General features: G+C 38.1%; 2 protein-coding genes across 2 annotated transcripts in view; one reads left to right on the top strand and one right to left on the bottom strand.

Annotated features, from left to right (window-relative positions):
- Positions 1–11,745: 11,745 nt before the first annotated feature.
- LOC140227084 (ADP-ribose pyrophosphatase, mitochondrial-like) lies at positions 11,746–37,397 on the top strand. The gene is made up of 7 exons (XM_072307514.1): positions 11,746–11,864; positions 24,412–24,672; positions 25,225–25,323; positions 25,909–25,995; positions 28,656–28,767; positions 31,198–31,341; positions 36,191–37,397. The coding sequence occupies exons 1-7, from the start codon at positions 11,857–11,859 to the stop codon at positions 36,419–36,421; spliced, it is 942 nt and encodes a 313-aa protein (XP_072163615.1). The 5' UTR covers positions 11,746–11,856; the 3' UTR covers positions 36,422–37,397.
- An 8,544-nt stretch (positions 37,398–45,941) lies between these two features.
- Positions 45,942–51,034, bottom strand: part of LOC140227985 (SWI/SNF-related matrix-associated actin-dependent regulator of chromatin subfamily B member 1-like) — a 12,577-nt gene continuing 7,484 nt past the window's right edge. Inside the window, exons 7-8 of the mRNA XM_072308367.1 lie at positions 50,236–50,367; positions 45,942–48,274 (exon numbers count right to left, since the gene is read on the bottom strand). Coding sequence (XP_072164468.1) covers positions 48,235–48,274; positions 50,236–50,367 — 172 coding nt within the window. The 3' untranslated portion in view covers positions 45,942–48,234. The remainder of the gene's footprint in view (positions 48,275–50,235; positions 50,368–51,034) is intronic.

The following is a 51,034-nucleotide window of genomic DNA, read 5'->3' as shown; positions in this document are numbered from 1 at the left end:
GGCAGGTTAAAATCGCCCACGATGAGCAAATTCTTGTATTGCGAACTCTCTACTTCTTGAAAAAATTTGTAACAGAGCTGTATTATTAGCTTCGACACAATTTGGGCTTAAACTATAAATGCAGCCAGACAGTAACTCTTCATTGTTGTCTTTCACAGAACACCAAACACTTTCTTCAAAATCAGATTCATTAAAGAAAACTTGTTTACATTGGAGACTCTTTCTGTAATAAATGGCTACACCTCTACGACACTTGGCAGGCAAAAACAGATTGTATCCTGGCAACTGAAGGTTCACTTTCTTCTACTGAATACAAACTGTTCTTAGGATCCATCAATGCTATAATATCTTGATTGGTAATGGAATCCTTGCTTCCAGAATAGGTTTCTTATTACTGAGAGAATCAACATTACTGAATACACATGATAAACGATTGACACAATTTCTTCCCGAAACCCCATCCACAATGGTGTAACTTGTTGGCTGTTCTGTAAATTAAGTATTTAGCACTGACTGGTTAGATACCCAAGTAAGGAAGTAAGTATAGAGCTACAACATGTAGTAGGCCTAGTAGTCTACTGGGCAATTTTTTTTTACCTTTGTCTTTTTGTTTTAATTTATGCATTATTATTTATTCATTTAGGCCAAGTACAAAAAGAAAGTAGTTTCTCGTCTGGGTTTTTTGAGCAAGGCGATGAGGGAGGTCCTTACTATTTGATATCTTACTATTATTTCGAGGATTGTCAAAATGAAAGTAATATGTGTTTCTCGTCCGGTAATTCTGAGAAAGGTAACGAGAGAGGGCTTTACTATTTTCTATATCCAATTTATGAAATGAAATATCACTCTGGTAGCTGTGTTATGAGAGACCAGGTCCCAAGTGTATGTCTTGCCTGCACTCTGTGCATTTTCAAACAATATGTACCATACTTGAAATGAAACTTCATGCATGCAGAAATACATTTGCTTTTTCTTTCCACTACAGATGTCAAGGGAAAATGACCATCTTAAAACTGGTATTTAGTGTTGTAATGGCATTTCTGATACCAGTGTACTTGCAATTCTGATGTATTGTGCTATTAATTGAAACAGGTATAAAACATGTCTTTCAACAAATGTACGACTGAAATAAATTCCATGATATTCAAAACACTGCTTTATTTATCATTGGTGTTTGTGACTGTTTGTGTCCTCACAGCTGGTATGTATCTGCATTTCTTCACAGTACAATGCAGCACATTCAACTGGAAACAGGCTTGTACAATTGCAGATGGATGTCAAAATGATACTGATATGGCATTATAGCATTAAACATGTAAAGATGTTTCTTCATGTTCTAAAAAGACATTTGATAATCACTCATCATTTGGATGATGAATGATTGTATACCACACTACAGATGATACGACTCACGGCCGTTTCCGTGAATTTACATCGTAAAGAAAAGTATCCCGCAGAAATACGAAATACGTGGAAAAGTTATTTATTTTGTATCTATACACCCATTTAATAATTCTACATTTGCTGGAAAAGCGCATTCATTTTATCTTCAAAATATAACAATACTTCGCCGTCAGATGCAACGTTACAGAGCAGAGTGTATGGGCCTCTACACAGCTACAGACACGCACACTTTGCCAATAAACGGTGCGGCACGGCCACTGCATTACCGTACCTTCCGACACTGCACGCACATGCACATAGTCACAATGACAGGAAAATGTATACAAACTCCATAAATCCTCACAATTGTACAGTACAATTCATCCGCTTAAAATATGAGAAACGGGGAAAAATACGAACAGTGCGTGAAATACACGTGGAATATCAGCGATTGTTCGCAAAAATGTTGCCGCTATCGCATTTACGACGTACAGTACCGAGTGCACTGTACATCACAGCCCAGGCCCGCCCATCCAACTACAGTTCGACTGCTTTGTGGAGCAGTGTGAAATACATGCATTATTACATACGCACTACAGAAGCTGCAGCTGTACTACAGCTAAGTAGAGGACGCAAGGCGTAATTAGAAATGAGATATCACCGTTGGTAGGTGAATATTATTGTCAATTTCTTTTTTCGGCGGCTGAAAAAATAGTAAATATCAAAAAAGTCGATTCGGCAACTGAAAATCGATGCGGCGGGGAGCGGGCTGGGACGAGAATTATGAATTTCTTGGTATTTTCAGCGTCATTTTGAAAATAGTAAATAGTAAAAAAATTGATGCGGCGGCCAAAATCGATGCCCGCGAGGACGAGGAACTGGTTTCTGTTTTTACTTGGCCTTATTTATTTATTTATTTATTTATTTATTTATTTATTTATTTATTTATTTATTTATTCTTTATTTATTTAGTTATTTAGTTAGTTATTTATAATTATTTTTTTTCTGCTGGATGCTCTTAGATGAATCAGTGGGAAGGATCTCTGTCTCTGTGCAGGAAATATATGATTGTGATGAATAATACTGTTCTTGTGTTGTTTGAAAGTTTGCATGATGGCAATTAGGAAGAGAGGTTTGTGATAACATCGTGTGCATGAAGTCCCTGAGTCCCTGAAAGGGCTGTTGTTTTGGTAAAAGAAGACCCTAGAATAGTAGAAATACAAGGAGAGTGAAATGAAGGAAGGAAGCGACACAGGGAGAGTATAAAGTAAGGCAAATAGTGACCTAGACGAAGGGCAGTGGTGAGATGGAAGTTGAGGTTGTGCTTACACTTTGTATGTAGAAATGGGAGAATTGGAAACATGGATGCATGGAAGAATGGAGTGAGAATCAGGTAAAGGGTTAAGAAGTTGGTAGGAGGAGAAAGATTTATCAAACCAGAAAGGAGTGAGGAGAGGAGAAAGGGGAAGGTTGGAGACTCGTGGAGATAAAAGAGAGAAGTGCCGAAAATTTTGAATGATGTATCAAGAAATTAGTCATTCTTACACACACATTGTATGATGTATCTAGTATGTACTCCCCACCCCCTTCTCACTTTTTGTAGTCATTGATTCCTCATTCCATAGCCCACTTTTTTATTGCTTGCCAACTTTTTCTCATTGTTTTGTGATACATGATTCAGAATGTCATATCTTCATCACTTATCTCTCTTTTCTTCATGATTTTCCAAACCTCTTTCCTTCCTCATTCTATTTCGTATTTTCCTCACAACCTGACTGTCCTTTTCAGGGCCACGCCTCTGCTCTTTTTTGTTTACCAGGATTAATTCCAAGCCTTTCTTCCTCATCACTGTACTTGTGCAGTGTGAAACTTTTTACTTCCTTAACTTAGCAATTTGAACATGTACATGTACATATCTGCATCAGCCCTTTGCTGACTTGTTCTTTCAGAATGAATGCTGTTGTTTATCACATATCCTTGTACACACTGGACGATTTCAAGTTTGGTGCTTAGTGCTGGTGATGGTGCTACAATTGTACCTCAACACTTGCACTGGCGATGATGTGGAACTTGAAATCAGTCGGTGTGTGCAGGTTGACCTCATTAAGTACAGATGATGGACATGTACAATGTACAAGTTCTGGTAGCTACATGTACGTGTTGGTCCCGGCATTGAATGCTGTCTCCTGAAGAGAGCTCCACTATTATTGTCGGCGAGATACATGTTTTTTTCCTCATTGGCTAACACCGACCTCTAGGGATTATGAAAGTTGTCATTTAAAGTTAGTGTTGCTACAATGTATACTGTGCATTGCTTTTGTGGGTTGTGCAATTCCAGCACGATTCTTTGGACCTCATGGTGATGTGAAGATCACACTAGCATTGGGGTCAATTGGTTCCACTTACGTTAATCTGACCATTGGTGTTTGAGCTCGATTTAAGGCAGATACAGCTTTGTATATAGGAGATAACACTAGCATCAACACTAGCACCAAACTTGAAATCACCCACTGTTTTTAATTACAGATATTGCACCCCATGCACATCAAAGAAGCTGATATCCTACACAATATTTTTGTCTGTTCATCATGCAAGCTTTGCCCTCATTACACTAGGTATGGTCTATCATTGTCATAAATGTCATCTTATTGTGAGGAATAATGTTTGAAGCTTTTGTTAAGGAAATAATGTCGAATATTATAGTCTATACTCAACAAAACACAATTTTTTTTTTCTGGCCTACATTGTCTTCTTGCTTTGGATGAAAGATTAACAATCTTAACTTTTATCAATAGAATCTGTATTTGTTTTTGCATCAGTGTTAAAATTGTGTCATGGATCTATTATTTTAATCAGTAACACTTTCTAACTAGAAAAGCACTCTGAGAGCGCAGACCTCCACCAAGCATGAAGCTTATTTCCACCACTACACTGATCTTGTTCTTCCATAGAGATATCATACGTACGCACAACATCGGTGCTAAAAGTCACCTGATTTCCAAATATAGAAGCCTTTGTTACGTCATAAGCCTTCAGCTGCAAGGCATGCCTCGCCCCAGCAGAAACTAGAGCACGCATTTTAGTGCGCGCAGGCAAACCTCAAATAAGCGCAGCCTGAACTCCCAAGTTCATTGACCCTACCTGCCAAAACATCAAAAATCCTTCATAAATTCCCAAAAAATTCTCGGATCATTACCAAAAGTTAATCGTTTGTTACTTGTGTCATTCTCAACCTTTCCTGCAAGTTTCATCCTAATCCGTTATACTTTTTGAGTTATTTTGCACACGGACAAACTAACTAACGAACGAACGAATGAACACACAAACCAACGGTAACAAAAACATAACCTCCTCCCTTGGCGGAGGTAATTAGTTATTGACAAGCTGTCATGCAAACATTTCCAGCCTGACTGTTTGAATAATTACAGCCAGTTGGAACTCCATCTCTTAAAGGTGCATAGTCCCGGTAGTGTAGAGGGCGCTGTTGATGATACTGCCGATCACCATTATCATTGATACGAAGATTACCAAAGTTTAGCTGTCATCAAGAGCAAAGTGCGTAGGTGTTGCTAAGTATCGTTGCTTTTGTTGTCTTCTCTGCACATCGTGCAGTCTGTAGTAATGCCAGGGTGCGTGCATATGTGCTTGTTATTATGACATCACAAAAGAAGTTTACTAAAGCTGTCATCCCCCTCAGCCGAATCATGAGCCGAACTGTGATCCGACCACTGACTTCAGTGAATTGGACTTCTTCGTACTCGGGAAAGTGGGCCAAAGTGTAAGCGCTGAAGAGGAGTCGATAGCGTAGGTCTCTATAGGAAACTTGCGCCGTGCGCCCGCGTACGCATTTGACTAAAACACGGGACCATGCACCTTTAAACCTCCTTGGTATTGTAGAATGGAATTACATGTACATCACTACAATACTGGGTTATAAATGGACCGAAACCGAATCCCTGTTGCCATGCGCCGAACCTGACACCGCTAATTGGCTAAGAATGCACTGACCAGTAGAGAATGCATGCACAGGAGAATGATCTAGTTGTGCATAGTCCAGTATTTTCCCTAAAATTTAGTTATTATCTATTTGCTCTGATTTTAACCTAACTACTAATTATACTACTAATTAAGGGGGTATATAGGAATCACTGCGATGTTGGTCGGGCGGGCGGGCGGTCTGTTGCAAAATCTTGCGTCGCGAACTCCTACAGTTTTGAAGCAATTTAAATGAAACTTAGGGGAAATGATGATATTGAGGTATACATGTGCAAGACGTGTTTTTTGTGTTTGACGGACAATGCGTTGCCATGGTAACCATAATTTTACCAAAACCTTGTGGATTGAATAACTTCCATAGTATTTAAGCATTCAATTTCAAAATTGGTACCTATGATGATCTATAGGTGTAGTTATGCAAGACACTATTTGTGTTTGTACTTGACAAAGCGTTGCCATGGTAACCGCATGTTTTCTTTGAAATCTTGTGGAGTGAACAACTTCTACAGTTTTGAAGCAATTGAAATCAAATTTGGTAGGCATTATGGCCTTGAGGCATAGATGTGGAACGCATAATTTTTGTGTTTGTCAGACAAAGCGTTGCCATGGTAACTATAATTTTACCAAACCCTTGTGGATTGAATAACTTCCACATCATTCAAGCAACTAAGGTCAAATTTAGTATGTATGATGATCGGGAGGTGTAGTTATGCAAGACACCAATGTGTTAATATAAGAAAAATATGTTGCCATGGTAACCACTCATTTCTGTATCAAATTGAACCATTTAATCTATGAAGGTGAAATTTGGTGTGTATGATGCTCTTTAAGTATAGTTTTGCAAAATGTCCTTTGTATTTGTATCGGACAGTGCGTTGCCATGGTAACCGCATGTTTGGTTTTTTTTAATCCTGTGGAGTGAAGGTCTTCCACAGTTTTCAAGCAATTGAAACCAAATTTGGTAGGCATTATGGCCCTGAGGTATAGATGTGGAACACATAATTTTTGTGTTTGTCACACAAACCATTGCCATGGTAACCACAGTTTTACCAAAACCTTGCAGATCGAATAACTTTTCCATCATTCAAGCAATTAAAGTCAAATTTAGTATATATCATGATCTAGAAGTGTAGTTTTGCAAGACACCAATGTGTTAGTTTAAGGAAAATGTGTTGCCATGGTAACCACTCATTTTTGTATCAAAATAAACCATTCAAGCTATGAAGGTCAAGGGAAAGCATGTTTCCATTTGCTGTAAGTTTTATACTCAGTGTCAACTCTGTAATTGTACAGTAAACTAAAGTTATTCTGTTTCCAATTCGACAAATGCATAAACTTGGTATTAACGTCATTGCCCTCATGACATCACATACTATAAAGCAACACTAGGGGCAGGGGTATTAATCACCTTCAGTGATAATTCTAGTTGTGTAAACACGAAGCTTTGCAGGTAGTGAGTCTGGTGTATACAGACCAGCAATATGTTAATCGAATGCATATTCAAGCTGTAGCAGAGTTGTGTCGGGAAATAATCGTAACCCTTTCTCACGATCGACTCAAACAGAAAAATACAAATATCTCAAAAGATACATCAGCATTTTCGCCAAAAATTCATATGAAGGATGACACTGTAACGCCGGGCCTGTATTGGGCTGTGTGTAGTTACCTACAATGTATATGGATGTACAGTTGTCACACTCATCGAGTTATGTGGGTTGAACAGTATCGTAATGGACGTGCTCTGATTAAACATGTGGCTGATTTCATGACTTATACTTTCTTTATTTCTTTTTAAAAGATCCTTCAGAAAAGAAAAATTAAGGCGCTTTCACAGTAAACATATTTTAAGGAAAAGCAGTAGGTCTAATATATCGAAACGCACACACGTGCACATTAGTACACAATCACATGCTGGTGCAATGACAGTGACCTGAAATGCTTCGATTTTCAGCATATCTGTAATGTGATTGGCCAAGGAGAGCATATCCTCCCTAGAGAAGGTTTTCGAGCAAAGCCTGTTAAAACGGTGCACTCAGCATTCAACCTGTGTTTTATTGAATCTGTGGAATGTAAACATGGGCGCGTCTTCGCCGGCGAACACCCAGGCTTTCCCGGGAGAAGGTCTGTGAAGACGGGGCTTTTGTGTAACAAAACTCGAGCACCACATGTAAAGAGTCTACAGCTGTATCTCTCTCTCTCTCTCTCTCTCTCTCTTTGCAAATTGCACTTATTAATTAAATATCTTTGGACCTTTGAGGAATTGTGTGCTCAACAGGTCATTGAGAGTAGAGGTACCCAATCAAGAGGCAAACAATTCTTCTACATTCAAAGGAAGTGTTTACTGAAATCCAGCTGATACCTGTTACCCCAATGAAATATTCATTTCATTCTTAAGTTGGATTTCTTTTTGTTGCACCCTTTACCTCTTTTGTGCATGTAATGTCATCAACAACAGTACTTAACATGGAATTATTAAGCACTTTATTTGGCTATGTTTTGCTTTTCATTTTCACAACATGTTCTTGTAAGTTTCAGAGTATACTATTACAAGGCTTCCTTGAAGGCACTGCCATCACTGCATATTTAGATTTACCAAATCAAGAGGTACGGTACTGTAAAAGTGGGAATTTTAGTGGTGTGGATATTTGTTCACATTTTGTGTGACCAGAAACCAGAGCGAAAATAAAAACACGCAAATATTTTTGCACGTCATGTGTTCCACTAATACATGTCCTGACTCTCCAGAAGTGAAAACATGCAGAATTCATTTTACCCAGCCAAGCGTGAAAAAAGTACTGCCGTGAAAATTGCTCTTACAGTAAAAGGAAATATTGACTGAAATCCGCCTGATACCCATTATGTGGATTGTGCTGTTACCATATGTTTGGTTTTTTTTAAGGATTTTGTACAGATAAAGAAATTTTAGCTTTGGGAGGAGCATTCAATGTAGTCACATTGGCTGTAGCTTTGCTGCCCTCTGTTGCTCAGAGTTAGTTTCTTCCCTTGTTTTTCACCAAAGAAGTGTCCATTGACGAGTGTGTTGTTGGATTCTAGTTTGTCTTTCTTCTTCACTGTTGTAGTCTCCAGTTGTCCTTTTTTATTCTCCTTGATTTGTTAGTTCCAGATTTTTTGTATGGTGAAAATTGAATTAAACAAATGTTGAAAGAGATGTTATTTGAACCCCTAAGAGTCTTTTAATGCTTCTGGACATACTGTAGATGCAGCTTATTGGTAATCTCAGCAAATAAACATGGATACATTGTGTAGATATACAATCATAGCAGCTCATTAGTTGTAGTGACTATGTAGACAGAGTGCTGATACTAGTAGTTAGAGAAATGAGCAATATGTCATTTCATCACACAGTATATTTAGGCCTCTGAATTATCATGGAGCCATGCTGTCGTGTGTAGGAATGAGTAACATCCTCTTCCAAATGACACACTTTAAAGCAAACCTGGTGACAGCAGTGTGGTATGACATCAAATTTACGTCACGGACATAAATGAAAGGTTCCTGACTTGGTTCCTCTTTCGTATTGACGTCATCTTTGAACAGTGTCCTGTTCGTATTGACGTCATCTTTGAACAGTGTCCTGTTTGTTTGTTTGTTGTTGTTTTTTTTTTCTTTCTTCTTCAAGTCTCTGTAGCAGGAAGCACACTGATTTTGAAGGATTATTACTTGAGGGAAATCCAAAAGAAAGATGTATATAATTGCTTGAACTGAATATATGAAAACATTAAAGGTTGGTACAGTTACTGTTGAGATGGGACTTCAGGTTTCCAACATCTTTTTTTTTTTATGATAATTTTGTGAGATAATGAGAATTCTCTTATAAAATATGAAAAAGCATATAATTCTAAGAGGATCTCAAAGTCTATTTGATGGAAATTGGTTTTGAAAAGTTGGGATATCCAAAACAAAGCTATCCTAATAAAAGATGGGACCCACCTTTTATTAGGATCACTTTGTTAGACTTTGTTTGGGGATATCTCGGCCATTTCAAAACCAATTTTCATCAAATGAGCTTTGAATTCTTAGCTAAAGCTCAGAATTATATGCTCTTTAACATTAAATAAAACAATTTCTTAAAGTATCATGCAAAAAGTTAAAAGCTGACTCTTCACCTCAACCAATACTATACCATCCCTTAAAAAAAAAAAGTCAACAAGTCGACGTCTGGATAACAGGGAATTTACATAATTGATGGCTGGACAATCCAGTCCTACAGTACTGTACAATTTGTGCTTCAATCCCTGATGCAATTTTATTGAAAGAAATTTTGCTATCAACTTATCTTTGATTGAAAAACACAAATGTGCATATTAAGTAAAAACACTGTATGGATAGTTTGAGTTTGTGGCATTCAAGTGTGTGCAAGTTACATTTTAATGTGTACAGAGTTGTACAGTACACTATCCATATGCCCATTAATACCATCATGTGACATGGAGATGGCTTGATATATGACCTCTTTAAATTGAGAAAAAAGTTCTTACAGAGTTGTATACTTGACATGTTCTGAAGAAGCGGTGGTGACTGTAGTCACATGATGCTTCAAAGGAGAGAGGATGTGATGTGAGCACATTATCAAAGGTCACCATCAGAGTAACACTGAATGCCAGGTCGCAAAGTCTGTGTTCTGTGCAGACCCATGTGCAGACCCATGTACGGAATACTTTACACAGAAAACATCTTTGTCCTATACTACCGGTAGTCAAGATGAAGTGAGCTATATGTTTGTCAATATGATGTGTCTTGTTTTTATACAATATCATGGTACATATATGTAACAAAAACGTCCATCAGTTGGAAATTAAGCTCAGTAATCTATCTGCTGACTGGCTTGAAGCCAACCTTTGAGCATACACGTCATTCCCCAGGTAGTAGTTTTACTGGCTGTGTATTCTGCAATATGAGACTGAGGATTTGTTGAGCATTTCAGGCGAAAGATTTCATAGTGCTTTCACTATGTCGCAATCCTACAAAGCTTTCGTAACATAACTTCCATTCTGAAGTACATGGGCATAAAAGCTTGTAATGAACAGCCACTAAATATCTCTTTTTGTCTGCACAGGCCTGTACTTCTGCATAGACAAAGGCCGTATTAGTGCATGAGTGCAACTTTTTGTCAACTTTTGCCGTGGTTCGTGTGATGCTTAATCAGATGACAAGTTATTTTTTATTTGTGTGTATGTGTGTGTGTGTTAGTTTGTGTATTGTGTGTCAGCAGTAGTTAGCATGTGTCATGTATTCAGAGTTGTTTGTCACACCTACAGCTGTATGATGTCTATGGAAACTCAGTACACATTCTGAAGTTACTAGTAGTATTTCCATAAAAAAGAGCTTTGTCTGAGGCATTTGGTCTGAGCCCCATTTGTTTGATGGCATGTCCCTGTTTTAGGTACTGTAATCAGAGTATACATTGCTAGATTTCCAAAAAAAAAAAATAAAATAAAAATTATGCCTTGATATGATTTTAGCAGTAGTTATGCAGTCTCATTGAAAGATTGTATTTTTGTGTGGTCTACTGAAGTACTGTATCATTAGCTACAATTTGTACAGGGAGTGACTACCGGTACCATGCATACTTTATCAAGGACTTTCATTCTCTTGGGAAATTTATTGTAAATTAAATGCACCAGTGATCTCCACCTGACTGTGGGAATGTTGTAATTTAAATATAGTAGTACATATAGGTCAAAACATAGAGTTTTGTTTTGTTTTTGCGTTTTTTTTTTTTTTTTAATTCTGCAGCACATTCTAGTCCTGTTCCTTGTTATCATAATGTGCCACACATACCAACACAATTCAGTTTTTGGTTGTTGTTTTTTTCTTCAAGCCATCTTGTATTTTTTGTAGGTTTTCATATTCTTGAACAATGCAGCATTTGCTGGTACCACAATAGTTCTCTACAGGCATCATTAAATCACCTGCAAAGTGTTGGGGTCATGTGAGTTTCCTTTCCACAGACTAGGTGGAACGAGTCTCACGAGTAGATTGGATGGCCTCTGGAGAGAGTGCCCTGTGCAGTGTGTGTTGGTTGAAAGCTTTGAGTATGCTACATTGCATAGTATACTGGCATAGCTGAGGGCTGTCTCATTCCTCTCCTTTGACGTCATGCCTAGTTGATATGACTGTGATATTAGCGGCGGTCATTGCATACTCCAAACGTGACAGCATTTGATTTGCTCTGTTGTCATTGCACAAAGTAAAAAAGTTTTATAAAAAACTTTCATCTCCTTGTCTTCACAGCAGTTGTTCAGGACTACCGAGAACTCCTTGATAGTCAGAAGACTACGTCAGCTGTCCTTCCTGTGCAAGTCAAACTGTAGTATAATGTGAAGTCTTTACTTCTCTGAAGCTATTTTGGTGCAAAAGCTGATGAATGTGACTGATCTTTTTCTCTTCCACTAAGTTCAAGAACAGGAGATTTTGATAAGCTTGCAGTATTCTCTCTTAAAGGAAAACATCACCATGGGATGGTAAGTTTCATGTTTCTTTGAAAATATGCAAACCCGTGTTGAATGTGTGTTTCAAAACTATGTGAAAAAAAAAATGAAAATAGTGTGACAGCTAAATCTCAAAAAAAGAAAGAAAGAAAGAAAAAAGAGACACCTTATTTAGAGCACTTGACCTCACAGTTATGATATGGTTCTCATAAAATACATTTGAACCCAGACTGAAAATCAGAACATGCAAAAGTTTGAAAGACTACCAGAAAGCATAAATGTATGTAGGAATGAGTATGTATGTTAATGAGAGGGTTAGAGCATGCCAATGATACACGGTTGTAGGTGCCATACCACAGGGACATTCACAGTGGAGTAAACATTTGATTTGCAGGTTCAGTTTATGGATGTGACTTGTATGACCTGTTGCATATTTACTGTTTATCAAGTTGTTGCACATAGCATGTATACAGTCATGAAGAAAGCTTTACACAAGTGCATAATTGTGACTGAATGAGTGATGAATGCAGCGGTGGCGATCACTGAACGTTGCCCATGAATTACTGGCATGGCTACAAAGCAGAAAAACACGCTGAATTATCGGCTCGGTTACGGCTCCTTTTGGGTCTGTGGCCGCTATAGACAGGTTCAAATTTACAGCGGGAAACAAAACTTGTGGCCGCTTTACTCAGGGTCTTTAACAGGGCTTTTCTCTCGGGGTGGGGGGGGGGGGATTTTTCAGTGGCCACATACAGCAGGTGGCCACTAAGGCAGGTTTGACTGTATTTTCAAAAAGCATTATGAAGGGAGAGGTGAAGTGTCCAAAGAAATTATGAGAAAACATCGACACCTGGTAGCCACAGCTCGTCATTGCTGGCACATGCTAGAACTTCTGTGACGTAAGATGCGGATTCCCTAGATCTGCTTGAGTCTCAGTATGTGATGCTATCCATATTAATGTATAGTGTTGCCATACAAAGTATACAGGGTTGTAACACTGTTCCTCAAATCACATTAGATTGTTTTTGGTTTTGTTTAAGTTTGGATGGTTATGAAAATAATCTTTATTAACAGTATGTCCAATATGTTTGAAATATATATGGCAAGGTCTATTTTGCATGGATAGTATTTCACTGTAACACTGCTACAAATTATTTAATAGTAGATTGCAATTCTATAACTATAGACTTGTTCTGTAATGTATTTAGATTTTATCACACTTTGTTCACAAAAATTGCCCTTTTGCCAGAGGCTTGTCCTACCTAACAACAGTTAAGCCAATTCCTTCGTAATGGAACTTAATAAGTTGGGAGGGGGTGCAGGTGAATGAAATGCTTCGTTACTAGGCTGTTGGAAAAGAAAAATCCATAAATTGTAATAAACTACCTAAACTGTCTATCAGCAATACAGGATGTATTTCATATTCAGGAAATTTAGACACACTATACCCTTGCATTAGCCAGCATCGTTGCATGCCACACTCGGTGCACCATAATCATACTGTATACTACCAAGCTACAACAGCTACCGTGTACTACAGAAACTGATCATTTCTATCTAGAGTTCTGTAACACCAAGCACAACCAAAGAAATATTGATCAGCTACATTGAGAACAAGTATCTTAGGAAGCTTGTGCTAGATAAATCGAACAGTATTGACTAATACGGCATACAAAAACACCATATCCACATGGTTTTGAGCTGATTTTTATGTCTGACAAGACTGCTTTTATACTGAACAGGATTTGGGTAAATACAGTACCTTCCAGGTCACAAGTGCACATGCAGAGTTAAGTGCAGGTGGAAGATACAGTGGTGAAACAGTGAAAACAAAGATAATATGGCTGATGCAGGATGACAAGCAGTCATTCAAGTTGATGAAGCTTGTGACCACTAGACGTAGTTGAGGCTATTTCTTACATCTGTGGCCGGCAGGTGACAAAAGTATGTGCAAGAAGACTGCAAGATATGTCTTTAGAATGTAATACAAGCAGTAAATCATGAAGCAATCAGACTATTCCTTCATTTGTGTTTAGGCAGGGGAAATTATTCTATTAGACAATGATTGGCGTGGTAATGTGCCATGCATCTATATATTACATCTGAATATGATTCAGAACTTACCTTTTGTGTTCGAGTATAGGCAAGTCTCTGCTATTTACAATTTTGTAGTCCTCCCTCTGGAAAGATGTCATCTTTCAGTGCCTTTTTAGCCAATTATGTGAAACTGTTGTCTTACATTGTGAAGACATACTCTAGGCCTTTTGGGGGAACCATGTGCTATGGCAGAGGCATACCAGTCACCACACAACGTAGCAACATTTCCAGTTTGATTTTTGTCGAGCCCACTGGAGGTAAGGGGAGACTAAGGGATCGCCTGCGGCGTCTGTCCGTCCGTCATCCGTCCGTTGTCCGTCCGTCGTCTGTCCGTAACGCTACAAAAACTTCAATAACTCTTTACTCTGGGCTTCAATTGCAATCAAACTTCAAAGGAAGAGGCGTCATACAAAGTTTCATATTTTACCATATATGAAGGTCACCTCAAGGTCAAAGCTCACAGGCAGGGGTCAATGACCTTTAGGGCCCAATGTGAAGTTTTTATGGCGCGTTTCTATTATGGGTCATAACTTTTGATCCATAACTCCATTTGTGACCAAACTTGAATGGTAGATGTCCCTTGGGGAGTGGATGGTCACCACAAGGTCAATGGTCACAAGCATGGGTCAACAAACTTTTAGAGCCCAATGTGAAGTTTTTATGGCGCGTTTCTATTATGGGTCATAACTTTTGATCCATAGGTCCGTTTGTGACTAAACTTGGATGGTAGATGTCCCTTGGGGAGTGGATGATCACCACAAGGACAAAGGTCACAAGCAGGGGTCAACGAACTTTTAGAGCTCAAGGTTAGGTTTTTATGGCGCATTTCTATTATGGGTCGTAACTTTTGATCCGTTTCTTCATTTGTGACTAAACTTGGATGGTAGATGTCCATTGGGGAGTGGATGGTCACCACAAGGGCGAGACACATTTTGGCACTTGCCTTGTTGGGTTAAACCATTGGGCAAAACCATTGGAATACGGAACTTTATCCATATCGCGATGCTGGCACCCAGTACTGCATCTGCATGCATGATGATATAGCTACATGTGTAGTCTATGTATACTCATCTGCTGCTTGTGGCATTTATCTGTATCGCTGAAATCTGCTTGAAATCCCCTGTGCCGCTGTAAGTATGTAACTCGTAGAATATGGTCTATTGAAATAATCCTTGTATGAGTAATGATACATTTCAAGTATGGATCAGAAGTAATGAGGTCCACGATTAGTAGTTTACTTAAATCTATAGATTTCAAACCTTGATTTGGAATTCTGACATTGAACTTGTAGCACTTCACAAGGTTATGTACTGCTAGCAGTGTGACTCGTATTTGATGGACCTGTTAGATGTAGTACTGCCACACACACACACACACACACACACACACACACACACACAAATCAACAATTTACATGGTCTTCTATAATGGTACACCTGTCTTCATTAAATGTTTAATGCACTTGTCAATGTAATGACGCACACCACTACCCCCGGACATGGGTGCGTCATGGTCATTTTTTGACTGACCACACGGGGTTTTTGACGGACACCACAGTCACTTTTTTGACGGACAAAACGCTGCAAGTGACGAACACCACAGTCACTTTTTTGACGGACAACACGTTGAGAGTGACGCACACCTCGGTCACTTTTTTGACGGACATCCTCGGTACATTTGACGCACCCCTGTAAATACTGAAACGATTTTTGCATACGTTTTATTCAAGCAATTTCATTTTCTTTTGGTTCGTAAACATAATTTGTAAAAGTTTCGGCAAGTTTCCCTTACCATGGCCCTGTAAGCACCGTACCGTCATTCACCGTACATCACGCTGCTGCTACAATATTCCGTACAGTAGTATGTATTCTGTGCATGCAATCCATACATGACAATCACATGTGTGCAGATGCGCTGTGTGTGCGCGGCCATTGCTAGTCCGGTGGATGCATACTGCTGCAGCGCAGGTACACACCACGCCACGGCATTCCTGTGAGTAACTACATACAGCCCAGTCGCTGTACGTAGAGATTCGCACAGCTAACAGCGTCGCGTGTCTGCTGGTCGGGCTATCCCACGAGAAGAAAATGGCATGCGGCAGGCAGTTTCTTCTGCTGCCGCTTCTTTTACTGTCAAAAATTCGCCTTTGTCACCACAGAACATCATTTAGACGCACATTGTATTGGAATGTAAACGAACTTTCTTTGATAGCAATGTGTGTTGGTGTTGCATCGCAATATGCAATAGGCAATAAGTATTCGACAGTAAAGGTTGAACTAAGTTGTTACATCGCTGAACAGTCCCTGGTTTGAGATTGAGTTTGCATGATTACATGGGTTTGTTGGAGGGAAAATGTAAGGAGAAAGGGTGGCTTTTAAATTATTTGCTTGCCAGATTCTGGCAAGCATTTTTCCCTCTTATTCCAAAACGCTTCCCGACTTTGATTTTCACTTGCCGCGGGAAAGCACTCACTGTAATTTCACTCGCGGTACGTGTATCCGGTACTGCGTGCAGTTTTCCATAGCCAAGTGACGTACCATGACGCACCCCTCAGTTCAAAATAATGCATGTTATTTTCCATAGCCAAGTGACGTACCATGACGCACCCCTCGGTCAAAATTTTGACCGACAATGATGGGATTTTGACGCACCCCTCGGTCAAAAATTTGACGGACAAAGCTGGTAAAATGACAAACACCTGTGTCACAAATTTGACGGACCAAACGAGGAAATGACGCACCCATGTCCGGGGGTAGTGGGGTGAGTTATTACATTGACAAGCGCATAAGCATATCATCAGATGAATGTCAGAGACAGGACAAATGGGCAAAATAGGCCTCAGCATTTCCCCCCCCCCCCCCCCACCATTTTCACCTTTGTCAGCAATGGGAAAGTGCTATAAGAGAATGATAGAGTAGGTTGTGTGAACACTCCAGTGTACTGTCTGTCCTGAAGAAAAGGCTCCTAACATTATCATTTCAGTAGACCCAATAATTTAGAAGCAATAAGCAGCATTACAATACCCAAAGAGACAAAAATTATGCTCAGACTTTATAAACCAGATAAATTCTAGAAACACCAATTATCTCTTTGTTTTCTCTTTATACAGAAATCATAGCTATGTCAGATATATTGTATTTCATTGGCATGTATCTTTCATGCAAAAAAAAAAAAGAAAAAACACAGAAGATAAACCATACAAGCCTCTTCAAGCCACTTCAATGCCACTTCAAGGTTTCATTAGCTGACAAGCAAAAGAAAAAAAAAAGGCCTTACAGCATAATTTTCTGTGCCACATCGGCTGACAAGCAAGCAAAAAAACAAAAATGCTTAAAGGGCAAGTCCACCTTCATATACATAATGATTGAGTGATTGCAGCAATGTTATTATCAGTAGTAGTAGTAGTAGTTGCTGTAGTAGCACTTGTAGTATAAAGGTATATCAGTATATTAATATTAGTAGAACACATCAGTGAAAGTTTGAGGAAAACCGACAATCCGTTCAAAAGTTATGAATCTTTTAAATTTCTGCAAGGCCCACTGCTGAATGAGAAGATGACTGCAGTGTAGATGTCACATGCGTAGAACAATATAAAGAAAATATAAAGAGAATTCCACAAAATTCCTTTTTTTTTTTTCAAAGTAGTACACGTTCCCTCAACTAGCTACTGACATGTCAGTGACATATGGTAAGGGTAATATTATTCCCCCTGCTTTCTGAAAGAGGCAAGTCAGGTGCTCTATTTTTATGCGAGAAAAGTGAAAATATATTGAGTTTTCTTAATACTTTCCTTATATCGTTCTACGCGTGTGACATCACAAGCTGTAGTAGTCTTCTCATCCAGCGATGGCGACACTGAAACTTCATAACTTTTGAATGGATTGTCCAATTTTCCTCAAACTTTCACTTATGTGTTCTACGGATATTGCTGCATTCTCTAAATCTTTTTTCTTTTTTTTTTGTTGTTGTCCTTTAATCACATTTTCTGGTGCCACTTCCAGGGTAAAAGAAAAGTGTGCGTATGTTTTTTTTTTTTTTTGTGTGTGTTTTTTTTTGTTTTTTTTTTTGGGGGGGGGGTGGGTGTGCCAGCCCAGATGCATCATCAAAATAGACCTTCATTGATTTGATCCACAAAAAAACCCTTTTAGAGTTCACACTACCATCAAGTCTCTATACCTCTGACTCTATCCATGCAGATAAAGAGGCAGTACTGATGCATACAACACTGATTGTGACAAACACATTTATGGCATATATTCATTCCTCCTTCTTCCGCTGTCTGTCACACACACACACTGCATACATACAGTATGTCCCAAAAATAATTACAACGGGGGCCTCTGCAATGATATCTTTAAAAATAGTGAATCAATTTAAATACAAATTCAGGGTATGAAGCTATAACTCATTGCCCACATCTTACAGAAAACCCCACTCGATTTGCTTCAGTGGTCAAAGAGAAATACGGAATTTTGTAGAGGATGTCGCGAATCTCTTCTGTCCAAGTTCTGTCTATTATTAACACACAAGATCATCAAAATGCTAAACTCCGAAGAATCCGATTCATGACATGCTTTACAACAATCCACATTTCTCTGTGACCGCTTAGTCAAATCGAATGGGGATTTCTGCAAAATAGAGCTAAAATGTGACATTTTAAGACCCTGAAGTAGCATTTAGAAATTTGATCATATTGGGCGTTATCAATGAGAAAATCTGATTGTAATTTTTTGGGGGACATACTGCAGTAAGTCGCCCCAAAAATTACAATCAGATTTTCGAATTGATAGCACCCAATATGATCAACCTGTCTAAGTGCTACTTCAGGGTCTTAAAATATAACATCTTAGCTCTATTTTGCAGAAAACCCCAATCAATTTGGTTAAGCGTTCACAGAGAAATGTGGATTGTTCTAAAGCATGTCATGAGTCTCATTCTTCCAATTTTAGCAATTCAATGCTCTTGTGTGTGAATAATAGACAGAATTTGGACAGAAGAGATTCCCGACATCCTCTACAAAATTCATCATTTGTCTTTGACAACTGAAGCAAATCGAATGGGATTTTCTGTAAGATGTGGGCAGTGAGTTATAGTTTCATACCCTGAATTTGTATATAGATTGATTCACTATTTTTAAAGATGTCATTGCGGAGGGCCCCGTTGTAATTTTTTTGGGGACATACTGTACTGGTACATACAAACAGGGAGAGTATGGGCTGCATGTGGGGAAGGTGAATTTCCATATTGCACCATGGAGCTACTGTTGTAGCTCTCCATGATGTACCAAACTCACAACACTCGATATACTGTAACATGATATATTTGCGGCATGAATTTTTAGCGAATTGGAGCCGACAGCCTTTTTTGCGGCATGAAATTTTCGCGAACTGCCACTGGCATTCAATGCATGTAGTGTAGACAAGAACTTTCGCGTGCATTTTAATTTCGCGAATCTTGGCGCTCGCGAAATTCGCGAAATTAAAATGCACGCAAAAATTCCTCGTTTTACAGTAACCTCTTGCACTACATCCAGTAGACTGTGCAGACTGCATAATCTATCTGGAATTAGTTAGAAAATAACCCTTCTGGTAAGGAAACGAAATCCCTGTGATTATTTTTTAGGATTAATTTATTAATTAAAGACATTAATGCCGGACAATGGAAGTATTTCAGCCAGAATTTGTTCCAATGAACAAATTTCTGAGCACTGTATCATGTTTAATCATTTTATGTTTTGAGCTGTGCCACAGAGACATGTACACATGTGTAACACATATTGTACAATTCTAGACATTAATGCCTGACAGTGGAAGTATTTCAGCCAGAATTTGTTCGGATGAAGCGGTTTATTTTTCTGATTAAGCTGTGGAAATAACATGTGAAAAACTTGCTACATCAGCTTAGTGGTCATGTTTTGTTGTACATAAGCAGGGTTCCTTCTAAAGGGATTTCTGAGCACTGTTTAATCATGTTTAATCATGTTTAATCATTTTATGTTTTGAGCTGTGCCATGGAGACTTGTAACACATACAATATACAACAACGGCTTCACAGACTATGATGTTTTTCTCATGTTTTATGATAGGCCAAGGTTTATCTATCTGACACACTAGCCGGAACCTTGAGTTACTTCCGGTGTTTCCTGCGAAAAATCTGGTATTTATGTAGTAGTGTGGATTATACTCAAACAAAACAGCTAGATTCACAACACCATTGTTACAAGCTTTTTATATGACTCTAACTACAGTATGTAAACTATTATCAATGCCAAGAAATGTAATTTTCCTTTGTCATGAAGAGACATACTGGCAAGCACAAAGTTTCTTCACAATGAAAAAAAAAAAAATAGCTCTGCAAGTGCCTTTTCTCACAATTGTGAGTCAAGAGGAGATTTTAACATTACATTTGATATGCTTCATGCTCAGTTGCAGTATCTTTTCAGTCAAGATTGTCTGCACCTCTCCATCTGTTTTCAAATGTCTGTTTGCTCTTTTTTTTTTTCATATTTCATTACACTGACACTCGCAGGGAAGAAATATGAGTCTGAAAACAAAGACTACCACAAAGCTATTGTCTCCTTGTTCTTTGAAACTAAAGGTTGGCCATTGTCTGCTTTCACGCGCACGTGTTAGCAGAATATGGGGAGTTTGTGAATGTTTTCTTCTTTTTTTTTCTACTGATACACTAGAATGTCTTGAGTTATTAGCAAAATCAATCACTTTAAAAATCACAAATAATTTTGCAACAATACAAGTGTGTGACAGAAGGCCCATTCGAACAGCCACCAAAAGTCATGATTATTTTTGTCACACTTCAAATCGGGACACAAAAGCCACTTTTTTTAATGTGTTTTCTCAATTGTGATCCACCAACAACTAAAAGTGTGACTTTTTTGAAAAAAGTTACTTTCTTTCTTGTAATTATTACTTGTTTGCAAAAGTGAGCCCAAACGCTGTGCAAAATTGTACCATATACCATAATGCAAGGTGTGCAGGAGTCACATCAAAGTCAGTTCAAACTCTGAGGCTTGACTTACATGCACAATCATGCCTCACTTGAACTGGTGTGATTTGAGTCACTTTGTTTTTTGTCTGTGTACCTATGAAGCACAGCCCAAAAAAGTGTGATTTGAACTGTGATTTTACTCACACTTTTTTCAATGTGTGTGTGTGTGAGTGGTTCCATTGGCAACAATTTTAGATTGCTGTTGGATGACGTACATGTACATGAGATGGGAAAATGTTGTCAGTTGACTCATAGACCCCTGTTGCACATACAAGAGAGCCAACCTGAGGCCAGCCTCAGATTGTCCTCAGGTTGTCCTCAGGTCCGCTTTCTCGCACGTGTAAACAGTCACACAAAACTTGGGCCAGCCTCAGGCCAACTCCACTTCAGGCCACTTCTGGAGGTGAGCTGTGGCCGGCGCGACTGTGTATAAACTTTACCCAGCCCGAGGCATTACCTTCTGCAGGGGCAAGTGCATGGTAGAGTATCAAAACCAAAATACATGTATATACCATGCAAAATATTTGTTTACTAATACAGTAATAGGGTGCTCCTCCTGCAGGGCAGAGAAAGATTACGTTAGGCCGGCCCATGTGTAAACAGGGTCCATGAGGAGCATCATCACTTGAGCAGGCCCCGAAGCTCATGGAAACGCGGTGCACAAAGCTGCCTCAGGCCAGCCACAAAAAGCAGGCCTCAGGCCACCTTTCATGTGTATTATAAAACAGGGGTTATAGAGTCATTTGGTTCTTGCAGTTTACATGGTATTCGCTGTTATTGTACAGACGTAGAGATCCACCCATACATAAAGAAAATTAGAGAGAGAGATAGAGAATAGATAGGATGTATATAAGGCATGTGATTAAAAAAAAAAGTGGTAACCCTAATGTTCTGTCCTCTCAAGTCAGTGATCTGCCTGGCTTGTCCTAGTCTGTTGGTAAGCTCTCACTTGTGAGGCATATTGGTGTAGCAGTGGTAAAGTAGTGTTTGACCAGGGAGGTGGTAGGTGAAAAAAACTTTCAAGCGCAGTGGAAAAACAGGAAGCTAAAAATGCATTTCATCCCTTGAGGAAATGGCTCTTTAGAAACCGTTTGTACCTGTAGGCCTGTTCACATTGCATCCAACAATAACAGGTTTTTTTGGTTTGTTTGTTTTTTGCAACACTATGCAAAAATCAGTAAGTCTTGCATGTGTACACATGCAAATATGATGTCATCTTATGCATCACAATTTGATGTAAGTCATCTTTTTTTTTTTAACCCTCTCAGTAATATGCCTCACGCATTTTGTGTAAACAGCACATTTTTTTTTCTTTTACTCCATCCTGTGATGAAGGTGACCAAGGTCAGCTATTCTTTGGGCATCAGTACTTCAAAGATTTAAAATGCTTCACTTACAGCCAAGTGACAATTTTCCCTATGTGTGAATGGTGGCAAAGAAGATCAAATTTTGAGTGATGATCCAAAAAGTATTAAAGGTCCAGTTTACCTTTGGGAGCAGTGATTTCAAAAATGTTCAAGATATCACATTAGATGCATAGTGTAGGTCTGTTGTATCATAAAACATCCTACCATATGAAATATTTGCAATAAAACCTAAAATATAGGGAGATATCAGGGTTTTTCTCAGTAAACCGTAACTGTATACGGTTTAGTCTGGAAATATTTTTATTATAACTATTGTTCACATTTTGTGTATTAACAACACTTAACATCGATTATACGGATTCAAATTTTGACAGTGGTTGTTTCTATCCCTAACTCACATATTAGAACTATTTCAAAGCACTAATGCTTTCATCTGCAAATGGTAAATTATGCCTTTAACTCTTGTGTGTGAATGGGCCGAATGACTTTCCCAGTGACTATACATAATAAGAAGATAGTATTAGATATGACTTATGTGAGTGGTGTCTCATCCTTTGATTGGAGAAATGTTTTTTTTTTCTTGTGTGTAATTCACCCAGCTAATTTAAGGTCAACTGGAGAAAGTAAAAACAGTTGGTGCAGAGTGAGAGCACTGTGAATGCAGTCATCTGTGCATCATGACTGGTGTCTCTTGACTAACGGTATAGCACTTCCTGAAAGGATATTAGCTTTATAGCTCAGTCTTAGTTGGCAAGCCTAGAGCATGGAGGTAGCTCCATGCCTAGAGCAGCTTGTGTGCGCATATGTGCGTGTATGTGTGTGTGTGTGTGTGTGTGGTGATCTCGATGAAAGATAACCTTGATGTGGGTATGGGCTAGAGAATGTGGATCGCTCAGTATGTCATGTACTATATCTAGAGTGTGGAGGCTGCTGTACACAGCTGCTTTCATGTCTTTCTGAACCTGTGACACTAACAGAGGACTACTCAAATGATGCAGGGTGCTGTTAGGTTGCTAAATGTGCTGTTACTGCGCGACATTCATTCTCAATAGCTCTCAACGCAGTCTAGAGTAGCAGCTAACTGTCTGTGCTGTAAAATTATATACTGTACATGCTGTCCTGTATCGCTGATACACAAGTGCTGTTAGTGACATTATTTACTTGGAATTGAAGACACAGTGACAGCAATGAAGAGGACGAAGGAATCACCTGACATAGAACCATCTGAGTCGCCATCATCTGAGAGTGAGAAAGAGTATGTACCAGTACTGATGGTACTGATAGATCTCTCCTGTGTATCTGCTGACTTTCTGTTCAAGATCTTCCTTGCTCTAAGACAAGAATAGCAGATTCAGATTTAAATCTTAAAGATGCATCAGGTGTCTAATGGGAGGGCGGAGTGGATGGATAGACCTCTGTTGCATACAGTATTGCAGTGCCACCTGTGTTCTTTTTTTTTACATAATGTTTGGGCCTTTTAACAGAAGGAAACATTTGCTAATTATGAATGTTAAGTTGGTTGTGTGTGGATATATGTTTGTGGCATATATTTGTGTCAGTCAACAAATGATTGCACATATATAAATACATTTACAGTCTGCTCATAGAATGTTATCAAACATTCCATACAGGTTGTACCAGTACATATGTCATGCCAATAGTCTGTAGAATGCATTTATTATTCAGTTTGTAGCACTTGTTCAGTGACTCTCTGTGAATAGCTTTTGTTTGAGTTTTGGATTATCATAGGTTGAGTTTAACTTCGTCTGATATGGATTTGCGTTGTCACTGCCTGCGATGGAACTGCCATACTCATAGCACCCACCACAGAGCAGAACTAACTGCAACATGACATTGTTGGTGTTAGCAATCTCAATGCAACATATTGTTACATGTTACTGTTAACTTGTTTCGCCCAGCATCTTACAGACATGTAAGTTATTATGTCATTTTGGTAACATTGTAAGTGTACTCTTGCTGATGGCTTGTACTTTCCTCCTTTTCTTTGTGGATTTGTGAAAACATCCAAGACTTGTGTGAGCAAAACATAAGATTTTGAAAGTATTTCTTTAAACCAATGTTGATGTCTTCTTGTATTTTCTTCTCTACAGCCTCTTCTCCTCCTCCTTTCTCCAGTGTGGAGAATTATTTCCCCCGCTGCGCAAAGTCAGCAGGATGAATTCCCCCATAGGGCAGGCCTTGCAGCTGCACATAAAGGCCCGTGAGCCCAACTATCCAAACTCCACAGCCAAGAGGTTACCAGTACCTGACGACAAGGTCCAGTGGACAGTCAACTGGCCAGAATACAGTCCAGTTCGCTACACAAATGACCATGTCAAAGCTGGTCCTGTGTGGGCAGATCCAGATATCAGGTGAGTCATGTCAATTTCTGAATCAAAGGTGAAAGTTAATGTTAAGAATAAAAGGGGAAAATGGTCTGATGTCTAATTCACCAGAAATGTGTACTTTCGGAAATAAGGTGGGGGTGGCTGCTACATATAGAAATATTGCCTACTGTAGCTTTAGCCAGATTGAACCTCTGGTTCTATTTTATAAATATAGTTGATGACTGTGGCAGTGATATATTTTTGTGATGTTTGATATATGCAACACATTATTCATAATTGATATAGTGACTTTATGGATTCTGCAGAGCTGTTTACATCAATATCATAACTACCACATTACACAGAATTCCAATTAGTTTGACCAAAACTAAAACTTGAAATAAACAGGAGTTTGATGATGATAAACACCTGAGAGAATACTGCACTTGGTTGTATGCAAAGTCCTGCACTTCATTTTGTCCCTTTTTACCACCACTAGCTCTCTCAGTCTTTTGTCTTATTATGTAAGATGATATGAAGCGAGAAAATCAGATGTCTCATTCTGTTGCTTTGTTCATTTGTATTTTGTGTTATAAGGCAAAAATCAGCACCAATTCTGAAATTCAACTGTACAGATGGCAAAGTGAATCGACGTAGCTACGTAGGAAACTATGACTGTGTGGATGGTATACCAAGGTAAGAAAGCTTTTTAATGTTAAACTCTTTCCCAACTGTTCAGCTTTCTATTCATAAATCACACATTGTATTTGGCTTCAGTTTGAAATGTTTGTTAGAATATGTGAATTTTACACAGACAGGGCAAATTATTCTGCAGAAATTTGTATGCAATGTACTTGTTAGTAGACTGAAGCAGTGCCCCAAAGGTAAAACTATCAGCCATGATGGGTCTCTTTTTTTAGCCCTGAATGTCCAAGATTGTCCATCCCTCTGCATTTGTTCTGCTATGTGCTAACTTTAGAGGGGACCTAAATATAAAGCAGTGCAAGATAATGTGATAGTAGTAGGTGTAGGAACAAACATGTCAAAGATCAAATATGTATCGACTTTATGAGACAATCTTTGGTTGAGTGCTGTGTCAATTGGTTTCTTGTGTATGATGACTTGTGACACATTTCACTCGAAGTGGGACATACCTCCAAATACAGGAAAGTTTGTAGTGTGGCATGCAGTTGTCTTCTTCTTTTATGGTATAATGAGAAATGTAATTATGATGTGTTATGAATAGGTGTTACTTCTTGTTGTGGTCTCTTGAAAATCTAGGAATCCCTGTGGAAGGACAGGAATGGAGGACAGGGGGCTGCTTGGCAAGTGGGGCCCAAATCATGCAGCTGATCCAATTGTCACCAGGTAAAACTCAGTCCTTCCTGTGGATTCTCTTTCTTCCTGTGCATAGCATTGTGTAGAGCAGGTCATTTATGGAGCTACACTACAGACACTCACTCTTTGTAAATGGGAGATTGTATGATTAAAGCTCATATTAAAGTAATTCATTCATTTTGTGTGCAGTGTACCTAATGCACAATGTTGCCTTTCTCTATAATAAGATGAATTTTACTGCTCTGTTGCATTGGCTTTGTCAGCTGTGAGAAGCTCCCTAGAAATAATAATAATAATGATAATAATAAAAAAAAAAAAAATGGGGAGGGGGAACTTCCTTATGAATTGTGCTCAGAATTTTCTGTCTACTTCATAGACCCAACTTTTGTTCTGAGGTGGTGAGAATGTGTACACAATGTATTTCATGTAATGCATGGATCATACAGTGTGTGAATCAAACAGTGAAGATCCTTTTTGCATGATAGAAAATTTACTCTATCAAGTGTACTCTATGAGGTTTGGATACCTGTGATATAATTAGAGTTGTGTGTACTCGCATGGTCTATAGTGAATGTCCACTTCCGGTATTTGTTTGTCACTGCTATTTTCTGTAAGAAATGAAATTTTCACTTGATTTATTTTTTCTTGCTCAGTCAAGTAAGATAAAGTGTTTATGTTTGTAATCTTGCCTACAGATGACACATTACTTGTTAGAATATAAATACACATGAAAAAAAAAAAAGTAAAATTGAAATATAAATTGCATCTTTTTCTTTTCATGGTTGTATGCATAAATGCATGAAAATGTTCACACTGAGAAATACTACACATTTACCGATACCTAGGTATCTTATGGCTCAGTCTACTCATCAGCGCTGCTGTCAGTGTCCTGATTCCTTCAAAATATTAGTGTGTAACAAGTGTAGTGTGCACTGATAGTAGTACAGGCTGCTTTGTTGTGTCTTGATTTCAACTTTTAAGCTGGATTGACTGATTTGCCAGCTTCCCTGCAAGAGGCCACTTCATTTTTATATCGAGAGATTAAAAGTAATTGCCCTGTGGGTGTAGCATAAGCTGTCTTAGTCTTTACTGATTCCACACTAATCTGGTAGATCGGGGCCAGGGACAAATATGGGGCCAGTTTCTACAATTTGATCTTCATGTATGGTCGAATGTTCTACATACTTGGTAGGTGTTTTTACCAAGGGGTGTGAAAATGAACAACATGCTCCCCTCCCCCAAATTTGCTATGTTATTTAGAGGAAATACTTCTGGAAGGTAAACTTGCGTTACTCAGGTGAGCGCGGGACTCCTGGGTCTCTTGTTTGGGTTCAGGCAGCCAATGTAGAGTGTGTGACTGCTGATTGTGTTTTAGCCTTGAGAAACTGTCATAGCACTATAGGATTATCATAGGGTGCGTTCGAGCGCTCTCCTAAAGTGAACTGTACCGTACCGTACCGCGCCAGGGGAGCGTTCGAACGCTCCTAAAGTGTACCGTACCGTACTGTACCGAGCCAAAAGTGGATCACTTCCCGATGTGCTCCAAAAGCGTACCAAAGCGTACCAAAAGTTCGTTGTAAAGCATGCGCGTATCATGCGCATACGTCACAACGCAAAAACATAATTCTCTTTGTTCGGGACAGCTGTAAGTAGGTCAAGCGCAAGGTGAATGACCTTCTTGCTACAAACAAGCGTGACCTTTTCTAAAAATAACTCGAGAGGTACGCTTTCTCAACAGAGCATTCGAACGCTCCCAAACTGGCACAGTACGGTACGGTACGCTTTAGTTCAGTTCGCTTTGGTTCGCTTTAGAGCGTTCGAACGCACCCAAAATGTTGGTCTCTGTGCAGGGCTTGTATCTCACACAGTTGTGCTCACACTCGGTTATTGTATGATATTTCCTGTTATTAAAGCTCTTTGATATTTCCTGCTAGCTTTACTAAGTGGTGATTTGCAAATTATGGCAGATTAAGAAAAGATATACAACTGTAGGGTTGCCCGTCATCAGTGTATTGTGACTACATTTATAAACCAATTGATTTTGAACTGTGAAATCATAGTGATTTTCATACAAGACACCCCTCTTTTTTTTTTTTCTTTTTTTTTTTGTCTGTATATAGTGATTGTGCTCAGCCATGTGTAAGAAAAATATCATGGTTTTATCAGCCATTCAAGCTTCAGTATTTAAATTAAAAATATACCTACAAGTTAAAGGTGTTGGAATAAATCAGTGAAATGTAATCAAAAGACAACTTCAATTTTCATAAAAATCAAACAAAAGGTAACTGAAGTTATGAGAGAAAGATAGCAGCATTGTATGTCTTTTAGCAACCACACTGTATGTTGCATTCATTTATTTTGTATACACACATGCATACACAAACCAATATGATTTTCATTTCTCTCGATTTTGCATTGTGAAATTGAATTAATCTGTGCATCTCGTGTGTGGCAATCTGTTGTGTGTTTGTGAAGTAATGTAATCATGTCCCAGTAAGATACCTCTTCCATCTTAGTGTCCTCCACACTCTTGTCGCTTGAATCAATTCACAATCATTTCCCCTTGGGGAGTCAGCTAGAATCTAAGACAAGTTTTTCAGTCACCTGTGTCTAACATACTGTCTGTAGAAGAATATCTGCCACATTTATTAATGTGAATTGTTTATTTTTCATATTGATTATAAAATCAGGTGGAAAAGAGATTCCTCAGGCAAGAAAGTTCTCCACCCAACCTCAGGGAAACCGATTTTGCAGTTCATCTCAATTCAGCGGAAAGACTCTGGAGAGTGGGCTATACCAGGGGTATGATACAAGATCATTATTAGCCATGCCAAGCATTAAGTAATACTACAGGCATTTGAATTGGCTGGAGGGCATTTGTTCAAAATTTGATGGGAAATGATATTCTTTGTTTTATGTGTCACATTTTAGCTCACAAAGCTTTCATTTTATGAAGTCAGCATGAAATGCATAAAGTGGAAGTGGGGACACACAATCAGCTTTTGTGATTTTCTTGGCATAATTATAATGGTACTGATGATGGCCAAAATAAAAACAATGGTAATAGTCATCATCATAATCATTAAAATATTTGATAATATTAACATGGTATCTACTCCCAATCAGTAAAGATTAAGATTTGACACTGCACCGTTTGTATGAAATTTAAAAACATGACAAAAGATAATCCCACCCCTGAACCCTTATCTTTATCCCTTTCCCCTCAAAATAGTGAGGGGGGGGGGGGGGGGAGGAGGAGGAGGGAGGGGGGAAGCCAAAAATACACAGTGATAATGAATTATCTGAGCTTTGTGCATAAATTCAAGATTCTTTTGTTAACTTTCAAATGTTTGCAAAATATTGCACCGGTTTATCTTCAACAGTTGATAACTGAACATTGTACCTACCCTCCGGAACTTGCGGTCAAACAACAAATCACTTTTAATACCTCCTCCTGTCAACACACAATCTTATGGTTCACGAGCTTTTCAGTCAGCATCGCTTCAACTCTGGAACAGTTTACCTGAATGCTTGAAACAAACAGACTCGGTAGACAAATTTAAATCCATGTTAAAAACTTATTTGTTTATTGAGTAGTTCTATGACTATGACTGATGTCTTACCGTCTCTGAAACTGTACCTTCTTCTTTCTTTCTTTCTTCCTTTCTTCTTCTTCCTTTTCTATTTTTTTTCCCGTAGCTCTTAGAGACATTTCATGTGATAATGCGCTATATAAATGTTGTGAATTATTATTATTATTAAATATACTGTGTAATTGTTGTTTATCACTAATTTGTGACTATATTACATTCAGTGATATAATTACCCTCCATAAACAATACTAAAACACAATATTTTCGTGGCATGAAATTTGGGCGAATTGGAGCCGATGGCCTTTTTCGTGGCATGAAATTTTCGCGAGTTGCCTCTAACATTCAATGCGTATAGTGGAGACAAGAACATTCATGTGCATTTTAATTTCGCGAATCTTGGCTCTCGCAATATTCGTGAAATTAAAATGCTCGGGAGCATTCCTCATTTTACAGTAGTGTTTTCTGTGTATGATTATGATGATTTATTAGAGTTCATGGTATTAGTGACAATTAGAAGGTTACAGTTGTATCTGTGATAATGTTGCAAATTATGATAAATGTTGATGCCTATGACAAGATTTTAAATATAATCCTTGCATTATGAAATCAGTTTGTAGGCGTGTATTCATTTACTATATATTTGCATCTGAACTCACATGCAACCAAATGTTTCTGTGAGGTTTATTGAAAATTTCTGTTATTAAAGGGCGCTCACAGCTAAATGCATATTTATGTACTCAAGTACATTGTACATTTTTATTTTTGAATCTTTATGCAATCAACACCTGTTTCAAAGGTCTGATTGCAAGAATTAAGAACAGCCATTAAGAGTCACATACTTTTCATATTTGTCCAATTTGCCACTTTAAAGGACAAGTTCACCTTCATAGACATGTGGGTTGAGTGAATGCAGCAATATTATTAGAGCACATCACTGAGAGTTTGAGGAAAATCGGACAATCCATTCAAAAGTTATGAATTTTTGAGGTTTCTGCTCAGTCACGGCTGGATGAGAAGACTACTATAGCTTGTGATGTCACATGAGTACAACGATATAAAGAAAGTATAAAGAAAATTCAACATATTTTCACTTTTCTCGCATAACAAAAGAACACTCGACTTCTCTCTTTCAGAAGGCAATTGGAATAATATTTCCCTTAACATACGTCAGTAATGAGTCGAAGAAATGTGCACTTTATTAAAAAAAACAAAGTTTTGTGAAATTCTCTTTTTATTTTCCTTATACCGTTGTACGCATGTGACATCATACACTGTAGTAGTCTCCTCATTCAGCAGTGATTGCGCAGATGCTTTAAAAATTCATAACTTCTGAACGGATTGTTGGATTTTCCTCGAACTTTCACTGATGTGTTCTACTAATATTGTTGCATTCACTCAATCCATATGTATGTGAGGTGGACTTGTCCTTTAAGGATGTACAGTTATGTATAAAATCTCAATGTCAGTAACTGATGAATGGATGTAAAGTGACTGCACAGTATACATGTAGGTGGATCATGCCACTCTTCAGAGTTACTGAGAATGAAAAGTTGATAGAAAGTAAATATAGTCAGAGGACCATGATAGAATGAATCACACTTGGAGGCAGACATGGATATCTTGCTGTTTGTCTCTGCAGGGTATGGTGGACGCAGGTGAAAAAGTCTCCCAAACCTTGAAGCGAGAGTTCGGTGAGGAGGCAATGAATTCTCTGTCACTACCAGCCAAGGAGTGCCAGGCTGTGCAGAAGGCTGTTGCTAATCTATTCAAGCATGGTGTTGAGGTAAGAGCATGCGTGAGAGAGTAGTAACATCCTTTTCGAAAGTGATGCCCTGTGATGTCATACATACCTTGTTTAATCTGTGTAGAGGAAAATGATGATAGTGATGCAGGCAAGTTGTTTGTTGGAAATGAGAAATGACGAATTATCGAGGTTGGTCATGACAGAGAAGGAAAATATGGACCTGCTTTATTCTCTCTTTTTGCTTCCTTCTTTGAAATCCAAGCTGATAAAAACCAGGCTAACTTTATCAGTTTGTTAAATACTGTATATGCCGAATATTTCGCGAGGTTTTTATTTTCGCGAATTTCGTGAGTCAGGTGCTATTCGTGAATTTAAAGACACATGAAAATAATGACTCTGATTCCGATATGAATGTGATGCACACATTTACATTTCTCGGTTCAGTACATTACTCCACAATCACGAATTTAATCACTTGCAAAATCGTCCAATTTCGCAAAAATTCAGACTCGCTAATTATATGGCATATACAGTAGTCAGCTTTCACTGTACCTGTTAAGTGTGTGTGTGTGTGTGTTTGTGTTTGTGTGTATGTTTGTTTGTTGTGTGTGTGTGTGTGTGTGTGTGCGTGTGTTCTCTTAAATTGCTTCATGTGGGAACATTGTTGAGATTAGTTCCGGGTAACTGGGGAGACATTTCACACCAGGAAATGCCATGCCTGTTCGTTCAGAGTAGTTAAAACATGAAAAAGTGCCTTCATATTAAAGACCTTATAAATGGGTATACATTGGATGTATACGCACCCGCCTGTTGTTGTGTATGCACCCGCCTGTTGCTGTGCATGCACCAATACTCTTCATGAGGCCATGATTTTTTACTAACTAAACTTAGTGAAAATATTAGATTTGATGGTGTTCCATTTCATGGAGTCAATTTATTCCCCCCCCCCCCCCCCGAAAATTTTTTTTTTTTAAAGAAACAAATAAATAAGCCAAGTTACCTTCAGCAAACTATTATATCAGAGATCAATTTCCTCTCAGAGAGGAAGGATGTACGATATCCTTGTAACTTTGTGATGTACAAGGTGATCGTTATATACAAAGTGACGTACAAGTCATGGGAAGAAATACTGCATATGCCATATATACGCAAAGTTGTTCTAAATTCGCAAGGCAGGTGCTATTGGTGAATTTAACAACATGCAAAAACATTAACTCCGATCTTTACATGAATGAGATGTGAATGTACGTGTCTCTCCATTCATTGCTGTACTCCCAAAGGCAAATTCAACTGCGTGGGAAATTTTTTGGAGGTCCAGATTCGCAAGAAATTAGACTTACTATTAGATATATGGGGTATACTCTTTCAGATATGTGAAATTGATAGTGCTTCCTGTACATAGCAAACGAGGAGTATTATACATCAAAGGATTATACAGTTACATTTAGTCTCTTTTACCATGCTAGTTGAATGCCATGATAGCTTTTCCTCCAAATCTGATATCAGCCACTACAGTAGGCCCTATTAGATGTTTTCATAAGACAATGCACTCACTGCTCATTTCTAACTATAACACAATAACTGGAAAGGAGATAGATAAAACTTGTAAGCAATATATATGTGAAGTGCTGACAATACAGCAGACATTGAATGAGAACACAGCATTGTAACAAAGTTTGAAATCATGAGATTTCTCTCTTCCATATCATTTTCTGTTGGTGTTGATTAAATTATCTCATTCCTAGAATTATTTAAGAAATGTTTGTTGCATAGTGGAAGGTCTCTTGGTAAGGATATTACCTGAACTTCATTTTCATAGCATGTTGTCTAGTGGGATACTATGTGCTCACAAAGATTAAGATATGGTTAGCATTATCAGTAAAGATAAGTAATGAGTAATGTCTGTTACGACAATAGACAGCTCACATTACTCGCAGTATGTTCCCTGCTAAAGTGGTATACACTCCAACAGTATGATATGAAGTATATCAGGGTTCCTGTGGTCATGGAAAACCTGGAAAAGTCCAGGTTTTCCATGAAAATATTTTTGAATGCGTGGAAAAGTCATCGAAATTTTTTAAATTATATTTTGCCTTTCAGTGATCTTCCTTTTTTGCAATGTTATTTTATAACTAAGGAAAACATTTCATCAAATAAAATCAGACCAACTCGCCAGCCACTGACAGTGTTGGTGTAGTATACACACTGACGCCTTATGTTAACACTATTTATCTAGTAGTAATTTCTATTTATTTAGCATTAACCACTTAGGTTTTCATGAAGTTATTTTCCAAAAAATAGGGTCCCAGATTTCTAAAATTTTTACATGGAAAAGTCATAGAAAAGTCATGGAATTCATTTTGTAAAAGGTGCAGGAAACCTGGTATGTACAATGACTCTTGTATACATCAGTGCAACATATTTATCACACATGCACACACACACTCACACATGATATACATATACAAACAATATGCCAAGGCTGCACACTATCCCATTTTTTCTACTGGTCCATTCCTGAAAAAGTTACTGGTCCGACAGTGTGTTTTACTGGTCAAGGACCGTTGGACCAGTGCCAGTGTGCAGCATTGAATATGCACTCATGTTATTCAGCCTACCCTACCACTACCAGGCATATCCCAGAATGAAAAATCTGGCTGAAACATATTTGTATGCCAGGATGCATATCACTATACAGTTGCCAGTAGCATTGCACAATGGACAGTGAAGCAGTGGATACATGTGTGTATGTTATGAGAACTGGGATGTGGTTTATTGTATAGAGAGAATATGTTTGTTTGTTTTTTCCATACATTGACATATATATATATATAGGGTGGCACACATAAGTATGCATACCATTCATAACTTCCATATTTTTTAACAAAACTTCATAAGCTATATTTGTTTTAACTACAAAGCTCAGAGAATACAGAATTGTATGCATACCTAAAATTTCTCAATTATGAGCTGCTTCCCCCATGATTTTTAGCTCACCTGAGCCAAAGGCTCAAGTGAGCTATTGCGATCGCCCTTCGTCCGGTGTCCGTAGTGCGTAAACTTTTTACATTTTCATCTTCTTCTTGAAAACCCCAAGGCTGATTTCCATCAAACTTGGCAGGTAGCATCCCTAGGGGGTTAGGAACTCAATTTGTTAAAATGGGCACCATGCCCCACCCAGGGGGCCCCCAGGGGGGCCCAAACCCCCCAAAATTAAGGAATCTGTAAAAATCTTCTTCTCTAGAACCAGAAGTGATAGAGCTAAGTTAATACTATGAGTTAGTACATTGATGACTGTAGTTTCAAGTTTGTTCATGGCAGAATCAGGGGTGCCCCCCTTGGGACCCAGGGGAGGGGGGTGGGGAGCGGTCCTAATGGGGCCTAAATTGTACATTTTCATCTTCTTCTTGAGAACCCCATGACCCATTTTCACCAAACTTGGCAGGTAGCATCCCTAGGGGGTTAGGATCTTAATTTGTTAAAATGGGCACCATGCCCCACCCAGGAGGCCCCCAGGGGGCCCCAAACCCCCCAAAATGAAGAAATCTTTAAAAATCTTCTCTAGAATCAGAAGTTATAGAACTAAGACAATACTATGAGTGAGTACATTAATGACTGTAGTTTCAAGTTTGTTCATAGCAGATCCAGGGGTGCCCCTCTTGGGGGCGGGGGGGGTCCAAATGGGGGCCTGAATTGTACATTTTCATCTTCTTCCTGAAAACCTCATGATGGATTTTCGTCAAACTTGGCAGGTAGCATCCCTAGGGGGTCAAGATCTCAATTTATCAAAATGGGCACCATGCCCCACCGAGGGGGCCCCAGGGGCCCCCAATCTCCCCAAATTAAGGAATCTTTAAAAATTTCGGCCCTTTTTTTATTGTACATTTTCATCTTCTACTTGAGAATGCCTGGTCAAATTTTAGTAGAGCTATGAATAATTTAGATTAGTGACTGAGTGAAAGGTGAACTTGCGATACTCAGGTAAGCGCCAGACCCGCGGGTCTCTTGTTTATAATATTGTTCGAACAAAAGCAGTGATATATCATTTTGCTTGAACAGTTAATTTGCTCTTCTTGGCTTTCTGCTTATTCCTGTCTAAGAGATGAGGCTATTCCTTCTTAGGTGGCTGTAACAAATCTTTTACCTCAGTTTAATATCTGTGCAACTTCTCTGATGCTTTTACCTGCTTGTCGTAGTTCAATTACCCTCTTTCTTCTGAAAATGCGTCTGACAAGATGCATTTTCACTTTGTTTCTTGCCGTTTTGACAATCCAGCAGGTCAACACTGAAAATTCCAATCCTTCAAGAACAGCAATATTATAGTCCGAATGAAGTAGAGCTGTAAATCAATGAAAAGTTCTTGAAAATTCAGCAAATTTTCATACGTTGGAAGTAATACTCTGTAATTTCAGACTGGTTGGACCTGTAGCTACCAAGAGAGAGCAGCATTGCACAATGATGAGTAGTGCTGTATATAAAGAGAGTCTGGCCAACTCTTGTTTTCAACTCATAAGTTTTGGAGCCTGTGATTGGTCAAACAGGTCTACCCTTTATTTGGCTTGGTCATATTGTTACATCTGAGCGTACATGATAACCCTCTAATGCTAATATGAGCGGTAATGACATGGCGTCCAATTTAGCAGTTGGCCAGACTCTCTTTATATACGTCACTGATGAGGAGGGTATGAATACTTGTGCGCATCACCCTACATGGTCAACTGTGCACTTCTTGTGTGCCATATGTATATCAATTATGCCTACAATGAAATCCATGTATAGTATGAATTACTTGGTTACAATTATCCATGGGTAAATAGGTCTGTTATTATCATCGTGATAAATACTATTGCTTTGATTGTCTACTATTTCTGTTTGTTCTGTTTGGTAGGTGTACAGGGGTTATGTGGATGATCCCCGCAACACAGACAATGCCTGGATGGAGACTATGGCTGTCAACTTCCACGATGACCAGGGTACGAGTGTTGGCAAGTTCTGTCTGCATGCTGGTGATGATGCTGCCAATGTCCAGTGGCACGATGTTGGGTCCGACATCAAGCTTTACGCGAGCCATTCTTCTTTCATAGAGAAGGTTGCATCACGTCTTGGAGCCCACTGGTAGATAACTCAACTGTTGTAGGCCAGCATGAGGAATGATAACTTCCTCATCTGTCCGGTCTTCAGCCTCATGAACAAGATTAAATGAAATCTCCATACCATGTTTGCTACTTACAAACTAACTAGGCAACAAGCTATCCATCTATCCAGGCAGCTTGTTGGTCACTACAAAGTCTCTAGGAAAAAGAGGCAAAGGGCTGCTGTGTATTTGTCAGACAAGTTTTCCAGTATTAATACCCTTGTGAGTATGTACAGTATGCTTGTCCTGTGGTGAATGACTTAGTGTAGACAGCAGCATGATCCCTATGATGAGGGACTAAACAGGGAGCACAAGACAATAAAGCACTGAACCAAACAACACAATGATTGTGAACTCTCGTTTTTGTGGGACATCACACAATTGTGATCTCGTAATACAACACACCATTTTAGGAAGAGGATATGCCCCTTACTCTATCTGTAGTACTTAACAAGTTTCTGACATTAGCATTGTAATCCTACCAGAAGTTACATGCTTTTGTGTCATATCCCTTCCTCTTTTCTTTTACAAGATGTCTTTGGTGAAAAGGAACTATGTCTGTTGCTAATGGAGGATCCTTGCTTGAATATTCATTTTTTAATGTTTGTTTACAAACAGGTATGTACAATACACCAGATTTGGTACAGTAATGGATTGAAACATCATCATGGAAGATAGCATACCAGCAAAGTTGTAAAAGAAAACCCAAAAGTTTCTTGATGACTTGTTCAGGTGTGATTAAGTAAAATAGCTGCATGGACATTGGTAAAGTTATTGCAAGATGAAGAAACTTTATTTTCTCGCACTTTTTTCCTCCGTCTATGCGTTGTTTGTTTCAATAGATTTGTCCAAAAGCATTTGAGAAAACAAAGGTTTCCTCAGAAATTTAGGATAGCTAGTATCATGTCCTGGGCCTGTCTTAAATCTTTGAAGGCTTCTGTGGCAGTAGAACGTTGGTTGGTAAAAGGCTTAATGGTGCACCACATATTATTTCTAGGATATGTGTTTGGCCCCAAATACATACTAAACACATACTAGAAAGAATACATAAGTGCACCATTAAGCCTTCTACCACACAACTGGATCTGTCTATTATGGAAAAAAAAAGTGAATTTATCTTCACTAGTGTACATGTGCATACGCACAATTCCTTGTAGACTCCTTAACTAGAGAAATCTACAGAATGATAAGCATTTATTTTCGAGAAAAACAAGTGCCAAATACAGCTGATCATTCCAGTCAAAGAACAGTATCTTGGAACTTGTCATAGTTTATGTTTTATGCTTCCAAAATTGATTTGGCTGAAAGCACTATGTATTCAGGTTGCTTGGTAATCTACTTGATCAGTCATCTGTCTTTATTTCATAAAATAGAGGCCAAAATATGATCGATGACAAGGCACTTTACTTTTAGATTTGGAATGGAAAACAATCAACTAGAATGTTTTTCCAGGTCTGGAGAAGTCATGAATACTGATTTTCTTATATTTTGCTCAGTTGCGATTCCCACTGATCAGCTGTTTTCATTTGAATGCAGTAGTGTATGTATTTAGTGTCACACTCCCAGGTTTCCATGACATTGCTTATATTGCCATGAAACTTTAAAATATGATGATTGAAAGTCTAGGAAAAGTCACAAGATATCCTTTTGCAGAAGGTGCAGGAACCCTGTACATAAGAATATGAGGAAGCATTGAAATGATTTTGTGTTTGTTTTTGTAGTGTTTGTATGCATTCAAACAGGTCTACCACACACATAGCAAAGATAGGTGTCACATGAATTCTTGTACTGCACTAGTAGGAGAGATTTTGACGTTACTTGTATGTATGTATGACTTGTAAACCCTGGCGTCATGCTGAATTGTCTTAGACTGAAGGTCATGATACATGAGTGTCTCGTGAAATTGATGACTATCAGCTAACCTTGGGTATAGCATTTACTTTATGGCTGCAAAATGGTAGTAGTGACATGACTTGCTGTCACATGGTGAAGAAATTGGACAGACTGACAAAAAAAAAAATGCACGTTAATGCACAGCCTTATCTTGTTTTCAAATTCTGTTTTAGTTGTTTCTTTTTTTTCAGTGCATTGGAAACATTTATTTTATAGTGTGTGATTATTGCTTTTGCATTCCGATTATATAGTGAGAATCATCATATATAGACTTGAAATTTTTTAATTTAAATGCTGAAAAGACCAACAAGCAAAGTTTATATATGAACTAAGAAGTGAGTAATGAACTAAGGAGCATAACTCTTGTGATTTTGGATGTATGTGTAAGTAATTTGTGGGAGAAGTAGGATCCTGTTACTTTCATGTTCAGCATTTTCTCTGTTATCAGGATGTTAGCATTTATGTGTATTTACATCAAACTACTCATATACACTGAATTTGATTGCATACTACTTACAACAATCAGCTTGTACAGTATAGGTGTAGAGACAGGCTTCTGCTGTCATTTGGAGTGGTGATGTTAGCAGTTGGCTGGGTGAGGAATATGATCATTTTTGTAGGTGCTTTCAACCATGACTTCCTTCAAAATGCAGTGAAGTATCTTGGGATCTCAATTGCTGTTTGAACCATTCCTTTTATATCTTACGTCTTTGATTGGAGGTGAAAGTTTAAAATATTGTACCTATTGGTATGTAGTATGATTAACCTGATATATGAAGGGAATTTACACTGACACTATACATAAGGGTCCTGTGTATGTGTTCTATTGATTGGCAGTACTGTGACCACTGATCATGGGTGAATACTGTGCATGAGTAAGTCAAATTCTGTACTTGTATAGCTTGCTTAGCAATGCAGTTGCTAGGTGTTCTGTGTTGTGTATCTTTGTTCTTTGCTGTGAATGTAGTTTTTATATTACACATTTCAGACAATGTAATTTAATCAGATTTGTTGATGGTATTTGATGTTTTAAGATACTGAGTGTATGGAATGAAGACACAAGATGTAGCATTCAAATCTTTGGTTTCCCTGCAGTTAGATGCACATTGATTTCTCTTCAAATGTATTTACCTTGACATCGCTGGGTAATAAGTGATTATTTGACTGTGTTTTAAATCTTTTTTTTTTTTACATCCTCCAAGCTTCGCTAAAACTATCAGTGAGATCATCCTGTCCTCTTCTCCTTTCCCTGTGGCTTAGTATGATCCTGTGACATTAGAATATCATTTTATGTTCTTTTCTATATTTAAGTGTACCTCTTCACAACAGTATATGACAAATTTATGATACAAAGTCATTTTCCAACTTTTAAAGTTGACTGGTTAGTTCTATGCCAGAAATATTGCTGTGTTATCAGGAAAATGGAGACTTTATGGGATATTGTATGTAGACCAGCAGTGCTGCTGTATAGCAAGTGTCTGTCATCATGGAAAGGTATATGACATTTGGCATCAATGTGCTGTGTGCTGAGAATGTCGTAGAAGGGAATGGATGATCTTTATAGTTTTTAGGTGGGCTTTTCAGGATGCAGAACATTGATAGGGGTATATTTTACACTCATTTAGATTGCTTTCTAAAAAAAGAAAATATATGAAACGCAAATCAAGACACTTCAAGAGTAGATGATATGCTTTTGCATGACCATGAACTCTGAAGAAAATGCAGTTCACCTGGTTACTGACAGAAAAGAAGAAGAAATGTTTAATGTAAGGCATACCTTGTTTATGTGCATAGAATCATTAGATGAGTGTGTTATGGTTACATGTTTCATTATCTAGGCGCAGCAATTTCAACATAGCACGCTATAGTCCATTGCTCTGCCTATGACTCAGCTCTAACTTGTTAATATGTTTAAGAGTTAGTTACTAGTTTTTATATTATCAAGCCTTGCAATTCAGAGATTTAATGATGTCATCAAGAAATATATATCGAAGCAAGTATTCAGTGTTCTTTTTTTTTAATATATCATATTAAGTCATATCAAGAAAACCTTTCTGTTTTCCTGTTCTCAAGAATCTTAGAGAGGGCTGTTCTGTACCCAAAGTGGGGATCAGGCACCATATTTGCCATTTGGTCACATCAATTTTGAGGTCTTCAGAATTAAACAAGTGGATTCAGTACCAGTAATACATGTATTTGGTCTGCCTAAGACAAAGATTGTAAAGGTGGAGAGGATGAAATGTTTTTCTCTTCTTTTTTTTTCAGAAACAGCATACATCTGTCGTTGCAGTTGACCCAAATACATGTACATTAGAATTCAGTATGAGTATCTGAAGAGAAAGATTTGACCACCAAAGTCACTTTGCATCACACATCATTGGCTTGGGAAAAGTTCCTGCCACTGATGGGCAGTGAAGTCCAGCTGATGATAGATTCATGGCGTTATCAAGTGCCAATAGTTCTAGTTATGAGAGGATATGAAAACTGAGTTTATATGTGATATTTTTTTTTTTTTTTACATTCTATGGTATAAGAATCTTTTGTACTTGTATATATTTGAAATTTGTAAATTCTACTGTAAGGATTGTATATAAGTTTGAGCAGTACACAAGAACATGGGTGGAAACCACCACAGGAAAAAAGAAAAGTTTTTAAAAATGTAAGTGGTGACTGTATGTGTGGGTATATATTCGTTTGAACACTCCTGGGTTATTTAGAAGCTTCCAGAAGTGGATGTTTCTGTGTAACAATATACTTGCATTTTAGTTCATGTGGAACTTGGTGTAAACTCATCAGCTTGTATGTCATATCATATTGAATGTCTTTACTCCATTCTGCCAAGTGTTTGTTGATATGTGATGGGCTTTACTCCCAGAGCTCTGTGTGATGGTGAATACTAAGTTTTATCATCTTTGCTCTGTTTTAAGCAAAAAAAGAAGGATAAGAAAAATTGTATTCCCTTTGCTGGCCATATCATGACCATTGTGAATACATTGAGCAATGCATTGTACAATGTGCAAGTCTTCACTGATGGTATTTATCTCCTCATTAGCTGCAGATTTGAATGAGCAACTTGACAAATGACCAAAGTCTTGGTTATCGTTATATGCATTTTCTTTTCGAGGATTTACATTTCATTAGTGTCCTCTTCCCCCAATAATTTGAAAATCAAGGTAATAAATTCACAGCATTGGATAGATACAGATTGTATCAAATTGTGGTAGCACAAAGATTTAAGGAACAATCTAACATGAAGATATTCAACTCACTGTCATAATCACAACTGTGAGCTTAGTTGCATTGAAATCCTAATGCTTTTTTTTTAAGGGGGTGTAGCACTAATTTGTTTGTATGGTTTTATAGGAATACACTAAATCAAGGATTGCTTGAATTTAAAAAAGGAAACAAGTCCTTTGTATGTATGTGATAACTTTATAAATACAGGAGTGTCATAAATGTCCTCTAAGGACATGTTTAATTTGTAAAATGGTATAAACTAAACAAAGTTGTGTTACTCAAAGGAACCTTCACAACCGTTTGGCAAGCACATACTATACAGATAGCCAGCCCATTGAACAGATCATGTTTATAATTACTGAATGATAGAAAGGTGATAACTGCAGGTATTTATTTGCAGTTACACTAATCTATCACTTGTGTTTCACTCCATGTATGGAGTATGAATTTCTACTGGGCGTACACTCTCCTGCAATATTGTGAGTAAGAATACAAACATTGCTTCACATTAATCATCTTCATACATCCATCATACTTCAGCAAGTATAATATGATGTCACACTTAAATGTTGTTTGAAAATCTGACAACTAGATATCAACTGTCTGTGATACCATACTGTTATAGTGTTCATAGTGTGTTCAGCAATATTACTCATTGCTTTCACCATTGTCTAGGGCCATGTTCAAATATAGACATACATATATGTAGTGTGAGCTAATCCTGTCCTTTTATCAGTAATAAATCATAATTATTTCTTCAATATCAAACTTTAGTCTTTGTGTTCTCATTCTCGATGCTTGAAGGCGTTGCATGATGTTTTTGACAGATAATGTACAGATGGCAACTTGATACTCGGTCTACTAGGTACAAATGAATTTTACAAGACAGACTCTCCAGCGTTCCCACTTTGAGGCCCTTTTCTCAAATTCTCTCTCTTGAATTTGAATTCTCCCGATCTAGCTGCTTGTCTCCTGCTTAAGATTTAGCATTCCCCTTCCCAACATTGATTATGTCATATATGTTTAAAAGTAAGGCTAAAGCTGCGTTTACACCATGTTCCCGGTGACCCCGCTTCAGGCCACCATGGACAAAATGGGATGGACTTGAAACAACGCCTTGAGACTGGATAGGTAAACGGGACAGGCCATGATTGCCATGGATGCCGCATCAGATTTTTAGACTGTCAAAAAAATTGCCACGGCAGTCCTGGTGCTAATGAGGAATCTTATATGCAGCAATAAAACGGGGTGAACGTAACAAAACGGGCGGCATCTAATAGGCCGTAACAAAACTTGGAGGCTGTCTGTAGGGGGACACGACTAAAAATATTGATAGTCTAGCCTGACCAGACGCCATGAGAACAGCATCTGATAGCACTATGTTCACCAGGGCGAGGACTGAATTGAAGAAGACTAGAATGCAAAGGGGGGAAAAAAAAGGAGAATGTCTCATCTGCCCACGGCGCACTACGTTTCGGGCAAATGGGGCTGCCGTGGCCGCCGGGAACATGGTGTATACACAGCTTTAGATAGCACCACAGAGCATCCACAACCCTAGAGCTTCCACTGCCCTTCAGTATGCTACATGTACACAACATTGTGCCCATGTTTGCGCAATCATTGTCTCCTGTTTATGCTAGAGGGTTCAGGAGGGAGAGAAAATCTCTCATAAAGATGCTTTAGGTTGCTGTTTTTGACAAGATTCTTTCCTTCCTCTTTCAGTTTTGATTTGGAAATTGGGTTTTCCCAGAGCAAATGCTAATGTTTCTGAGATGTCCCAGTATGTAAGCATAGATGTCATTTGATCTAAAACTACATGCTGTGAGAAATGGTACACCCACTGTAATTTAAAGGACAAGTTCACCTTCATTAACATAAGAATTAAGAGAATACAGCAATATTAGTAGAACACATCAGTGAAAGTTTGAGGAAAATTGGACAGTCGATGCAAAAGTTATGAATTTTTAAAACTTTTGTGTTGGAACCGCTGGATGAGGAGACTACTAAGGCTCGTGATGTCATATGAGTACAACAGTATAAAGAAAATGTAAAGAAAATTCAACATATTTTCACTTCTTTCGCATAACATTTGAGCACTTGACTTGCCTCTTTCTAAAGGCAATGGGAATAATATTACCCTTAACATATGTCAGTAACGAGTCAAGGGGATGTGTACTTTTTTCAAAAGATGAAATTTTGTGAAATTCTCTTTATATTTTCCTTATATTGTTGTAGCGTATGACATCATACACTGCAGTAGTCTTCTCATCCAGCGGTGACTGCACAAAAAATTCAAAAATTCATAACTTTTGAACGGATTGTCTGATTTTCCTCAAACTTTCAATGATGTGTTCTACTAATATTGCTACATTCTCTCAATCCTTATGTTAATGAAGGTGAACTTGTCCTTTAAGGAAATGGTGAAAAGTCGAATCACTATTTACAATGTATCATCCTATATTAGCAAACCTCCTTCAAGTATTGATGTGGAATGGCCGCATTTGAATTTAGGGATTGATGGTGATGATGATCACTGTTAATACCTGGAAGTCCCATAAAAGCTGTACTAAGTAGTTTGAAATTGCTCTAGGAATGCTCAGCAAAATCAGTTGCATAGAGCTCTTCAAAATGCAACACTTTTATATTTACATTGATATGCTTGCCTTTAGATTTGGAATGAATGAACCACTATCTTTTCTTTCGTCAAGTCACAATGTCTCGTAATGTTTGAAATAGTGTACTTTTGTTTACTCGGACTACTCAATTTAGTCAAATTTGAATATGATTGTCCAGAGCTTTTGCAGTTTAGAATGATGGAGAGTAAAGCCAACAGACAGGGCAGATACTGCCCCCAGCTGGTGGAGAAAAATACCAAAAAGCTCCAGGTAAGAGCAGGAAGAGAGAGAGCTAAAAGTACCGAAAGGAGTCACCTATGGGTAAGGGGATCAACCCCTTTAATGCCCCCCCCCCCCCCCAATTCCTCTCCAATTGCTAAGAATGGTTTGGGCATCCCTGCAATACTATTTCCTGTGTTTGCACTGAAAAATTATTTGGTCACAAGTTTGTGCATATTAACCCCTTCAGGACGAGTCCCGAGTATACCGAGACAAGCGTTTATGGGAAATATGTTGTAATAAAATCAGCCTTTCCTCAATAGGTTAACCAGCTTGGGAGATGATGGGGGGGGGGGGGGGGAGGGGGGCTGGGGAGAGGTTATGGGGTTTAACATCCCCCCCCCCCCCCCCCTTTTATTCACCTAGCAGATTTGGGAAGAGAAGTTGGAAACAAAAAATGTGAATACTTTTTTGTAATTATAATCATGACCAGTCATCATTTAGCAAAAAGCTAGATCTGCCCTGTCTTGTGCTAAACTTACATTGTATGTAAAATCATCATGGCTTCGGTCAATAAGTTTTCAACTAAAACCTTTTCCCTGTCTCATTGGTGGTGTTAATTCAATCTGTGCTTTTTTACGCACATTAATGGCTTCTTTAACATTTATGGGTTTATCTTTTTTTTTTTTTTTGTCAGATTTGTATTACATTTATGGCGATATGCAGTTCTTGCTACTTTGAAGGAATTTGTGTCTTGTGTTGGTGTACAAACTACCTGGGGCCCCGTTTCATAAAACTTGTCATCAGTGACAACTGCCACATTTCTATGACAAATTTGCTCTAAGCCAATCAGATGCAAGGATTTCAGTAGCTTGTCACAGCTATGACAACTTGTCACTGATGACAAGATTTATGAAATGGGCCCCTGATTGCATTAAATATACGAGTTATTTCAGTGTGGGAATTGTAATTCTGTCTACATTACCCATGTACAGTATTTGTCTAATGCACAGCATTCATGGTGGCATCTTGTCATATTTGACTTGAACAAAGTGAAGTTGCTTTTCTTTCGCTCTTAAATTCTAGCTCACACTGGTTTCATAGTACAATAGTGTGAAGATATCACTAGTGTTGGGAATCAATAGGTGCAATGTACTTACGATCAGTATCGCTTGCAGTAATCTGACCGTCACTGTTTGAGCTCAATGTAACACAGTTTTTATGGGAGATAATACCAGCATCAACACTATCACTGAACATGAAATCTCTCACTGTACAGAGAAAGAAAATCAAGATAAAAAGGATCTTGCTTGGTGAGAGGAGGGGCAGCATCAAAATACAAGCATTTACTGATTCACACAGGAGAGTGGAAAGGATGTGAGACACACAGAAAGCCTGAAGAAACACACCAGAAATAGCAGCAAGAAAGAAAGAGAATGAAAAGGACACATACATAGATACTATGACATTATATATACACACACCAGCAGCACGAGAAAACACATAAAAAGTAGGACAACAGCTACCAGGAAATTCATACATTAAACTACATACAAATGACTCTAGTATGAGTCTGATTGCTTTATTTACATGTACAAGACAAAACCTGTCTCCCAGGATGAGTGGTACAATATGGTAACAAAGACCTGCAAGATGTTTCCAAGTTTTCTGGTTTCTCCAAATTGTAAAAAGCACAAACACGGTATGAATGCAATGGCATGTGAACATTATGCTCTGTAGACCTCACAGCTTATGGTTCATGCCTTAGAAATAAATTAGTTATTCAAAAATACAGTTTCAGAGCTGCAAAATCTTTATTGCAGTGAAGACTTCATAGAAACAAAGACAGACTGACCTATACTTCACAATACCAGCATTCTAATACAATTTGAACCTGTGACTGCACTGTGCCAACTGGGTTGGAATGTCTGAGATAAATCCAGTAAAGACACAGGAGTTGTCAGTGCATTGCCAATGCATTGATTATTGACTAACTTAATTATTGATTGATTATTTATCAACTTATTGATGCTGAATACCTCTCAAGTTCAGTGGGCCAAAGCAAAATGTTTACTTGCACAAATTTGACCTTTTTTGACAATTTTGTTTTGTTTTCTATTCTGCACAACAAAAGACATCTGGACCACTTTGATAATGGACATGAGCAAGGCAACAACGATTTTTTTTTTTAAACCCATTGAGGACGGTTTGATTTTGCTACAACACGCATTTCCCATAGACACCTGCCCGAGTATACTCGGGACTCGTCCTCAACGGGTTAATTTGTTTGTTTGTTTGTTTTTATTTCATTATCATTATTTTTTTTTTTGCTTTAATAATATTGCAGTCATTGTTATCTCTACTTGAATCAATCCAATCGTATGATACACAAATTACAAGATCAATGTGTCTGTTGAATTTTCTTTGTAAAAAGCAACATTCTGATTTATACAACACATCTACTGGTATACAAGTTCAGTTATGCAACAATGACATCCTTGGCAAGATGTTATGTATTTTTGTATTACCATCCAGTCTATGTTAATGGTAAATGCATAGCACAGAAATGAAAATGGATATGCCTTCTTACATATTGAAGTACTCAGTAACTAAATCATGTGAGGAAAAGAGTATGTGAGAGTGCATAACCGTCTTTAAAATCTTCAGAAAATAATATGCACCATACTGCCATGTTTCATCCACCTGTGAGACACATCTTTAAAGTTGTAGCAGAAGGTGATGTAGACAAACTCTATGTCAAGCTGCTAGCATGTATCCACTAGGGAGTTAATCAGGATATCTACAGTATATCAAAGTGTGGTGGTATATGTATGTCACAATAGCAGTAACAGATTAGTGCAAATTACACTGCAGAGATATGTGACACAGTAATATGTATTCCTTTCAATGGAAAATGCCTGCGTATGAGAAGAGATAACATAAGAACTGGGTAAACCAAGAGAGCTACAAGCCTGCTGGAGAAGGGTTTACATTTATACACCTGCTACACGCCTTTTCATGTCTTCGTCTCTAGACTTTGTATAAGACAAGCCTTTACACACCATATCACTATCACAGCTTGTCAAAAGCATGTTCTCTTCCCAACAATAAAAGTAAAATAACAAGGGCAGGAATGCTAACCTTAGACACAGCACTGCAGTATTCTGACGGCAAAAAGGCATATTTTGGTGGAAAAACATTTTTACTTTTCCTGCAAAATACATATTATGTAGTGATACAATTTGGAAAAAACAGTATTTTCCATGAAACCTGCAGTATTTTTGGCAAAAACAGTATAAAATGCTGCAAAAACGAACAGTTGGCATCTCTGCACGGGCACAAAAATTCTCCTGTTTGTTTGTTTGTTTGTTTTTCTGAAAATATACCCAACCCTATATGAATGCTGTTATCCCTTCCATTGTCACACGACTTTTGTTTACACACACACAACATAACATGGTTTCCTTATTTGTTTGTGTTTTTTAATACCATACACTCCAAGGGTGAAAGCACTGTGCTAGCACAGCCTCCTTTGTGCACCCTTTTGTGCAGCCCCTTGTTTTCAACCTTAATACAAGTACAATGTCAAGATCACAGTAAATATACACAAAACAAAGAGAAATAAACAAAAGAAATAAACTTATTCTTTAAAATGTGATCTGCTTTTGTCAGGCCTAATTCCTCTCTATTGCCCTTGAAAAGGTTGTTTTTACTGATAGTTGAATCAGCAGCACTCCAGCACTCTATAAATACAAGTCCATGTGTACAGTTATGTGATGTCATTCACAGTGACACACACAAGCCTTGGTCAGCAAGATTTGTCCTATCCTATGATCACCAGGCTGGAGCAGTGTTGGCAAGGCGGCGAATCCTCCTGCAGGACAACATTCAAAAGTAAATTCACAGTTGGTATTGAGTTTTCTGTAGGGACATGAATGACTCAGACCAGCTGAGGCTTTGCAGCTCTTGCTGCAAGACTCTACCTAAACAGGAAGTACATCTATACAAGATAGCAACCACATGGTATATTAGGAAAACTTAACATTTATGCATTAAAATTCCATGATGAAGATACTTTGGAACTGCGGTACAATAGATTGGTGAACATGTAAAACTCTCCTCATTATATCTAGATCCTTCTTGCAAAAAGCAGAATCACCTCAGCACACTTACACACAGAAAATATAACAGAGTATAATGTCTTGTCACAGGTAATGTCATAACCAATACTACACAAAAACCATTGCATTTCTAGTTTTCTGCTGGATTACATAATCTTTGGTGTATTTTGGTATGTGGTCACTGGAATTGTTGGCTTACTTGTAATGACTAGATGAATTCTATTATATCCTTATTTATGTGAAGCAATGCTTTAAAATCCATTTTCCTTCAACGAGGTAAGAGCAATATGAATCATTCACTACATCAATTCTTGTGACAGAAAAAAAAAAATATTTTCTATGATTCAAGTTGTAAATCACAATTGCTCAAACTGCATAGAAAGGGATGTTGAGCTAAGCATGTGCAGTCTACAATTTTAGTGGAAATGGTAGCATGGATAAAAGGTGCCAATGATTAGTGTTTTCCTTGCATCTACATGACAAGAACACCTGGCACAAAATGCTGAGGGCTGATGGTTGATTGCTGTATTTGGTTCTCTGATTTTTCTATATTTTCAGTTTGAAAGACTCAGCTTGAGATAGTCGCAGTGTTATCACTACACATCTTGCCACTAAAATTTCTATCAATGCTAGACTTGCTAGACCAGCAGAATTTATTGCACTCCCCTGAACCATTCATTGACTGCAGTGAGAGGAAATGTTCAAAGAGACTGATATCATAAATCCCTATACACTGTATGTGTGTGTGTGTGTGCTGCTTAGATCAGATTTTCATTCAGGGAGTGGAGCATTACACGCGTCTAGCTGTCATGAATATATGTGTCAGGCAAAAACATTACTATGCAGGTGTTTGAGAGACACATATGTTATGCAAAAGAGTGCCATGCTACCAGTGGTACACTGAGTCACAAAGAGACATTCCAAATAAAGAGCAAGCAGCTGGCAAATATGTACTTCTCTTGCAGTATAAGCCAGTTCGGGGTTAGCTCATGGGCACATCGGTACAAATGACCTTTCTTCTTTCTCAGTTGATTAGGCACTCCACGAGTTTTCAAGCGAGAGAAGGTATTTCAGCTTACCCCACGTAACAATTTATGGAATTCAGCAGTCATGTTCAAACAAAGAATTAACTTGCGTAGACCAGGTGACCAGAATGATCCATCAATTAGCACTATGGAAAGTATCCATTTTATTATTTTGCATTGAATGCATCAACAATCTTTTTCTATTGATATTGTCAAATACCACTTTTGCTGTCAGGTGGATGTGCTGGCAAGCACCACTCATAATGATCACTTGAATAATCATTACATCACAGATGCTTATCTCAGTGAATAAAAAACCAACATGCTCTGCCAGTACAGATGACCTTTTTCTGCTCATGCTCAAAGTGGAACCCCGAACTGGCTTATTGTACTGTGTTTTGGTTGCATGTCGAGGTGGTGAGTGAAGGATGTTGTGGTGTCAATTGGAAGTTCTATCCCTTTCTCTTCTCCTACTACTGGGTTACTGTTTCCCTATGCATGAGACCTCAACTCAATGTCATGACAACAAGCCATGGGTAAGCAAATAGAGTGTCCTAAACATGTGCAGATGTGAATGAACATTTACAAACAATCTGCTTCAATTGCCTTCCTAAAAAAGTGATCACAAACAATTGCATCATATTTTCATCATGAGGAAATGACATCCAATGACATCACACACAACCAACCTGGTATTCCTGTCTTGATCTCTTATCTTTTTCTCCATCTCAGCATCTGTAAGGGTCTCTAGGAATGGACACCACTGATCTGCCTCACCCTGGTTCCTCACTGAGATCTCAACTGTCGGAAGCGGTGACTCGCTGTCAACATTCAACAAGAAGTTCAGTTCACATTTACATTTCTCATGACATACTTTACTTTTTCTATAAAAACTGAAGTGACATTCATACCACCTATTTTACAAATTACAGTTTTAATGAAATGACCAATTTGCACATATATCAAAGATAGTACTTTTAACTCCTTCCTTCAAACCAAGCTATCTTCATCAAGCTTTCAATCCATACTTTAAATTTCCAGCCTGAAGTTAGACCTACATTGTAATCCTAATCCAGGGTGAATTGAAATCCATCACTTCCTATTCAAGTGTTGTGGGGTGAAATGCTGGACTTTGTCATCCCTTGGCCTATGAAAGAGTAAATGAACGAATTTCCTCGACTTCTATTCCTTGTAAAACATAAAACTGAAAGTGTTGAAGTTATCTCAGATATGATGTAATCTCAGTTATCTCAGTTATCTCGGGTCAGTTATCTCAGGTCTATGATGATACATAGACCTTTGACTCTATGACTCCCATTCTACATAATCTTGCAGATGCATTTGTTCATGAACTTTCAGATCAAAACTAGTTTATTGCAGTAAAATAAACAAGCAAAAATTAGTGACAATTAATGGGTAAAAAAAAGTATCTCAGGCACCAACCAATTCAAGGGTGAACCATAAGTTTACAGTTTTGCAGTCATGTGA

The sequence above is a fragment of the Diadema setosum genome, chromosome 4 (assembly GCF_964275005.1).
Source record: "Diadema setosum chromosome 4, eeDiaSeto1, whole genome shotgun sequence".
NCBI classification, from domain to species: Eukaryota; Metazoa; Echinodermata; class Echinoidea; order Diadematoida; family Diadematidae; genus Diadema; species Diadema setosum.
Note: the sequence above shows the minus strand (reverse complement) of the source record. Positions and strands in the feature narration are given on the sequence as shown.

Coding starts and splice junctions, on each gene's coding strand:
- LOC140227084 (XM_072307514.1), top strand. Junction 24,673..25,224: donor TGGGCAGATCCAGATATCAG/GTGAGTCATGTC, acceptor TTGTGTTATAAG/GCAAAAATCAGCACCAATTC. Junction 25,324..25,908: donor TGTGTGGATGGTATACCAAG/GTAAGAAAGCTT, acceptor TTGAAAATCTAG/GAATCCCTGTGGAAGGACAG.